At 40.5% G+C, this 72089-nt stretch overlaps 3 protein-coding genes and 1 long non-coding RNA gene across 4 annotated transcripts; 1 reads left to right on the forward strand and 3 right to left on the reverse strand.

Moving 5' to 3' along the window:
* Positions 1-8196: 8196 nt before the first annotated feature.
* On the reverse strand, positions 8197-10025 carry LOC121188732. Its single transcript, XR_005894733.1, has 2 exons — positions 9993-10025; positions 8197-8325 (listed from the first exon to the last, which is right to left on the reverse strand). It is a non-coding gene; the product is annotated as an uncharacterized LOC121188732 (long non-coding RNA).
* A 378-nt stretch (positions 10026-10403) lies between these two features.
* LOC121188913 lies at positions 10404-24950 on the reverse strand (the record flags this gene model as incomplete). The annotated part of the gene is made up of 4 exons (XM_041048855.1): positions 24339-24950; positions 12404-12477; positions 11964-12123; positions 10404-10940 (listed from the first exon to the last, which is right to left on the reverse strand). Coding segments are annotated over exons 1-4 (1383 nt in total), but the record flags the coding sequence as incomplete, so codon positions are not given.
* Positions 24951-66728: 41778 nt separating this feature from the next.
* LOC121188717 (protein rapunzel-like) lies at positions 66729-67424 on the forward strand. The gene has a single exon (XM_041048579.1). The coding sequence runs from the start codon at positions 66729-66731 to the stop codon at positions 67422-67424; it is 696 nt and encodes a 231-aa protein (XP_040904513.1).
* Positions 67425-69700: 2276 nt separating this feature from the next.
* On the reverse strand, positions 69701-71110 carry LOC121188918. Its single transcript, XM_041048861.1, has 3 exons — positions 71091-71110; positions 70327-70726; positions 69701-70078 (listed from the first exon to the last, which is right to left on the reverse strand). Exons 1-3 carry the CDS (start codon positions 71108-71110, stop codon positions 69701-69703), a joined length of 798 nt encoding a protein of 265 aa, XP_040904795.1.
* Between the last annotated feature and the right edge of the window lie 979 nt (positions 71111-72089).

Consider the following 72089-nt stretch of genomic DNA (forward strand, 5'->3'; position numbering starts at 1 on the left):
ATATAACAGTTATGAGGACACATCATAACTGAAAGCCTAACATTAACCAAAACATAACCCATACTAATGATATTCAATCTTCTCAAAAATACCAAATGAATTACAACAATAATCACTCAGGATCATTCAGCTGGGTTGGTGAATTCAGCACCAAGGACAGCAGCAGCTGAACTGTACACAACTACATGTACTAACACACAGCAAATTCACAAAGTACTAAAATCTGGAGTCAGGCAAAAAAGTGTGAAAGAGTTACATTTCTGGAGTTTATTTTATAACTCTGACTACAGTTTGTGTTAAGGTGTACACCCAGGCCGAGTTGAATTTTGGAGTTTATTCCCTGGTGTTCAGGATCTGGTTTTAACTCTGTCCCTGGAGTTCACGACGCATTTTATCGCGGCATGAGCAGCACAAGGAACGTCGTCACAAGGCTGGTAAGAGCATGATTTTTATCAGAAAGTACTTTAAATGTGTGATATTTTGTCATTGTTCTCACTTTATCTACTTACATAGTACCGCTAATGACTGCGAACTTGATGTTGAACGTAACCCCATTGCTTTTACTCCATTATTTAGAGCAAGTAGCTCCCGCAGCATTAGTTAGCTAACTGTCCTTAGCTGCCATTGTGGAGCTGTTAGCTTTCACTCAAACGTTAATGTCGGCCATACTGTCTGTGGCGTGTGATGTGTCTGTATGACGGTAATGACAAACTGTTTGATAAGCTTCACAAATTAATGACGACGCGCATCTTGAAGGTAATTAATACAGTTTTGGAAATAACCATCCAACAATGCAACCGCATGTCGGTGTTTTAAGAGAATAATTTCCGGCTCAACGGCGCAGACGCAGCTGAAAAGTCAGTTTTGGCTAGCATGCTAACAGTTGAGCTTATAAACTGTAGCCTTGCTGTTTTGAACAGCGGTGAGAAACGTGTATTTTAACAGTGTGTAGTTGGGATAAACTTTAACTTGAACATGTTATTCTCAGACATATGACATTTTCTTCCTTTATGTCAAACCAACATGTTGATCAAAGTACAACATGGAGGGAAGAAGGACATTAAACTGGAAGAGGCTTGCTTCTCAGATTTTCTCAGTGCAGGTCAGTCAGATGTTTAGTATTAAATGAATAAAGATGTAAACATGTTGTAACATGGAGTTGTTATGGTATAGTCCAGCAGAAGTTTCTTATCCCACAGACTACAACACTGAAAGTCACAGATCAACAGGGAGCAGAGGTGGATGAGGATGTTTCAAAGATCTGTGTTTTTCATCTACAGTGATGATGGTAGGACATTTAAACATTCATATTTAGCTGCACTTATATTTTGAGAGATTTGTATCTTGACACAGACAAAAATATGTGATTGTGAGAAGTGGATGATAAGAATTCCAAAGTACAGTATTTAATCAGTTCATATTAAGCTGTATGTGTTGTCTGCATTTCAGACCTCCCATCTACTGAAGAATCTATGAACCTGGCTGATCGTTCAGACCTGACAGAATATGTGACCCTCACTACTTGTGGTAAGCAGAGTTATAGGTAATGGTAATGCTTTGTCTTGAGACAGGTAATATCCAGCCAGGTATGTGATATAGTTTTAATGTGCTGGACTTTAGATTTCATTTGCCTTATACTTGTGTGTGTGTGATCTTCAGATCTAAGTGTCCTGCAGCAAAGGTGTGAAGGCTCCTCCTCTCCAAGTCTGACAGATACACTGTCAGTCTCAAGCACTTTAAGCAGCGACACAAGTGATTCTGGATGCCAGCCTTTGATGGACAGTGTGCTTGCAGCTTGTATACAACTAGATTTTAATCATTATTTATTAGACATAATTCCTAAAAAAATGCAAGTAATATGTACAGGTATTAGATAAATGTATTTGCTTACAACATAAGATAAGATAAATCTTTATTGTCATTGCACAATCATACTTTGTACAAAAGTACAACGAAATTGAGGTACTGTCCCACATCAGTGCAAAAGAAGACAATCACAGTGCAGAATAAAAAAAGTAAAAATAGAAAAAGTAGAATAAAATAATAAAATAAAATAAATATATTCAGGATAGAAATATACAGTATGTAAAATATATACAAAGACAAAGACATTATTTATTGCATGACCTGTTGTCGGAAAGGTGGCAAACCAGATTAAATGAGGCTATTTGTTGGCATTGATTAGGGCTATTGCCCTGTTGTAAAAGCTGTCCCTGAGTCTGAGTCTACACATAGATCTAAGTGTAGTTGTAAATGTTTATAATGTTTGCTTTTTTAGAATGTGGAGCAAATTCTTACTTCAAAACCAGCAGAGATGACTGTGATTAAAGAGTATGAAGAGACTGGAAGTTTGAAAGATTCCACCACACAGTTACTCTTTCAGGAACACTGAAACATGATATTCAAAGCAACAAAGACTTTCTTGAGTGGCGCATGAAGACAAATCCAAAAGCACCGCTTCATCCCAGAGTAGAGTGGAGCTAAAAGGAGGTCCCACATCATCCAGAACATATGATGATCAGCCAATCAGAGATGAATGCATGGAAGCCATATCTCTCCTTCACCACACAGCTGATCCTGACTTAGTTTTCCAGAGGATGAGAGAAACCTTCTACTACTGTCAGCAGATTTTTCATGACCCCCAGCGGTCAGCTGATGTACTATTTTTTAGTAGAAATATTGGTTTATTTTAAACATTTGAAAATGTTGTTTTTCTCTTTTTATTTAGATTTTGTAAGACTTCTCACTGATGTTTGGAGCAGAGGTTGCTTCAAGGTTCCTTGAAAAATGGAACAGCAGTTTTAAAGATAAAGTTATCAAGGAGGCAGGAACCTGAAAGAGACGTCTCTCTTAAAACAACAACTGAAAGCTGCTCTGAATGAAGGATCTGACACTGCTGATGAAGCAGGTACAGTTATCATCAGAATAGTAATGCAGTTATGTGAGTCATCCAACAGTCGTCAGTTTATTGTGTTTTTATTGATTTATTTTACAAAAGCATCTCTGAGTCTAAATAGGCCACTTAAGTCTGCAGTTAAGATTCAGTGTGAGGGCTGAACATTGCTTTGCTCTGCAGCACAGATTTATAATGACTGGGCCATTAATAGTTGTTATATGTGTATATGTTTAAGATCATAGTAAAACCATTAGAACAATGCACAGAGTAATATCATAAACACACTACTTAATATATATAATGAGTGTAAAAGTACTTTTCACTCTGTCCTCAGAGTGGGACAGCAACATGGCTTCTCTTCTGCTGCTGCTTCATCTTCTCACTCCACAACCAGCTGGAAGAAAGCGTCCCACAAAGATCAGCGTCGGAGAGACAACGGATCATCTGGTAAAATTTCAGAAGGTTTGTCAAAACTTCCAAATACTGTAGATGTTGCTGAGTTTTAGAAACACATTTTTGTAAACATATTTCTCTTGTTTCAGTCATCCCAAAGCCTTGAGGATCATCTCCTGACCACTGAAGGAACCCATCAGCCATATCTTCTTGCCACAGAAACTTCAAAGACCCAGGTTTTCACCTTTTATATTGTCTTGGACAAAAAGCTTCTGTCATGTCAGTCATGTACATCCTTTGGTGCTTTTGATGAGCTGTTCAAGTCACATTTTGTTTTCAGTGTGAAGTATGATGACGGTCTCTCCAGCCTGTACACATTTTTGCAAACCATAAGTAGCTTATTTAGCCAAAATGTTGAGATGTTTCCTCTGTAATTCATCCTTTGGTTCAGTGTTGCTTTTGTTCAGGAACCTCAAATGAATTCATGCCATGTATGCAGGTAAAAGTCTCTCTAGTTATTGTGGATTCAGGAGACATCTCATTAAGATACGCAGCTCCATTGATAACACAAGTGTGTCTAACCAGATCCCTTTCAACAACGACACAGAGACAGTAAACAATTCTCAGTCTGTAACTGATGAAATACTTCATCTCATTTCCAACATACTGAAGCAGCTCCTTCAGGTTCTACTCACAACAAAGACATGTGCTTCAGTTATAGCCAAGCTTTTGGGGAGTGGTGAACCAAATACTGTAGTTCTTTATACAACTGAAAATTTAGAGGAATTTATCAAGCAGGTTATCAAGCAGCTATCACTGGGAATGCCTGTCCTTAAAAACAGTTGAGTCTGGTCCAGTTAAAATGTGTTCAGTTGAAACACTGGATTTTTCTGAAGATATAACAGCATCTCTTCACCTTGATTCTGAAGCCATCGTCTGTCACACAGTGGGTGAAATGCTGTGGAGCTGAGTATCGTGTTGGACTCTGTGTGTGCACTGGTACTGATGAAAACATGAACCATTGTTCAGCAAAATAACATCAATCATTTTGCACAAAGTGTTTTTTGTTTTGATTGAGCATGAAACTTGTTTCCATGATCACTTCCATGCTTTCCAAGTGAGTGACACTACACAGAGTGAACTGATTCTAGAAAGGGAGAGATGAAGATATTTCAAATGGTTTGATGCTCAGATGTCATATGGTTGTGATTCATAATGTTATGTTGTATCAGAGAGTTGTATAATCTGATTTCTAATCTGAATTGAATGAGTTCTCTTACTGTTTTATACTTGAACTGTAAAGTGAGTAGTCGTCTACCTCAAGTTACACAATGCACCACAGAGAAATGTGTCAGTTTTTTATACATTTGCAGACATTTTATTATGCAGTAATGTGTTGTTTACAGTGTTTTGTACAACTTCACAAATGTTTTTCATTGGCATTATTTGCTGCCTGTGTGCTGTAAAATTTTACAGTTTTAAGGCAGCAATTAATTCAAAGTGTCATGTGTTGAATTTTTAAATGTATTTGCACAAATAAAAGCAAAAAATCAACAGGATGGTGTTTGGTGGCCATTTTCCCATAAAACTAAAATAATAATGAATACATTTTAATTCTAAAAAGGGTAAATAAAACACACTGGAGAACACTCTTCTCAAGTGTCAACACTGGAGAAGAGTTTATATGGAAATTATCTAAATTTTAGAGTCACACTCAGTGAGGGATGAGTATTTTAACACCAGGAGGAGTTCAAGTTAACTCTGTTTCAGAGTTAAAAATTCAGCTCCAGTAACAGAGTTATTTTAACTCTGCCACAGAGTCTATTCGGTGGTCACACATGTTCACTCAGACTGAGCTGATTTTAATTCACACAGAGTTTATTCCAGAGGCTAAAATTAGCTGTGTGTGCAGTATTTCCAGCTTTACACATGAACTTGTACAAAAATAAACACTTCTGTAGTGATGAAGAAAAGAGTCCATGTAACATTTAGGGCTTGACCATGGTTCCTGGCCCCTAAACAGAGGAGGAGCAGAGAAAATGTGGGCCAATAGGAGCTGTTTTAGGGTACTGAGTAAAGTTGATCATTTTGAATGTGATTTCCAGAAATGTCATCTCTATATTGTTTCCAAACCTCTTTGCACTCACCCCACCAGGGATGGCAGCTGAGATGTTCAGATAAACAGAAGTGAACCATGAAGCACGTGCTGGGTTAAACATCATCACTGGCTGACAGATGAAGTCCAGGGTAAGAAAGCTGAGAGCAGAGGAGGAACTAATTCAGAAAGTGTGATATTAAAGAGAGTCAACAATGAAATCTGCTCTTCACCTGAGCTTCTTTCCACTAACTGTCTCTAGAAGGTGCCAAAGCTCCTGAAGTGCTGATTTGGAAATGTTTCATATTATCTCAGGAATAATATGATGGAAACTTGAAATGATTGTGATGATTGTTTACTGTATAAGTCCATGTAAGAGCTCCTTATTTGTTATTATTTACTAGAGGAAGTCAGGCTGCTTCCTGAACAGAGACAACTATTCACAAATGTACTCAGTGGTTTCACTGTGTTAGGTAATAACTAAGATTTCATGTTTCATTCTAAACTCCAGTGCCAGCCAATGGAGACAGGCCAATACTGAGTGAATACAATACTGAATACATATGAAAAACTGCAGGATCTGTGCATGAGGACAGGATATTTTCAACTCTTTTTGGAGTTTTGTTAAACTCTATATAGAACCTTTTGGACTCTTGAGGACTCTTGGGTTTTGTTAGTAGTTTCCTGTTTTTGTTAAAACATGTTACTCTTGTTTTGGTCTCTTGAGTTTTGCTTTTGTTTTTCCCCGTTTTATTTTGCCCTTGTGTATCTGTCCTCTGTCTACTTCTTGTCTTTTTCCTGTTTCCCTCCTTTACTGATTGTCTTCCCCACCCTAATGTTTGTCTCCTGTTGTCCTAGTGTATTTAAGTCTCATTCTTCCATTGTCTCCTTGTCAGTGTGTCTGAGTCCTAGCCTGTGTTCACCAGTGTTTTGTCCAAGACTGTTCCTGCTGTGTTCTTGCTGTGGTTGTACCTGCTTTTCTCATCCTGGAATCACCTGCTGTCCTGCCCTTAATGTTTGTTGTGCTCAGTCTTAGAATCGGGGCAGGACTCAAAAGCAGACCGGATTGCGGTGTTAACAGTCTTTATTCCAAAAGAAACAACGAACAAATGAGGTGACAAAATGGCAGCAGGTGGATTCCAGGGCCGAGGAAAAACGTCAGCAAGAATGGTGGTGAGTGAGCTCGGGGAATAGACCGGAGGATTTTGCAGCAGAGGAGAGGACACGGAGGTTAGTTTGGTCTGGAGCAAGAAAACACAATAGGTAAGTAATCAGCAAAAGAAGGTCTAATGGCGTAAGCACAGAGGTAAGTCACCACTGGAGATGACGGAACGATCTGGCGATGGTCAACAGGAAAGCCGAGCTTCTTATAGTCTGGAGTGTAGAGTAATCACACCCAGATTGCACACAGGTGTGTGCACTCAGGTTGAAAGTGAGGAGCTGCCCTGGAATCCACACCTGTGAACACACCCACACTGAAGAACACACCCCCACACAAACACAGAAAGAAAAGAGAACAATCCCAGGGGCAGCCGGGCTGCCTCATGACAGTGTTACCTGTTTCTCTGTCTTTGTCACCTCCAGGATTTGTCGTCAGTTCCCTTTGGATTCACTTTCATTTGTTCACCCAAAGTAAGGACTTGAAAGTTTTAAGTTTTGAACTTCAGCTTCTTAAGTTTTTCTCCTTCTTGGATGATTTAGTTGTTTAAGTTTTGTTTCCTGGTCTTGGACTTTGATCCAGTGATTTTGAGTTTAATAAAGAGGACTTTAACTGACTCGTTCGTCTGTCTTGGGGTTTCTACACCTGTCCCCTGCCCTTAGTGTTCTTGGCCACAGCAGTGACTGTAACAGGTCCCTCTGACCTCTCATTTCATATTTTTACAGTGTTTAAATATACGACACCATGTGGACACAATATCATCTGAAAGGATTTTAAACCTCAGGATGAGGCCACTTGAAAGTTTACTGATCCCTGGAACAACATCTGATGCTGTAGCTGATTTTCTCACCTGATCATCTGCATCTCCAGAGCACATGTCCATCTGACCACTGCTCTCAGCATCTCTCTCCCTCTTCCTGTCTCTCAGTTCTTCCTACATTGTGACCAGACCCTTTGAAACCCTGGCCCTTGTGTATCTGTCCTCTGTCTACTTCTTGTCTTTTCCTTTTTCTATCTCTGATGAAGGCCGTGTCACTGCTCACTGGTAGCACATGGTAGGACAGACACTCAGCCCTGTACCCATTCATGGTTCATAACAAAAAATTCCCCACTGTTTTCCACATTGGACACATGTTCATCCACCATATACCCAACCCTCACAGTAAAACATAAGAAACACACTACACACCAGCTCTGTTATTTCAAGATGGTTTATTCACTCATATGCTTTTACCAGTGCTGCTGCCATCTTGGTCCTCTCCTTCTCTGTGCCTGGGGGCTGAACCAGAGCCGCTGAAGAAGGCTGCCTTATATAGTGATAGGAGGTACCTGTACAGCTGCTTCATTGCCATACCAGGTCCCACTGAGTGGGAGGGGGGATTTTGGTTTGGCATTAATATAATGGATGACATGATGAAGCAGGTTCATGTATGAGTGAATTATTGAAATGATGATTTGTGTTTTGTAGGTTTAATGTGGGACCTGATTATGAAGATGTGGTGACCAGAGATCTCATTTAATACACTGATTGTAAATTGGTTGGTCTTGGGAGGAGCTTAGGGTTTATAATGCTCCGGCCAACAAAGCGCTCGAGGACATAGTGAGGGATGCAACACCTAGTTAAATTGCGGAATTTTTGTTAATTTTGCTTTACTTTCTGGTAGCATTTGTTCTTTGCCTGTAAATAAATGCACCGCTCAAATGCTATTTGCGACTCCAGCCATAATTTTTTTTATTTCCTAAACTAAAAAGAAAACCCACGTTTGTGTCACAGTAATACACCTCAGCTACCTGGAGGGGGGGTAGCTGCAGCCTCACCACCTCTACTTTTGGCCTCTGCTCAGGCTGAGGAGCAGCTGTGTCTGATGTTCATCAACAAACAGTGAAAACTTTCCTCAGTGCTCCTGAAGGTTTTTCACATTCTGCAGTGAACACACAGACTGTTCATGTATCTCATTTTCTTCTTTTACTTGAAAAGTCATTTTGGGAGGTGTAGGGGTGTAATGGGGGCACACAATGCTCCAATGCCCCCACTTGGTGACAGGCTCTCTCAAAGTGACTTTATAACCTCTTCAACCACAATGTTTGGATTCACAGATGAAATTCAGATGCTCCTCTGTGGTCCAACACAGACTCTACATGCAACACACCCCACTGATCTCTTTACATTATTCATCCAATTCACCTAAACACAAATGAAATAGAGTGAGAATCCTCCAGAGTCACATCAGTTCCCCTGAGGCTCCTTCTCCTCCTGCAGTTCTTCAACCCTCCACATTTTTCCATCAACACATGTAAACATGTTTATTGACTGATCGTCTGATCTGATTTGTTTTATTTATTGTTGCTTCTCAGTCTTTAGTGTTGACTGAACAGGAGTCTTCTGCCCTCCAGTGGTCACTGTCAGTAACTACAACTCTGCACACAGCACTGACAATGATACTGATGTTCACACTGACATTATTCCACATTTACTGACTTATTTTAGCTCTAATGTTCATCAGTCTGATAATGACTCTCTGTATGTGAACACACATATTATTACACTGCTATAAATACTGATGTCTGACTGATGGACAAATAATCAGAGAGTTTACTGCCCTCCAGTGGTCACACTGACAAGTGTCCAACGGGACTCGCACTGATTATTAGGATAAATATGTACCAATCAGTATTGATGACATCAGCAGGAAGATGAGGACTGGTCATAGTTTGAATAATGTTCCAAGTATTATTCCATCCATGTTTTCAGTACAAGCAGGTGCAGTGTAAAAAATGTGATAACTAAAAGGATCACTGTAAAATGGTAAATAGGAGATGCATTGTAAAAAAAAAAAATGTAACATTGATTATCAGGAAATACACTATAAAAGAATTTAATGGAGGCTGTGCACTGTGTAAAATGGAAACAAAGTTGACACAGAATATATCCAATAAAAAATGATGGTCATAGATGAGCTCTGGACGAACTTACAAGCAGGGGATGCACTGTAAAATATTACAACAGTGTAATGAACTCGTAAAAAAAAAAGCAGCAGATGTAAAGTGGAAGTTAGGCTGCACTGTTAAAACACAACAACCAGGATGACAACGTGGAAAACATCACAAGGGAAAGAACTGTCAGAAATATGTGATGCAGTGTGAAAATGAAAACGACCAATGACAACATCAGCAGTAAAAGTACACAAGTATTATCAGCAGCCAGAGGATTCACTGTAAAACATGAAAAACAGGGTGAAAACCAGGTATACACTGTAAAAATGACAGATGAAGCTGAAAAACTCTTTTCAAATAAACTTCACAGCTTGTTTTAGTCAAATTTTAGTTGCTGGTTTTCACTCTCATCTTTTCTGAGTCTTTTTTGAGTTGAATTTTAAAATTCATAGAATTGAGGCTCAAACTCTTCAGAGTAGTCAGGAGCTTTCTAACTCTGTGAACCTCTGAAAGACAGTTTGACAAGTTTCTATCTTTGTTTTTTATCAGATCTTTCAGATAAACTGTGACAGCATTTTAGTTTGAACTGAATCAGCTCAGTTGTCCCAAGATTCAGAAAAAGACAAAACGCTGATGTTCACAATGAGGCTTTTAATTTGAAAGGACAAGATCATGATTAGAATCTTAAAAAAGTAAAAGTCAGCAACATTTTTCTCCTGTAATAATCGTAGCTTCCATCTTTAAAGGACTGGAAGAGGAAGAAGTTTACAAGGAATCATTTAGAAGAGTTTAACAAATAAACTGCTTTAATACATGAATCTGAAAAGGTGTGTGTGAGTGAAAGAGACAGACATGTACAGACTGAACTATGTGTTCAACAGTGAGAGAGTTTCTCTAACAGGAGGAGACTCTCTCTGCTTCACTCTACACAGAGACACTGAGGAACCAGACCACCAGAACCCAAACCCAAACCCAGGATACAGAGGTTCAGTGAATGTGGTGTTGAAGGTGTAGAGGTGGATCAGTGAGTCAGAGGAGACTCTGTAGAAGGACAGAGAGCCAGCAGGACAGTCCACATACATTGCTACTCTGTGAGAGACAGAGGAAGATGATGAAGAGGAGGAGGAGGAGGAGAAATGTGTCGCTCTGTTATTGTGACAAACAGAGTAACCACGATCAGAGCAGAACAGACTCCAGGACTGATCGTTCTCTCCAAACACACAGTTTCCTCTGTTTCCTTTCCTTCTGATTCCTCTGTAACTCACTGATATATCAACCATTCTTCTCCACTCGACCTCCCAGTAACAGCGACCAGTCAGACCATTACTACACAGCAGCTGAGGCCAGTGGTCAAATCTGTCTGGATGATCAGGATATGACTGATCCTCCTTCACATGTGTCACCTTCCTGTTGTTGTCAGACAGTTTGATCTTTCTGTTTACTGTGTTTGTGTCGATGGTGAGTTCACAGAAATCTGATGGAGAGAAGAAGACACAACACAGCTGCAGTTATGGATCTATCACCTGATCATTGATTGACACTTTGAAGATGGTTGAATGTGAGCTGCTTTGTTTTCAGGGATCAAATGAAAACCACACTTACACTTCCTCAGACCTGGTCTCAACCATCGGACTCCACCAGGCTCCACCCTGAAAGGAGGAGGGGGGTCAGACCAGCACGTTCTCTTTCAGCATGCAAACATGGACATTACATGGCTCTCATACACAGATGGTTTGATTATTCTGTTCATTCAGCAAAGAGACAAAGGACCTGGAGTCCTTATCTTGGAATGATACGGAGCAGGGAGGTGACATGGAGGAAAGATTTCATCATTTGTCTTCTCCATTTGATATCACTTTTGGTGTCAGACACAACAAAAGATCTCAGAATGACAAGATCAGGATCTCAGAGAGGTTCAGCTGGTTATTGATCATGGATATTTTAGAAGACATGGTCAGAGGCCTGATTTCATTTCCTCCTTGGTCTGAGACACTGGCAAATGAATGTCTCTGAGCAGTGTAGATGCTCTTATTATTGTTGGGATGTTATTATTAGTGTGTCAGCACTGAACAGGTATCTAAAGTCTTTGGGGTTGTTGTGGTGAAAGCACTCTGAGTGCTCAAAGTGGCTCTGTGGGTTCAGGAGCAGTTCAACCAGCTGCAGCTCAAATGTTTCCACGCTGGCTTTGTGCTGATGCAGCATGAAATCCAGTCTGAGAAAGTCCTGCTCAGGTCACAGAAAACAGCTGACCACACCTGATTGATTATATGATTGTCATATATTTTCTCTTAAATATGACACAGTGAGTCATGATGAGATACTGAAGTCAGAATTAGAGAAAACCCTCTTTGTGTTGTTGTTGAATTCAAAGCACTTGTGTAGAGATCTGTCATCAGCTGTGACACTCTAAATGTTTCCAGCTCTTCCTCCTCTATCACACACTGTCTGTGGCTGCAGCATGCCTCTCCATACCTGAGGGTGTCCAGTCTCCAGTGTGGATCCTTCAGTCTAGCAGACAGCAGCTTCACTCCTGAGTCTCCTGGATGATTGTAGCTCAAGTCCAGCTCTCTCAGATGGGATGGGTTGGAGCTCAGAGCTGAGGCCAGAGAAGCACAGCCTTCCTCTGTGATCAGACATCCTGACAGCCTGCAGACACACACAACATCTCACAGGAACCCTCTGTCAACACCTGCTGGTCTGTTTTTTTGTTCTTTTTTGTTCATATTTTTGTTTTTGGTTCCTTAAACATCATCTGTAGGATTAAAAAAAAAATCAACAACTGAAGCACTGAATAATGAGTCTAGAAAGTTCTGCTGAACTTTAGTAAAAATTTACTTTGAACAATCCTACACAAGTTAGCTGTTTATCCACTGATTTAAATCAGATATGAGCAAATCATCAGCTAAACATATTGATGGATCCTGACCTGAGAGTTTCCAGGGTACAGTGTGGACTCTTCAGTCCAGCAGACAGAAGCTTCACTCCTGAATCCTGCAGGTCATTGTTATTCAGGTCCAGGTGTCTCAGACTAGAGGACTGGGAGCTGAGAACTGAGGACAGAGCTTCACAGCTTCTCTCTGAGAGGTTACAGCTGCTCAGTCTGAAGAGGAAACAATGAAGAAAAAGTCAAATAACATTTGTGTTGAAAGGACAATCAAAGGAACAAAACTCTCAGTTTGCTCTGCAGCTCACAGCAAACTAACAGACCTGCATTTGAAAACTGGGTCAAACATCAAACACAGATTTGTTCAGTGAAGCACAGCGTTGACACAAAGCATCATATGAGTCGTTAGGGTCACATGAGCCCAGTTGGTTGAATGGGTTAGTTTTTTTTGGGAGGGATCTCAAAACTATGTTATAGGTGGGTGACAGCTGGTGTCTTAGACCAGCCCCTCTGTTCAGTGATGGACGTTCTATTTTGACATAGATGGCCTCCTTAACTCCTCTATGTTCTCGGTCCAAAATGTGGACATCACTGTCTTCAAAGAAGTGTCCCTTCTCCTTGAGGTGCAGGTGTGTGTTTTTTCTCTTTTCCCTTTGTTGTGGAGGGGATGTTTTCTGACCAGTAGTGTAGGGTTCTGATAACCCCCAATTTGTGTTCTAGTTGATGATGGGAGTGGAATCCTTGAAGGAGTTCAGAGCTCTGCTCTCTACTTCCTTCATGTATAGGTCGCAGTAGGTGAAACAGGGAAACCCATGGCGCAGCTGTGTTTCTTTCTGTAGAAACCTTCATTGTATTTTAAGTAGGTTATGGAGAAGCAGAGGTCTAAAAGGGTGCAGATCTGGTCCAGTGTGAGATTGGTATGGTCACTGATGGAGTGGTCTTCCGCAATGACCTCAATGATCTTTTTTCTGACTATTTCCACTGCCTCACCTGTGGGTATACTAGTATATTTACTGGTTCCACTCCAACACATTGGTTCAGATATGTGAATGACACCTGGGTCAAAATCAAAACCCAAGGACTGGAAGCTTCTTCAAGGAAAATCCTCTTCAGTGTCTGGCTTTATCTTGAGAGGAGAAGCTAAAACGTGGGAAAACGTAGTGATATTTCATTAGTGAACATCTAGAGGAGATCTAGATGTTTGACTGTCCACATTAATCCTCAACTTACTCCTTAATTGAGACCTTATATTAAATTATTAGTATTAACTTTAATACTAATTAATTAGTATTAAAGCACTTAAGGTGATAGTGGCAAGGAAAAACTCCCTTTTAACAGGAAGAAACCTTGAGCAGAACCTGGCTCAGATGGGGGACCCTCCTGCTGATGGCCGGGCTGGGTGAAAGGAGGAAAAGGAGGAAGATAGGACAGCTAGGAATGAAGGAGAGGAGGAGAAGGACATGCAGAATAATACAAACAGGGTTGGCAATGGACAATGTTAGAGGGTCAGCATTTAGATTACAGTTAGTGAACAGTTAGTGGATACTGTGTGCTCAGCAGATTACAGTTATGATAGGAAACAGAGCACCGAGGCAAAAAGCTGTCATGACTGGTAATTATTTACATTACAGTTTGCATAGAATATTAATCCAATATTTATCTGTAGCAGAATGGAACATTAAACGTGTTAGAAATGGATCATTGTAAACAATAAACAGCAGCAGGTAGGTGAAGCCAGGACCATAAAACATGCAGCTCCAGAGCCAGAGATACCTGCAGAAAGTTACAGAGAAAGAGAGACCAGAGAGAAACAAGCACAGGACTACGGGACAAAGAGGACACAGAGTTAATGACATGGAATAAAGGCTAATAAATGTGAGAGTGGGTCTGAGGAGAGAAAGAGAGAGAGAAGAAGTGCGCAGATCATGGGATGTCCCCCAGCAGCCTAGTCCTATAGCTGTCTTTCACATTTTCATTTAGTTTTGATTAGTTGATAGAAATGTAATTTTGTTACAGTTCTCATTACTTAGTATTAAGTTGAAGTAAGTTGAAATTTTAAAGTGAAATAAAAGGTTGTCAGTGAATCTTTTTGACATGGTTTTCATTGACATCTTTAACACTGACATGTGATCATCTAAGCTGCATTATAACAAAGCATAAATGAGTTTGTCTATCTCAGTCAGAGTTCATACACGTGAGCTCTACAGAATATGAATCAGGATAAAAAAAAAAGGTCTGAAAAACTCAAAGATTGCATAAACTGTGAAAATCATTAGATATGGGCCTCTCTAAACTCAGCATTGATGGACTCAAGAAATATCTGCAGTCATTTCAAACAAACTGGAACTTGATCTGACCTGAGAGTCTCCAGGGTACAATGTGGACTCTTCAGTCCAGCAGACAGGAGCTTCACCCCTGAATCCTGAAGGTCATTGTTACTCAGGTCCAGGTGTCTTAGACTAGAGGACTGGGAGCTGAGAACTGAGGACAGAGCTTCACAGCTTCTCTCTGAGAGGTTACAGCTGCTCAGTCTGAAGAGGAAACAATGAAGAAAAAGTCAAATAACATTTGTGTTGAAAGGACAATCAAAGGAACAAAACTCTCAGTTTGCTCTGCAGCTCACAGCAAACTAACAGACCTGCATTTGAAAACTGGGTCAAACATCAAACACAGATTTGTTCAGTGAGGCACAGCGTTGACACAAAGCATCATATGAGTCGTTAGGGTCACATGAGCCCAGTTGGTTGAATGGGTTAGTTTTTTTTTGGGAGGGATCTCAAAACTATGTTATAGGTGGGTGACAGCTGGTGTCTTAGACCAGCCCCTCTGTTCAGTGATGGACGTTCTATTTTGACATAGATGGCCTCCTTAACTCCTCTATGTTCTCGGTCCAAAATGTGGACATCACTGTCTTCAAAGGAGTGTCCCTTCTCCTTGAGGTGCAGGTGTGTGTTTTTTCTCTTTTCCCTTTGTTGTGGAGGGGATGTTTTCTGACCGGTAGTGTAGGGTTCTGATAACCCCCAATTTGTGTTCTAGTTGATGATGGGAGTGGAATCCTTGAAGGAGTTCAGAGCTCTGCTCTCTACTTCCTTCATGTATAGGTCACAGTAGGTGAAACAGGGAAACCCATGGCGCAGCTGTGTTTCTTTCTGTAGAAACCTTCATTGTATTTTAAGTAGGTTATGGAGAAGCAGAGGTCTAAAAGGGTGCAGATCTGGTCCAGTGTGAGATTGGTATGGTCACTGATGGAGTGGTCTTCCGCAATGACCTCAATGATCTTTTTTCTGACTATTTCCACTGCCTCACCTGTGGGTATACTAGTATATTTACTGGTTCCACTCCAACACATTGGTTCAGATATGTGAATGACACCTGGGTCAAAATCAAAACCCAAGAACTGGAAGCTTCTTCAAGGAAAATCCTCTTCAGTGTCTGGCTTTATCTTGAGAGGAGAAGCTAAAACGTGGGAAAACGTAGTGATATTTCATTAGTGAACATCTAGAGGAAGATCTAGATGTTTGACTGTCCACATTAATCCTCAACTTACTCCTTAATTGAGACCTTATATTAAATTATTAGTATTAACTTTAATACTAATTAATTAGTATTAAAGCACTTAAGGTGATAGTGGCAAGGAAAAACTCCCTTTTAACAGGAAGAAACCTTGAGCAGAACCTGGCTCAGATGGGGGACCCTCCTGCTGATGGCCGGGCTGGGTGAAAGGAGGAAAAGGAGGAAGATAGGACAGCTAGGGATGAAGGAGAGGAGGAGAAGGACATGCAGAATAATACAAACAGGGTTGGCAATGGACAATTCAATTCAATTCAATTCAATTTTATTTATATAGCGCCTTCCACAATCAAAATTGTCTCAAAGCGCTTTACAGAGACCCAGAGCCTGACCCCAGAGCAAGCACTTAAGGCGACAGTGGCAAGGAAAACTCCCTTTTAACAGGAAGAAACCTTGAGCAGAACCTGGCTCAGATGGGGGACCCTCCTGCCGATGGCCGGGCTGGGTGAAAGGAGGAAAAGGAGGAAGATAGGACAGCTAGGAATGGAGGAGAGGGGGAGAAAGACATGCAGCATAATACAGACAATGTGGGTCAGTATTTACATTACAGTTAGTGAACAGTTATTGGATAATGTGTGCTCAGCAGATTAGAATTATGAAACAGAGCACGGAGGCAAAAAGCTGTCATGACTGGTAATTATTTACATTACAGTTTGTAAAGAATATTAATCAAATATTTATCTGTAGCAGAATGGAACATTAAAACATGTTAGAAATAGATCATTGTAAACAATAAACAGCAGCAGGTGGGTGGAGCCAGGACCATAGGACATGCAGCTCCGGAGCCAGAGGTACCTGCAGTAAGGTACAGAGAAAGAGAGACCAGAGAGAAACAAACACAGGACTACGGGACAGAGAGGACACAGAGTTAATGACATGTAATAAAGGCTAATAAATTTGAGAGTGGGTCTGAGGAGAGAAAGAGAAAGAAGAAGAAGTGTGCAGTACATCATGGGATGTCCCCCAGCAGCCTAGTCCTATAGCTGTCTTTCACATTTTCATTTAGTTTTTATTAGTTGATAGAAATGTAATTTTGTTACAGTTCTCATTACTTAGTATTAAGTTGAAATAAGTTGAAATTTTAAAGTGAAATACAGTAAAAGGTTGTCAGTGAATCTTTTTGACATGGTTTTCATTGACATCTTTAACACTGACATGTGATCATCTAAGCTGCATTATAACAAAGCATAAATGAGTTTGTCTATCTCCGTCAGAGTTCATACACGTGAGCTCTACAGAATATGAAGCAGGATAAAAAAAAGGTCTGAAAAACTCAAAGATTGCATAAACTGTGAAAATCATTAGATATGGGCCTCTCTAAACTTAGCATTGATGGACTCAAGAAATATCTGCAGTCATTTCAAACAAACTGGAACTTGATCTGACCTGAGAGTCTCCAGGGTACAATGTGGACTCTTCAGTCCAGCAGACAGGAGCTTCACCCCTGAATCCTGAAGGTCATTGTTACTCAGGTCCAGGTGTCTCAGACTAGAGGACTGGGAGCTGAGAACTGAGGACAAAGCTTCACAGCTTCTCTTTGAGAGGTTACAGCTGCTCAGTCTGAAGAGGAAACAATGAAGAAAAAATCAAATAACATTTGTGTTGAAAGGACAATCAAAGGAACAAAACTCTCAGTTTGCTCTGCAGCTCACAGCAAACTAACAGACCTGCATTTGAAAACTGGGCCAAACATCAAACACTGAATTGTTCAGTGAAGCAGAAATATCAGCTCTTTATCCACCTGCTAACTAATGAGGAGTTTCTACATTGATGATCATCTTTCATTGGCTCTGATTCAAATCCTTTCTGTTTTATACTCAACAAGTTGGAGACATGACAGTTAAATATGACACAATCAGTAATAAACAGACGTGTACTGTCAAGGCCGTAAGTATTTGGACAGTTAGACATGTTTTGTTCTTCGGGCTCTCAGCACATTGACTTATATAATATAGTAATAATATAATAATGGATACTATAGTCAATGACTGCAAAGGATTTTACACCAAATATTGAGTTTGTTTCACTTCCTTTGTATTTGTCCAGTTACTTTTGAACCACTAAAAGGGCTGAATCTCCCACACAGTTCTTTCTATACTGATGTCAACCTGCTCAAATTAAAGCTGAGACTTGGCTCTTTAATGTAGGATCCATTATTTTAATTCAGATTCAATGTGGTGAAGCTCAGAGCTCAGAGATGATGATAAGGAATTAAAGAAGAGAGGAATTTATTTTCCCTCCTGCTGAATAAAATAGCAGAGTCTTTATATAATGATGAAGAAATCCAACTATCTATACACTTACAGAGCTTTGTTAGAGGCTTTGACAACTGGCAGCAGCTTCAGAAGAGCCTCCTCTGAAGCAAAGTATTTCTTCAGATCAAACACGTCCAGATCTTTTTCTGATGACAGTAAAATGAAGACCAGAGCTGACCATTGAGCAGGAGACAGTTGACCTGTGGAGAGACATCCTGAACTCAGGGACTGTTGGATCTGCTTCACTAGAGAACGACCATTCAGTTCATTCAGACAGTGGAACAGGTTGATGCTTTGCTCTGCAGAGGGAGTCTCTTCAATCTTCTTCTTGATGTACTGGACTGTTTGCTGATTGGTCTGTGAGCCACTTCCTGTCTGTGTCAGCAGACCTCGTAGGAGAGTCTGATTGATCTGCAGTGAAAGACCCAGGAGGAAGCGGAGGAACAAGTCCAGGTGTCCATTTGGACTCTGTAAGGCCTTGTCCACAGCTCTCTGGTAGAAGGCTGAAAATTTACCTGTTATTTTTTTGAGTCGTTGGGAAGATGATTTCTTTTCTGACAGCAGATTGACTCCAGTCTTGATGAAGGTCAGATGGACATGAAGAGCAGCCAGAAACTCCTGAAGACTCAGATGGACAAAGCAGAACACCTTGTCCTGGTACAGTCCTCTCTCCTCTTTAAAGACCTGTGTGAAGACTCCTGAGTACACTGAGGCTGCTCTTATATCGATGCCACACTCTGTCAGGTCTGATTCATAGAAGATCAGGTTTCCTTTCTGCAGCTGCTCAAAAGCCAGTTTTCCCAGAGACTCAATCATCTTCCTGGTCTCTGGACTCCAGAGTGGATCTGTCTCAGCTCCTCCATTATACTTAATGTTCTTCAGTTTGGACTGAACCACCAGGAAGTGGATGTACATCTCAGTCAGGGTCTTGGGCAGCCCTCCTCCCTCTCTGGTTTCCAACACATCCTCCAGAACTGTAGCAGTGATCCAGCAGAAGACCGGGATGTGACACATGATGTGGAGGCTTCGTGAAGTCTTGATGTGGGAGATGATCCTTCTGGCCTGCTCCTCCTCTCTGAACCTCTTCCTGAAGTACTCCTCCTTCTGTGGGTCAGTGAACCCTCTGACCTCTGTCACCATGTCAACACACTCAGGAGGGATCTGATTGGCTGCTGCAGGTCGTGTGGTTATCCAGAGGCGAGCAGAGGGAAGCAGTTTCCTCCTGATGAGGTTTGTCAGCAGCACATCCACTGAGGTGGACTCTGTAACATCAGTCAGGATCTCAGTGTTGTGGAAGTCCAGAGGAAGTCGACACTCATCCAGACCGTCAAAGATGAACAGAACCTGGACCTCCTCAAACCTGCAGAGTCCTGCTTCTTTGGTTTCAGTAAAGAAGTGATGAACAAGTTCCACCAAGCTGAACTTTTTCTCTTTCAGCACATTCAGCTCTCTGAACGTGAATGGAAATGTGAAGTGTATGTCCTGGTTGGCTTTGTCTTCAGCCCAGTCCAGAGTCAACTTCTGTGTTAAGACTGTTTTCCCAATGCCAGCCACTCCCTTTGTCATCACTGTTCTGATTGGTCCATCTCTTCCAGGTGAGGCTTTAAAGATGTCTTCTTGTCTGATGCTTGTTTCTGGTCTGGCTGGTTTCCTGGATGCTGTTTCAATCTGTCTGACCTCATGTTCATCATTGACCTCTCCAGTCCCTCCCTCTGTGATGTAGAGCTCTGTGTAGATCTGATTCAGAAGGGTTGGGTTTCCTGCTTTAGAGATCCCCTCAAACACACACTGGAACTTCTTCTTCAGAGAAGATTTAAGTTTACGTTGACAAACTGGAACAACATGTCCTGAATGAACAAACAAACAAGAAACAACATCAGTGACTGATTCATAAAGAAAACATGACATGTTCATCCCCTAAAGAAGACACATGAACATTTCCCTCCATGTCTTGAGACATGAGAAATGTCCCATTTGTCCATCATGTTGAATCTCTAGAGAAATCCTCTTACTGCTGTGCAGACAGTCAGCCAGCTCCTCCTGCTTCATTCTCCTCAGGAAGTTCACTGTGATCTTCACAAAAGCCTGTCTGCTGCTCCACCTCTGCTCTTCATCATCACCGTCTAACACCTCCTCATCCTCCCTTTGACTCTCTGAGCATTGTGGGTAATCTGGACTCACAACCTCCTGGATCTTCTTCAGCTCCTTCTTCACAAAAGTGACAATGTTCTCCTCCAGCAGCTGGAACAGAAAACTATATGAATGACACAATCAAAGTAAAACCATGGAGCCAAACATCAGATCCATGTTGGAGACACTGACAATCCACTGCTCTAAAAAGTGCAGCATGGAGATTATTGTCAACACAACAGATGTCAAAGTAGTTGTTGTCCATGTACAGACCATAAATATGGAGTCCAGGTGTGTTTGATGCTGCTGGGCAGACTGAGCACTGGGAACCTCTGAGCTCTTCTGGTCCACTCTGTGGAGGAATCATGAAGAATTAGCTCACATTATGTTTGCAGCATCTGTGAGTGTTTTATGCTTTGTACACAAACAACAGCTGCTTTGTTCTGTGGTGACTGTCCTGATTAAAGCAAACACTACTGTGCTGTGACATTCTCAATGAGAGGAAACAAGCAATCAGTTCTGTACCTCATGACCTAGAGTCATCACAACAAGTCCACCTTTTAAATGATGAGTTTTAAGGACTCACACTGGGTTTGACAGAAGTCTCACCTCTGCTACAGGACACTAACACAAACACTGGAACTGGATAGGTGCTGAGTTACAGGGAGTTTTAGTTCTGATCTGAATGACACATATAAGAACATAAGAAGTGCTTTTCTTGAAAAGAGAAACATCAACTTTGCCACTAAAGCCTGTGTTTCAGCCTGATCATGTTCATATACTGTGTCATTCATGAAGCCTGGAGACAAAACACAATCACTTCATCTTTCATAGAAGACCAGTTATACAGGACAGCTGTCTGATACATTTTAAACTCAGCTGCAGCTCACTTCTTTGCAGCAGAGGGAGGCTGTCCTTTGAAATCAATGACGATATCCTTTGACCTGTCACTCTTCATGGACACACAGCTGGGCTCATGTCCAGGGAAGTCTGGTCTCTGACAGATCCTGGTGGACACAGAGATTAAGACCATTAGGGACATGGGGAGAGGGGCAACGTGTCTATTATTCATACAGTGTTCTCATAGTTAAGAAGAAAACATGTAGTCAGCTGCAGCTCACTTCTTTGCAGCAGAGGGAGGCTGTCCTTTGAAATCAGTGGGGTCATCCTTTGACCTGTCACGCTTCAGGGACACACAGCTGGGCTCAGGTCCATGTTCAGGTCCAGGTCCAGCAGAGTCTGGTGTGTGCTGCTGCTCTGGCCTTCAACACAACACACACAGAGCTTTGAGTGTGAATAATGATGGTGCAGTGATGTGAGTGCTGAGCTCTGACATGGAGAAGAGTCATGGACAGTTAGAGATCCTCATCTCACCTCTGAGCTTTGGTCTGGATCTCATGGTCCCCACACAGACTGGTTTTAGGGGGAGGGGCTCCCTCCTCTCTGTCCTCACACTGATTCATGATGCTGAACTCACATCCACATCAGCTCACACACACTTTCTACCTTCATGTGGAGAGAAAACACAAATCATTCATCTGCACATCAACTGAAATCATCCTCAGGTTCAGGTTCAGGTTCATGTTACTTTATTTGTACCTGTAGGTAGATTTGTTTTGCAGTCAGATGATCAGATGATGACGTCCTTTTGACACACATACACAGAACACAAAGAAATGTAACACAAAACCAACACAGCTGATTATAAACATGATGATAAAAGTAAAAGTGCTCATGGCTCCACCAATCAGGATCAAAGAGAGAAAAGGGTCAATACAGAATAACTCTGATGTACATCCACTTCCTGGTGGTTCAGTCCAATGTAAAATAATAAAAACAGTTCATTTACATAATAAATAAATAGGAAATAAATCTATAAATAAGTAAGTATGTGCAATGTATCACTTTAGCTTGTTCAACTCTGAAGCTCAGCTCTGACAGAAGCAGGAAAAGAGCTGTTATATCTTGGGACGATAAACCTGGAAGAACACCTTTGGTCAGACAATGTACTGTTGACCCTCACTCTCTGTGTCCTGTTGGTTAAAACATCCAGAATCCAACCCACCAGATTATTATTTAAATCAAACTGTTGTAGGAGCCTTTCAATTCAAATGTGAGGTTGAATTGTATTAAAAGCAGAAGAGAAGTCCACAAATAAAAGCCTGGTGTGTGTCCCATTAAAATCCAGATGTTTAAAAAGCATGTTGAGCAGAGTCACAGTAGCATCCTCCACTCCTCTGTGAGGCCTGTATGCAAACTGCAGAGGATCCAGTGCATGTTCAGTTTGCTTCAGGACCTCAGATCTGACCAGTTTCTCTAAAGTTTCCATTCAAATTGAAGTCAGGGCGACTGGTCAAACATCATTCAGTGTTTTGGGACAGCAACCACAGCATTTTTCCAGAGCTTAGGGACATGTGTCTGTAAGGACTTATTAAAAATATATTGAAACATAGGACTCAGCTCATGTGCACAGGACTTCACTAAACACCCACATATATTATAGGAGCCGTAACCTTTGTTCAATTTTACTGCACAGAACGTCTTTTTGACATCACACAGCTCAATGTTAAAGTGCACAGTGTCTTTAAGTTTATGTTTCAGTTGATGAGTTTCTTTGCTAAAATCGAAACGACAATAAAATGCTTCAGAGCATTATCCAGCTCTATGTCCAAGTTCCAACCATCTAAAAAGACACGAGTACTGAGCTCTGTGCTCTGAAGACCTGCTGTAGTTTTCATGCTTGCCCAGGCTGAACCAAGTTTGTTTGCTGCCATCTTGTTTTCCAGCTCTGATTTGAGTCCAAATCATCCCCACAAGACTGTGTGAAAACATCCCAGTCTGTGCAGTTAAAACATCCCTGGATGCAGAGCACTGACTCATCTGTCCAGACCTTTATGTCCATGATCTTTCCTCGATCATTTGTCCTGTAGAACTATCAGCTGCTCCTCCACTGATTGGCTCTTCTTTCCTCTTTCATATTGTGGTGACGGGGTCTTGAGTGGTTTGTTACAAACTTGTCTATGCTTTACCTATCTATACTTTGTTTCACTGTGTGCACTGAAATATGGGAATTTACGGGGATTTCCGCAGGGTGTTAACCTGATAGACACCAGCTGTTTTGTGTATCACTCTCTGCCTAGACAGATGCCTGCAGTTTATGTATCACTCTTTGTCTAGCACTGCTGAACCTTGAAGGAGCTATTATTAAAGCTTGTAGATGTAAAACTGAGATAAGATTGGCTTGGACAGTTTTTAAAAAATAAATAATGAAACTTCCTGACACCATTAGATAACAAGGTACACCCGACGGGAGGAGCCTATAACTCATCCAAGGAGAAAAAGACACCATTGTAACTCAGACCTGTCAAACTACCTGAAAAATAAGATTTAGTGAGGAAGTGGTTGACACTGATAAAAACTGGCTAATATTAAATACGGAAATAAGATAAGATAAGATAAGATAAACCTTTAATAGTCCCACAATGGGGAAATTGCACTGTTACAGCAGCAGAAAAAACACTCAGGATTTACACAATAATACACAATAATAATAAATACTATAAACAGTAAACAGTATGAAAAAAAGAAGAAGAAGAAGGCTGCACATAAAGCACCAGTTATTAAGTCCAGAACAGAGTGTGTGTGCAAGTGGTTTTGTGCATGTGGTTTGCTCAGCACAGCTGGCTGTACAGTCTAACAGCCGCAGGAAGGAAGGACCTGCGATAACGCTCCTTCACTGTCTTGGGGTGAAGAAGCCTCTCACTGAAGGAGCTGCTCAGTGCAGTCAGTGTGTCCTGCATGGGGTGGGACTCATTCACCATCATTGATGATAGCTTTGCTACCATCCTCCTCTCTCCCACCACCTGCACTGGGTCAAGGGAGCAACCCAGGACTGAGCTGGCCTTCCTGATCAGTTTGTCCAGTCTCTTCCTGTCCGCCGCAGAGATGCTGCTGCTCCAGCAGACCACACCATAGAAAACGGCTGATGCCACAACAGAGTCAAAGAAGGACCTGAGGAGAACCCCCTGCACTCCAAAGGACCTGAGTCTCCTAAGAAGGTAGAGCCTGCTCTGACCCTTCTTGTATAGGGCATTAGTGTTATCAGTCCAGTCCAGTTTATTGTTCAGGTGAACACCCAGGTACCTGTAAGAGACCACACTCTCAATGTCCGTTCCCTGGATGTTCACTGGTGTTGGGGGGGGGTGGCTGCGTCTGCGGAAGTCCACCACCAGCTCCTTGGTTTTCCCTGAGTTGATCTGGAGGTGATTCCGCCGACACCAGTCCACGAAGTCCTGGATCAGTTCTCTGTACTCCCTGTCATCGTCGTCTGTGATGAGGCCGACGATGGCAGAGTCATCGGAGAACTTCTGCAGGTGGCAGTTGGTTGTCCTGTACATGAAGTCTGCCGTGTACAGGGTGAACAGGAAAGGAGCCAAGACTGTTCCCTGTGGAGCCCCTGTACTGCTGACCACCATGTCAGACTCACAGTCCTTTGTCCTCACATACTGTGGGCGGTTGGTGAGGTAGTCCAGTATCCAGGTCGAGATGTGGTGATCCACTCCCGAGTGCTCCAGCTTGTCCCTCAGGAGCAGCGGCTGTATGGTATTGAAGGCACTGGAGAAATCGAAAAACATGATCCTCACAGTGCTGCCGGGCTTCTCCAGGTGAGAGAGAGCTCTGTGCAGGAGGAAGATGACAGCGTCCTCCACTCCAATACCAGGCTGGTAGGCAAACTGCAATGGGTCCATCGACGGCCTCACCAGGGGGCGGAGATGGGAGAGTACTAGTCGCTCCAGTGTCTTCATCAAGTGTTATGTAAGTGCCACAGGCCTATAGTTATTGAAGAGGTGGTTCGGGTGCGCTGTCTTAGGCACCGGTACCACACAGGATGTTTTCCACAGCTGTGGAACTCTTCCCAACTTCAGGCTGAGGTTGAAGACATGCCCCGCAATCCCACAGAGCTGGTCTGCACAGGATTTGAGGAGCCTGGAGCTGATTCCGTCCGGACCCGTAGCCTTCCTAGCGCTGATCCTTCTGAGCTCCCTTCTCACCTGGTCTGTAGAGAGGGACAGATTGGAACATGGGGACTGGGTGATTGAAGTCATGAGGGAAGGGGGTGTGTGGCTGAGCGGGTTGGAATAGGAGTAGGGGCAGTGGGGGGTAGTTGTGAGCTGGGTTCTGCAGGAGGGGGGGTGGGGCAGTGTCCTGGAGGAGCAAGGGCAGTGGGGGGTGATTGTGAGCTGAGACCTGCAGGAGGGGGGATGAAGCAGTAACCTGGAGGTGCCGACAAGGGGGGCTGCAGCAGAGGCAACTGGGGGGAGGGAGGGTTGGGGGACTGGTCAAACCTGTTGAAAAACAAGTTCAGGTCGTTCACCCACTTCTGATCCCCCACAGTCTGAGAGTCTGGTTCCCTGTGCCCTGAGATGGTTTTAAGGCCCCTCCAGACTCCACAGATGTTGTTCCTCTGCAGCTGGTCCTCCATTTTCTTTCTGTAGCTACTCTTCCCTTCTCTGATCTTCCTCCTCAGCTCTCTCTGCACCTCCTTCAGTCGCTCCCTGTCGCCTGACCTAAAGGCTCTCTTCTTCTCCTTCAGGAGAGCCTTTATGTCAGCGTTAATCCATGGTTTGTTGTTTGGAAAACACCGTACAGTCCTGGTGGGTACAGTGTTGTCCACACAAAAATTAATGTAGTCCGTTATGCAGTGAGTCAGGCTGTCAATGTCCTCCCCGTGAGGATTGCAGAGTTCATCCCACACAGTGGTTTCAAAGCAGTCCCTCAGAGCCTCCTCAGACTCAGGGGACCATCTTCTTATAGTGCGGGTCACAGCTGGTTGTCTGTGCACAAGTGGTTTGTACACAGGCAGGAGGTGCACCAGGTTGTGATCTGATCTGCCCAGAGGAGGAAGTGGTGATGATGAGTATGCCTCCTTGGTGTTGGCATAGAATAAGTCCAGTGTCCTATCTTCTCTGGTGTGACAAGTAACATATTGTGAGAAAGTGGTCAGAGTGGACGATGGAGACACATGGTTGAAGTCCCCCGAGATAAGGAAAAGGGCATGAGGGTGCTGTGTCTGCAGTCTGCTGACTGCTGAGTGAAGGACATCAAGGGCCGTGTCGCTATTTGCAGAGGGGGGGCATACACCGCAATAATAACAACATGCGAGAATTCCCTCGGTAAATAATATGGCCTCATGCTAATAGCTAGCAGCTCAATGTCCTTATAGCAGAGTTGTTCTTTAACAGTGATGTGCCCAGGGTTACACCACCTGTTGTTTACAAACACAGCTAGCCCTCCACCCTTCCTCTTACCGCTCTCCACTGTCCTGTCCGACCGCACCAAGAGAAATCCATCCAGGGCTATGTTGGTGTCCGGAGTTAGCGCGTTCAGCCATGTCTCCGTAAACATCATGATGCTGCTCTCTCGGTATTCCCTCTGGTGCCGGGTCAGCGCCGCCAGCTCGTCCATCTTGTTGGGAAGAGATCTCACGTTCCCCATGACTACAGACGGAAGAACCGGTCTGTATCTTCTCCTCCTAGCCTGACGCCGAACTCCGGCACGACATCCCCGTCTCCTCCTTCTCAGTTCACGGGGGACGTCGGGTCTCTCCTGGGGCAGCACCGCTGTGTTACGAAGCGCCATCAGCTGATCCCTAGTGTAAACAATGGGTCCATGGCCGCGATCTCCGGACGCAAACACGGACGACAAAAGTAATAAAAGAACAAAGACCAGGGCAAAAACTGCGACTTTGGTCCTCATAGTGCAGTTAAGGTAAAGAGAAAGGTTTAACTAATAGATAAAAACTATTAAAAAAACTAATAAGAGCTAAGAAAGGGAAAAAAGCTCAACGGTGAGCAGGAGCTGCTGTAACTTGCGGCCACTCGGGGGCAGCGCAAGCGAACACTTGAAATGGAAAGGGACATGCCCAAACATGTCAATACATGTCCGGACATGCCCCTGAGAATAGGTGCAACCCACCATATAAAATATGATGTACATTTGACTAAGTTTCAGTTGTTCCTGCTCATGCTTTTGAACTCTGTATTGGGATAGGATAGGATAGGATAGGTACTTTATTGTCACTTGCACAGAAGTACAGGCGAAATTTCGTTAAGGAGTATAGCCTCCGGGCCGCAGCAAAATGTTTGCGCCGCCACACACTTTCCTGAAAGTTAATATGCAAGTTGCAATACATACATTTGACACACAATCACATCATACATTATGACTTTTGTACACAGTACACGTGGTAACTGGCCATTGACGGGGTTCAGCCACCCAGCCTGCAGAAAAATCCACATCAATATCTTTCACACATGATTCAGAGACGACCATTTCCATTCACTGACACACAGATGGACTGAGATCCACTGATTTTATCTGACAATCTGTTTGTCTGCAGTGTTTCTGTAGAAAATGACTTGATGAAACAAGCTGCAGGTGATTATTCCACACAAAACAACTGAGACTCACTTCATTTGTCCTCAATATTATTCCAGGGGCGCTTTCCTGCCTTTTCTAATAGTAAAGTCTGAACTAAATGAAGCAGCAACAACAAACCAAACCAAAACCAAACAGCAGAGACACAGATAGACATCAATAAAAACAGCAAATATGTCCTGACAGACAGTTTTTCTGTTTGTACCGTGACCAGCCACAGAGATATAATCACCTATCAGAGCTGCTGAGATGCTTTATTGTGAGAGTATTTATGGATTTGGGTCTTTATCATCTAATTCATCAGGTAGAGTTTGTCCTGATAGGACCAGGAGGCCTCTGACTCTGTGGATGGAGTGTTAACTGTCTCTCTGAAAATAACATAGAGCCTGAAAAACCCTGTCAGCCCCTCTGAGCTCAGTCCTGTAGAGTTCATCTAATTGTGGCGAGGGACACTAAGAGGAGGACTGAGATTACCGACAATGTCATCTGGGGACTTGCACTTCAAGAAATTCCTAGCATAAATACTTAGTGAAAGTACAACACACACAGGTACATCACTGAGGCAGAGACGTGAGTTGAAAGATTTATAAATGTATTTAATAATCAAAAAAACAAGCAGGGACCTGAACTGCTGAAAAAGAAAGTAAAATGTTACAAGCAGATGAAAAGAATACTTGCAACTCAATTAAATAGTTAAAATGTACTTTATTATAATTTACATAATATAAAGAGGAAGGCATCAACATTAAATAAAAAAAGGACAACATATTTAAGGTTTTAAAATTCAAGTTAAAACACTAGGCAGAGGCCACATGCAGAGAGGCAGACTGCACAAAGGAGTGCCAGGTGTGCTACCACTACTCACCCTTGGTGCAGCAAAACCAAACTCAACCTTGGCAACCTCACAGCAAACGGTGCAGTCTATAGTGTCTCTGTGTATTAACTCACATGCAGTTAAGTGAAGGGCCCTCACCACAGGTGCCTATAGCCTCTCCACAGTAGCACCCCGCCTAGAAAGAAAAGGATCTCAAAACAAAATTAAATCACAATCAAATAAACAATGATAATAGCAAAAAATGAGATAACCCAATAACAATAACAATAATCAACAAAGAAAAAATGTAACGTAAACCAGTTGGTTAAAAAAAAATCAAACAAAAGAGATTAAAGAAGGATGCAGCTCCACCTGGACTAGGGGAGTATTCCCCACCACATAATGACAGAGGAAGGCAGAGCTGTTCTCCAGCCGCTGTCCGGCCGAGCTCAGACCGCATTTAGCGGCTCAGACTGCGGGAGAACAGCGGCTCAGGTCCGCCTCCTCCACAGGCTGATTCAGGCAGGAAAAGCTGCCTTCAGTCAGCAGTAAGTGGAGCCACAGACTAACAAAGGCTCCGTGTTCAGCTACTGACCATCAGGTCACTCTGCTTCTACTCTGACTCCACCGCTTCTACTGCACATATCCACACAACATGGCGGATAATGAATGAATGAAGAGACACAAACCGCTGCGTCTCTGCGCGCCGCCATGTATGAATGACGGCTCTCCTCCTGCCTCATCCCGACTTTACCGTGACACAGCTAAACACCACAACGAAGTATAAAAAAAAACACACACAATAAAACACTAAAAACTCGAACATCAGATAATTCAGGTAACTACAGGAAGTGTTGACGAGTAAAACATTAAAAGTGACATTTACCTTCAGACAGAGAAAATCATCTGCGCCACAAACGTCAGTGAAAGTGAAAGTATTTTCAGCAACCGTGGGATATAGTGATGGAATTCCGCAGGGGCGTAACAAGCTTTTCAAAAGTGTGGGGGATGTGTCCAGCTGTGGCACTACTGGGACCCTTTTAAGAGAACTGGAGCTGCAGCTGAGCTGACTCTTTCCCCTCCAAGTGGCTCCTCAGATTTTTTTTTGCTGCTTAAATGAATTTATTACTATAATAATGTAAAATTATGTGTAAAATGAATCACTAATGTACTAAACATTCATTATATCAAAAGTTCATTATTTATATGGCTTATTATACTCAATATGGAACAGAGCGCTACAAAAAATATATTTTAAGTACAAAAACAAATCCCCCTCTCAATTTGACAAAAAGATCCAATCTCTGATTGTATAAATAATACATTTTTAACTATAAAAATCAGCATCCAGGTAACAGTTTTAGCTCGTCTTTAGTGAAGACTGGATTTAAGAAAAACCAAATGCCTCAGATTTGAGGGGTTGATCCTGTGTGTGCTGTGTCTGTAACTCCCCCCTCCCCCTCCTGCTCTGTGCAGACACACAGACGCCACCACACATCATGTAGCTGACCAATCACTTGCAGCTTCACTTGATGACTTCACTTGCAAGATCCTGCTCTAAGAGCTGTCACTGCTTCCTAACACTCACCTTCTTAAAAGCGCTGTGTCATGTCTCTTGTCTGCTGATGCCAAAGCACACTGTAAAACTGAACAGTAAAAGTTTGATAAAGAAGATGAGTTGTAATCACTCAAAACTATTTAAAAAGTCTCTAATTTTCTGTCATAAGTACAAATTTCTCATTTCAAGTTTACAGAGCTCAACAACTTTGATTTATTTTTGTCATTGCACTCAAATAGTTTTACAGTGATCCTCTGATGTCACACACACACATGCGTGCTCCGTCTTCACTGAACCTGTGGAATATGTCGCCATGTTTGATCTGCTCACTTCATACGATATATATGTGGAAAAACTTTTGCAGCCTGTGAACATGTTGGTTACATTTCAGAGTTTTAGCAAAAAGGAGGTATTTTCCTCTCTGAAAGTCGCTGTGGGATCACTTTTGAAGATATCAGAAGTGAAACGCGGTGTGGCACACAGCAAGTGTCAGTGTTGTTGATTTTCTCTTTGAGCGTGCTTATCTAGTGAGTTATCCATTTATTTTGCACTATATTTGCTACTTTATTTTCTGCATTGAATGTGTACAGTTAATGTATTTTATATATTTGAAAAGTGAGAGAGTGAGAGATTTGAGCTAGTTTTCTCACTCACTAAATTTGGAAATTGAATTGTTGAAGCCAGTGTAATTAGATTTTTTAAAAAATATCTTAACATTGGTCTAGTTGCCTCAGTTGTGCATGCAGTAAAAGGCTTTCTGGTAACTTGGCCTCAAAATGGCGGGCTTAAGCGCATTTTAACACCTATTGAATCGGCATGTTTGGGCATAAGGACTGTTTGTTTAATTGCATTAAGTTTGCAGTAAGGTTGTTCCACATGTATGTTTTTGTAAGGGGAGTTATTAATACAAGCAGTTATTTTTACCTGAGAGTGTAGTAGTAGCTTTGTGCTTATGATTTTAATGGACTTTGTTACTATTGTTGTTACTATTACTTTTATTCTGCCACAGAGCTTAATCAGAATCAGAATCAGGTTTATTGGCCAAGTTTGTACATACAAACAAGGAATTTGACTCCGGTTTTTCTTCCTCTCCTGCGGTACAACAACAAAGACAACAACAACAACACACAACCGACGGAACACTAATGGTGCAAAAAAGTGGGTGGTGCAATTTGTTCCAGAAACTAAAGATAACTATATAACTATTTACATATGTATAAATATATATCTAGGCTATTGACAGAGATAGTGCAGGTTATAGTGCAAAAAAACAAACAAAAAAAAAAAAAACAAAGACACGGTGAAATGAGGTAGTGGAAAAATGTGCAAATATGCTGAAGGAGGTAGTGGGGAAAGAAACAGTCACATGTTCATCAGAGCCACAGCCTGGGGAAAGAAACTTAAGCTTAAGTTTAAATAATAATGAAAAAGTAATTAAAAAGTGTTTTAAATAGTTTGCACAGTCCAACCTGTAAAGCAGGGGTTGGGAACCTATGGCTCCCAAGCCAGATGTGGCTCTTTTGATGGCTGCATCTGGCTCGCAGACAAATCTTTAATAAAAAAAAAATGATAACATTAAAAATATAAAACATTCTCATGTATGTCAATCCATTCATTTCCTACCACTCATGTTCATGGTTGCGGATGGCTGGAGCCAATCACAGCTGTCCTCTGGGACAACACCAAATTTTTATTGTATAATGTAAGGTACACCGGTCATTGTGAGGTCAGGAAGTAAACTTCCCTCCTTTTAATCAAGTAGTCAGCTAGCTAATTGCAGAAACCTTTTAATCGAAGAAGATGGCAAAAAGAAAAAAAGATGAGGAGTATCGTACTTTTCAGCAGGAATGGACAGAGGAATTGACCTTTGTGGAGAGAGCAGGTTCTGCAGTGTGTCTAATGTACAATGATAAAATTGCATCAATGAAACGGTCAAATATAAAGCAGCACTTCGACACACGCCGTACTACATTTGCATTAGGGGTGTGCCATCTCAGTCACCTCACGATTCGATTAGATTACGATTCACAGTGCTACGATTTGATTATTCCCCGATTATCGATGCATCTCGATTAATCTTTTTTTCCCCACATAGAATGTTTCTTTTATCAGTTACTTGTAAAATAATGTATATTTTTAAATATCCAATCATTGAAGTAAAACACGTTTATCTCTCTAAAAACAATAATAATAATACTAAAAATATATATTGTGTGGCTGTACTGACATGATTCTGATTTGATTGTTTTATTATGAACCTGTACATGAAAAAAATATCTGTTAAAAAAGAAAAGAAAAAACAGGGAAAGGAAATTGACAATATTTCCACTTCTATTACAATCTGATATCTTGATTTACATGTCCAGAAAGTAATCCTTTTAAATCTTACTGTATGTGCATGTCAGCCAGATTGTTTCTCATATGGATTTTGGACACTATGTGGTCACTGCGCGTATTCTTACGTTTCCAGTGAACGGAGTGTTGACAGAATATGCAACACTCGGCTTTAACTCATCAGTACAGAGCCGAACCGAGTCGTAACGACCGCTGCATTTTCCGTCTGTTATTAAAAGAATCAATTTTTGAACATTTATGAATCGATTCTGAATCGTCAAGTGTCGCGTCACGATTAATCTATGAATCAATGAATCGGGCACACCCCTAATTTGCATCGAAATATCCTGCGGGGGACAGCAGGAAGAAAGCATGTCAAGAGCTACTGTGCAGAATGCAAGCTAGTCAGCAGCAACTCCGTGTTTGGACCCAACAAGGTGACTGGAGTTCGACTTGCTTTAGCAATTGTGAGAAACAGAAAGCCATTCACAGATGGGGAGTATGCCAAAACATTCATGCTTGATGTTGCCAATGAACTTTTTGATGACTTTTCGGATAAAGACAAGATAATCAAACGAATAAAAGACATGCCTCCTTCGGCAAGAACTGTTCACGATCGTGCCATCATGATGGCAAATCAAATTGAAGCAACACAAGTGAAGGACATAAATGCAGCACCATTCTTTTCTCTTGCTTTGGATGAGTCAACAGATGTAAGCCATTTATCCATTTATCCATTTATTGTTCAGCATGATTGCAAGGTATGCTGTCGGTGACACAATACGTCTTGCTGTTTTACCTATGAAAGGGACAACAAGAGAGGAGGATTTATTCAAGTCTTTCAATGAGCTTGCTAAAGAAAAAAATCTACCGATGGATAAACTTATTTCGGTGTGTACTGGTGGTGCTACGTGTGTGGTGGGGAAAAACAGAGGTGTTGTAGCGCTTCTTCATGAACATGAAAAGAGACCTATCCGAAGTTTTCACTGCATCCTACATCAGGAGATGCTTTGTGCTCAGATGTGTGGTGAGCAGCTTGGTGAGGTGATGTCGCTTGTAATTCAGGTGGTGAACTTTATTGTTGCCCGAGCTTTAAATGATCGCCAGTTTAAAACACTGCTGGATGAAGTTGGGAATAATTATCCTGGTCTGCTTCTGCAAAGCAATGTGCGTTGGCTTGTTTCACGGCTTGTCTGAGCGAAATCTGGACTTTTCTTGAAATGAAAAACGTCGAGTATCCTGAATTAGCTAACACTGAGTGGCTCCTGAAGTTCTTCTATCTCGTGGGCATGACTGATCATCTGAACCAGCTCAATGTTAAAATGCAAGGCGTTGGAAATAGTCTTATCCCTTCAACAAGCAGTGTTTGCATTTGAAAACAAGCTAGAACTCTTCATCGCCGACATTGAAACAGGTGGTTTACTACACTTTGAAAAACTGGGAGAGTTTAAAGATGCATGCACAGCAAGTGACCCTACTCAACATCTTGATCTTCAGCAGCTAGCGGCCTTCACATCTAATCTCCTGCAGTCATTCATAGCACGCTTTGGAGAATTTCGTGAGCGCACTCGTCTTTTTTTGATATGAGTTCATCACCCATCCACACGAGTGTGCAGTGGACAGCGTCGACCTGAATTACATCCCCGATGTCTCCATCAGAGATTTTGAGCTACAAGCTGAACCTCTGTATCCTGGGTTTGGGTTTTGGCCTTGGTGGTGTGGTTCCTCAGTGTCTCTGTGTAGAGTGTAGCAGAGAGAGTCTCCTCCTGTTAGAGAAACTCTCTCACTGTTGAACAGATAGTTCAGTCTGTACATGTCTGTCTCTTTCACTCACACACACCTTTTCAGATTCATGTATTAAAGCAGTTTATTTGTTAAACTCTTCTAAATGATTCCTTGTAAACTTCTTCCTCTTCCAGTCCTTTAAAGATGGAAGCTACGATTATTACAGGAGAAAAATGTTGCTGACTTTTACTTTGTTAAGATTCTAATCATGATCTTGTCCTTTCACATTAAAAGCATCATTGTGAACATCAGTGTTTTGTCTTTCTCTGAATCTTGGGACAACTGACCTGATTCAGTTCAAACTAAAATGCTGCCACAGTTTATCTGAAAGATCTGAGAGAAAACAAAGATAGAAACTTGTCAAACTGTCTTTCAGAGGTTCACAGAGTTAGAAAGCTGCTGACTACTCTGAAGAGTTTGAGCCTTGATTCTGTGAATTTTAAAAGTTAACTTTAAAAAAAAAAAGACTTAGAAAAGATGAAAGTGAAAACCAGGAACTGAAGTTTGACTAAAACAAGAAGCTGTGAAGTTTATTTGAAAAATGGTGAAAGAGTTTTTCAGCTTCATCTGTCATTTTTACAGAACTGATGTGACTCTGGAGGATTCTCACTCTATTTCATTTGTGTTTATTTGAATTGGATGAATAATGTAAAGAGAGCAATGGGGTGTGTTGCATTGTAGAGTCTGTGTTGGACCACAGAGGAGCATCTGAATTTCATCTGTGAATCCAAACATTGTGGTTGAAGAGGTTATAAAGTCACTTTGAGAGAGCCTGTCACCAAGTGAGGGCATTGGAGCATTGTTTGCCCCCATTACACCCCTACACCTCCGAAAATGACTTTTCAAGTAAAAGAAAAAAATGAGATACATGAACAGTCTGTGTGTTCACTGCAGAATGTGAAAAACCTTCAGGAGCACTGAGGAAAGTTTTCACTGTTTGTTGCAGGTCAGACACAGCTGCTCCTCAGCCTGAGCAGAGGCCAAAAGTAGAGGTGGTGAGGCTGCAGCTACCCCCCCTCCAGGTGGCTGAGGTGTATTACTGTGACACAAACGTGGGTTTTCTTTTTAGTTTAGGAAATAAAAAAAATTATGGCTGGAGTCACAAATAGCATTTGAGCAAATCTGAGCAGTGACAAAGACAGGGATATAGGTAACAGGACAGCAGGTGAACACAGATTCCAGGATGAGAAAAGCAGATACAACCACAGCAAGAACACAGCAGGAACAGACTTGGACAAAATACTGGTGAACACAGGCTAGGACTGAGACACACTGACAAGGAGACATAGGAAGAATGAGACTTAAATACACTAGGACAGCAGGTGACACACATTAGGGCGGGACAGACAATCAGCAAAGGAGGGAAACAGGAAAAGAAGTCCAAAAATATTTTTTCATATGTATTCAGTATTGTATTCACTCAGTATTGGCCTGTCTCCATTGGTTGGCGCTGGAGTTTAGAATGAAACATGAAATCTTAGTTATTACCTGACACAGTGAAACCACTGAGTACATTTGTGAATAGTTGTCTCCATTCAGGAAGCAGCCTGACTTCCTCTAGTAAATAATAACAAATAAGGAGCTCTTACATGGACTTATACAGTACACAATCATTTCAAGTTTCCATCATATTATTCCTGAGATATTCAGGAGCTTTGGCACCTTCTAGAGGCAGTTAGTGGAAAGAAGCTCAGGTGAAGAGCAGATTTCATTGTTGACTCTCTTTAATATCACACTTTGTGAATGTGTTCCTCTTCTGCTCTCAGCTTTCTTACCCTGGACTTCATCTGTCAGCCAGTGATGATGTTTAACCCAGCACGTGCTTCATGGTTCACTTCTGTTTATCTGAACATCTCAGCTGCCATCCCTGGTGGGGTGAGTGTAAAGAGGTTTGGAAACAATATAGAGATGACATTTCTGGAAATCACATTCAAAATGATCAACTTTACTCAGTACCCTAAAACAGCTCCTATTGGCCCACATTTTCTCTGCTCCTCCTCTGTTTAGGGGCCAGGAACCATGGTCAAGCCCTAAATGTTACATGGACACTTTTCTTCATCACTACAGAAGTGTTTATTTTTGTACAAGTTCATGTGTAAAGCTGGAAATACTGCACACACAGCTAATTTTAGCCTCTGGAATAAACTCTATGTGAGTTAAAATAACTCTGTTCCTGGAGCTGAATGTTTAACTCTGAAACAGAGTTAACTTGAACTCCTCCTGGTGTCAAAATGCTCATCCCTCACTGAGTGTAACTCTAAAATTTAGTTAATTTTGATATAAACTCTTCTCCAGTGTTGACACCTAACACTCAAAATGTGTTTCATTTACAGTTTTCAGAATTAAAATTTATTCATTATTACATTATTCAGTTTTATGGGAAAATGAGCACCAAACACCATCCTGTTGATTTTTTTTTTTTTGCTTTTATTTGTGAAAAATACATTGAAAAATTCAATACATGACACTTTGAAATAACTGCTGCCTTAAAACTGTAAAATTTAACAGCACACAGGCAGCAAATAATGCCAATGAAAAACATTTGTGAAATTGCACAAAACACTGTAAACAACACATTACTACATAATAAAATGTCTGTACCCACGGATTACAACGAGTAACCAGGAGGGAGAAGAAAAAGGGCGGAATTAGAGCTAGACTGATGACGGAGAAATGCAGATATTGTGCGCTCACATCTGTCATCCTGGTGAATGTGAGCTCTTTGAGCAACAAGGTGGACGAGCTGCAGGCCAATGTTAACTACATGCACGGATATAGAACTGCATCAGTGCTCGCTTTCACAGAAACTTGGCTTGGCAATAATGACAGTGATGACACGCTGCACATCGACGGCTTTGCCCCCCGATCCGACTCGACCGGGACACAGAACGCACTGGGAAGCTACATGGCGGAGGTGTGTGTTTCTATGTAAACACACACTGATGCTCAACGGTCGTCGTCAGAGAGGAGCTGTGCAATGCAGACATTGAGCTTCTGTCCATCTCTCTTCGCTCCTTCTGTCTTCCAAGGGAGTTCCCCCAGCTCTTCTTCATCCTGGTTTACATTCATCCCAGAGCAAATGCAACTGCAGCTGCTGAACACATAAAGGACACTGTAAACAGACTAGAACTCATGTCACCAGACTCTTCTAAATTCATACTGGGTGACTTCAATCACTGCACAGTTGACAAATCCCTGAAAGGATTTCAGCTGTACATCACCTGCACGATCCAACTAAAGAAAACACTGGATAAATGTTATGGATCTATCCCCAATGCTTATAAGTCTATTGCTCTTCCTCCTCTGGGCTCTGCAGACCACCACACCATCCTGTAGGCACCAGCCTACATCCTGGTCATAAGGAGAATAGAGAGGACAGTCAAAAACATCAAGCAATGGACTAATGACAGCATTACCACTCTGCAGGGATGCTTTGAAACCACAGCCTGGGACAACATCCTGGCATCCACCAGTGACATCAGCAAGCAAGTAGATGCTGTGTCATCATACATTTCTTTCTGTGTGGACAATATCATTCCCTCCAAACAGGTCACCATCTTCCCCAACAACAAACCCTGGATAACCAAGAAATCCTCAACAAAAAGAAAAGAATCTTCTTCACTGGTACTGAATCTGAAAAAAAGGAGGTGAACAGAGAGGTGAAAGCTGCCATCAGAAAAGCCAAGACAGAGTACAAGACTAAGGTGGAGAAAAAATTCACTGAAGGAAATCTACGCTCAGCTTGGCAGGGGATTAAGAACATGGCTACTGTAAATAATACACACACCACTCACAGGACCATCCAGGTGGAAGGCAGCAGCCCAGCATCCCTCCCCAACGACCTCAACTCCTCCTTTTCCAGATTTGAAACAGACAACACCTCCAAAACAGAAACCTTTATCTCCTCCCTCACTAATGCTGAAGTGGAATTATCCTTCAGCACAGAGGAGGTGGTAAGAGCTCTGAAGAGGACCAAAACAACCACAACACCTGGTCCTGACAATATCAGTGGACATGTCTTACGGCACTGTGCAGAGCAGCTGGGAGGTTTGCTGCAGCTGCTGTTCCAGATTTCTCCTCTGCATTCAACATCCTGCAGCCACACATCCTTGCAGAGAAACTACACCACTGTTTCCACCTGCCGGAGCAACTAATCCACTGGGTCATAAACTTCCTGACCAACAGGTCACAGAGAGTGCTGGTCAATAACATCCTCTCAGACTTCATCTTCACCTCCACTGGTTCCCCCTGTGTCCTCTCTCCTCTGCTTTTCATTCTATACACTGATGACTGCAGGTCCACCCACCCAGAGTGTCATCTGGTTAAATATGCTGATGACACAGTTCTCCTGTCCCTGCTCTCTGGCTGCTCTCACCACCTGGGCCCAGCACTCCAGCAGTTTGTGGACTGGTGAGACAACTCTACACTGGAGCTGAACGTGGAGAAGACAAAGGAGATGGTGGTGACCTTCTCTAGGAAGCAGAGGGAGCTGGCTACAACATCTGTCAGCACAAACCACAGGAAGCCAGTAGAGATAGAGGAGGAGTACAGATATCTGGGAACAATATTTGACAACTCCTTCACTTTCAGTGCTAACACCGAGGAGATCCTCAGAAGATTGTCATTCCATTGTCATTCCATACGTGTCTGGGGTCTCAGAGAAACTCAGGAGGATTTTCAACAAACATCAAATTCCTGTATGTTTCAAACCCAGCAACACTTTCAGGCAGAACCTGGTACACCCCAAAGACAAGATACCACACAATCAAAAAAGCAACCTAATATATGCGGTCAAATGCAGTGAGGAATGCAAAGACCTATATATTGTGGAAACAAAACAGCCTTTAAACTAATGCATGGCCCAACACAGAAGGGCTAACTCCTCTGGTCCAGTCTCATCTGTCTACTCACATCTAAAGGAAAAAGCACACTCCTTTGAAGACAGCAATGTCAAAATCCTGGACAGGGAGGACAGATGGTTTGAAAGAGGAGTCAAAGAAGCCATCTATGTGAAAGTGGAAAAACCATCACTAAACAGAGGAGGGGGTCTGCGACACCACCTTTCCCCCATCTACAATGTAGCCCTTTCATGTGTACCCAGGAGAGTAAACAACTTAACCTCAGATAACTCTCAACGAGCGTCATCCACCAGGGACTCACCTGACCCTAACGATGGTCGTTCACATGAGACACAAACAGGGGCACAGGGGCCTGACGACTGTCATTCACTGGGGACCATAACAATGGTCAGGTGAAACCAGTACTTTCACAGGTACTTTGGTGGTCCCACCTACAACAGGTTAAATACCTGGATCTCACTCCACTTTCTTGGTCAGACTAGTGCGGACTAGAAAGGCCGATGCATACGAACTGATGAAGCACATTGGATAAGAGGCGAAACGTCTTCCCAGACAAACATAAGTCCAGTTGCTTTTGATTCAATTTCAGAGAGAGAACAATGACCTGGATGAATGAGAACATTCACAGACATCCTCAGAAGATGCCAGCAGTGGCAGTACCTACTGAGGAAACTTAACTCCTTTGGGGTCAACAGCACCATTCTGAGGACATTCTGTCACTCCTTCATAGAGAGTGTCATGACATTCTCTATAACCTGCTGGTTGCACTCCATCTCTCTTCAGATCAGGAACCATCTGCAGAGCACAGTCAAGGTCTGCTCTAAAATCATTGGACTTTCACTTAGATCACTGAACACTGTGTGAGCAGCAGACACTGAGGACAGCACAGGCAGGACTCAGAGGAGAAGAACAACCTTCATTCGCAGAGCTGTTCTGCTCCTCAACTCCCTCAATTTTTGTCTGTTTTTATAAAAGGATACAGGATTAAGTTGAAGCCTCTTACCCTTTTTTTTCCATGCATGTGAGCGACAATAATATTAACCAGTAACTGTGTGGTGGAATATTTCAAACTTCCAGTCTCTTCATACTCTTTAATCACAGTCATCACTGCTGGTTTTGAAGTAAGAATTTGCTCCACATTCTAAAAAAGAAAACATTATAAACATATTTACAACTACACTTAGATCTATGTTGTAAGCAATTACATTTATCTAATGCCTGTACATATTACTTACATTTTTTAGGAATTATGCCTAATAAATAATGATTAAAATCTAGTTGTATACAAGTTGGAAAACAATGACATTTTCTGCAAGCACACTGTCCATCAAAGGCTGGCATCCAGAATCACTTGTGTCTCTGCTGAAAGTGCTTGAGACTGACATTGTATCTGTCAGACTTGGAGAGGAGGAGCCTTCACACCTTTGCTGCAGGACACTTAGATCTGAAGATCACACACACACAAGTATAAGGCAAATAAAATCTAAAGTCCAGCACATTAAAACTATATCACATACCTGGCTGGATATTACCTGTCTCAAGACAAAACATTACCATTACCTATAACTCTGCTTACCACAAGTAGTGAGGGTCACATATTCTGTCAGGTCTGAACGATCAGCCAGGTTCATAGATGCTTCAGTAGATGGGAGGTCTGAAATGCAGACAACACATACAGCTTAATATGAACTGATTAAATACTGTACTTTGGAATTCTTATCATCCACTTCTCACAATCACATATTTTTGTCTGTGTCAAGATACAAATCTCTCAAAATATAAGTGCAGCAAAATATGAATTTTTAAATGTCCTACCATCATCACTGTAGATGAAAAACACAGATCTTTGAAACATCCTCATCCACCTCTGCTCCCTGTTGATCTGTGACTTTCAGTGTTGTAGTCTCTGGGATAAGAAACTTCTGCTGGACTAAACCATAACAACTCCACGTTACAACATGTTTCCATCTTTATTCATTTAATACTAAACATCTGACTGACCTGCACTGAGAAAATCTGAGAAGCAAGCCTCTTCCAGTTTAATGTACTTCTTCTTCCCTCCATGTTGTACTTTGATCAACATGTTGGTTTGACATAAAGGAAGAAAATGTCATATGTCTGAGAATAACATGTTCAAGTTAAAGTTTATCCCAACTACACACTGTTAAAATACACGTTTCTCACCGCTGTTCAAAACAGCAAGGCTACAGTTTATAAGCTCAACTGTTAGCATGCTAGCCAAAACTGACTTTACAGCTGCGTCTGCGCCGTTGAGCCGGAAATTATTCTCTTAAAACACCGACATGCGGTTGCATTGTTGGATGGTTATTTCCAAAACAGTATTAATTACCTTCAAGATGCGCGTCGTCATTAATTTGTGAAGCTTATCAAACAGTTTGTCATTACCGTCATACAGACACATCACACGCCACAGACAGTATGGCCGACATTAACGTTTGAGTGAAAGCTAACAGCTCCACAATGGCAGCTAAGGACAGTTAGCTAACTAATGCTGCGGGAGCTACTTGCTCTAAATAATGGAGTAACAGCAATGAGGTTACGTTCAACATCAAGTTCGCAGTCATTAGCGGTACTATGTAAGTAGATAAAGTGAGAACAATGACAAAATATCACACATTTAAACTACTTTCTGATAAAAATCATGCTCTTACCAGCCTTGTGACGACGTTCCTTGTGCTGCTCATGCCGCGATGAAATGTGTCGTGAACTCCAGGGACAGAGTGAAAACCAGATCCTGAACACCAGGGAATAAACTCCAAAATTCAACTCGGCCTGGGTGTACACCTTAACACAAACTGTAGTCAGAGTTATAAAATAAACTCCAGAAATGTAACTCTTTCACACTTTTTTTGCCTGACTCCAGATTTTAGTACTTTGTGAATTTGCTGTGTGTTAGTACATGTAGTTGTGTACAGTTCAGCTGCTGCTGTCCTTGGTGCTGAATTCACCAACCCAGCTGAATGGTCCTGAGTGCTTATTGTTGTAATTCATTTGGTATTTTTGAGAAGATTGAATATCATTAGTATGGGTTATGTTTTGGTTAGTGTTAGGCTTTCAGTTATGATGGTTAAGGTTAGGTTAGGTTAAGGAGCAAGGGAATGACTTATGGCAACGTGTCCTAACAACTATATTAAGACAAGAATGTGTGTGAGTGTGTGTGTGTGTTTGTCCTTTGATGCCTTTGATGTATCAACATTCTACAGCCTGATGTCACAGGCTGCAGTAAGTGGACACACAGCCAGAGACAAGTTCAGAAGTCAAACAGGAGCAGAAACAGTTGGACTGGACAGGACTTGCTCATGATTTAGGAAGAAAGAAGCACTCAGATATTTCTGCACAATTATTGACAAGGAAGGGAGGAGCTACTGCTGTTACAAGGACAAGAGGAAACTACAGGAAAGTCCAGATCACCTCCAAGGTTTTCAGTAAGTCAAAACCTTTTTTAGTTGATGTCAGTGTTTCAGTTCAGTGGGATGTTTGTTAAATTGGCATGATGTCTAATCACACAAGAACTTCAGCCCAAAGGTTTCAGTACATGTTCAGTTTATTTATGCTGATTGTATCTGTGAGATTTTCGTATTGTCAACTTAGGTTTCCATTTTTTGCTCCAAAGCATTATGGTTTGTGTTAAAGGAAAGATGCCTATTTTTTCAAGTTTGTCTTTTAAACTTCAAATGTTCAAAAACATTCACATGCTTTTATGTAAATTGAAATCATTTGTGGTTGTTGCTTTGGATCCTCCTAAATGATGGAGCATAAAATCCACAGTCCATGTCCTGTGTAAAAGGCACTTCCAAAGTTCAAAAGAAGCAAACATGAGGCTTCAGCAGTCTGACTTATATAGTTGAAACAGGCGTCCTCCAAGTCTTTTTATCATTTAAGTTGAAGATCAACCACCAGGGATTTGCATGTGGAACAGCAGTTTGCCTGCAGCCACAGATCCAGACTCTGCAGCTCTGGAGGTGGAAGTAACTGCAGAGACGAGAAAGCACAACACCAGGGGAGAGAGAAGAAGCCAAGTTAGTAACATACATTAATGGGACATGAATGTGTACAGATGGAGAGGGAGAGGAGGAGAGAGGAAATCAGTGCATCATGGGAAGTCTTCCAGCAGTGTAGACCTATAGCAGCATAACTAGTGGCTCATTCAGGAAAGCCTTACTCAGCTCTGACTATAAGGTTCATCAAAAGGGAAAGTTTGAAGCCTCCTCTTAAACATGGAGAGGGCGTCTGCCTCCAAGACCCAAACTAGTAGATGGTTCCACAGTAGAGGAGCCTGATATCTGAGGGCTCTGTCTCCCATTCTCTCTATTGGAGACTTTAGGAACCACAAGTAAACCTGCATTCTGGGAACACAATGTTCCAGGGTAGTAGGGGATGGCTGCACTGCTGCTGTGACCCGGCTTGGTAACACAGCCGGCCATTGCCAACTCTTAACATTCTCCTCTCCTTAGCTGTGTCTTCAGCAGCTAAACTTGTGTATCTATGCTGAAGATTAGAGAGAAAGCTCTGTTCTAAAACGTCTCTCTGTTTTCAGCTCTCAGGACTTTTGCAGCTTCTACCTCAGTCTCTACAGTTTGGAGTTTAGTCTTACTCCTGTGCTCTTGTTTGTACTTTGGGATATCAGCCTTATGTCACTGTTTACTGATTAATTACAGCCATATCAGAGCTGTGTTATGTTACTGATAATGCAAACCAAACTTTTCCTGCTTAGTTGGGAAAAAGTTGTAGGAATATTGATTGTAGTTATCAGTGAGTTGGCAGTGCTTTAATAGAAGCTCAGATCAACAACTTCATTTGCTGTGCAGTAAAGTGGAAAAACAGTTTTTTCACTGTTCCAGCACAGTTTGAGTGTTAGTGACCATTCATATCATGACTTGATGTGACTACAACCAACACAATGGAAAATCCTATTTGAATGGGTTTGTATTACACTTTTGTGTTTTACTTTTCCAGGTCCTTCAACTTCACATTTTAATATGAGGACTTCAAAAATCACAATTTTTAATTCAAAGAACAGTGAAATATCACATTCAGTGTGCAGCTCACACTGTTGGTGGTTGGCGTCTTCAGACTCCCTGAAAGCTGACATACAGTATCAGTTGAAGAAGGTAGTATTTTTATTTTGGATGAAACACATCCAGGTGTATCACTGTCCCTGTATAATGTGCTGACTTCAAGTTCATTGTGCAGAAGTGACTGTTACATGTCCAGGCTCCACAGTATACCATGGACCTTCTGCAGCCCCACACCATGAGCTGATCTCTTAGGTCAGGACTTTCTAAATGTACCTCAGACATGTTTTAAGACTCAGGAAGATTGTGCTTTCCAGTTTGCAGCCTCTAAACTTTGGAATAATCTCCCAGTAAGTCTGAGGTGTGTGGACTCTGTGGACTCTTTCACAAAGCAGATACAAATCCATCTGTTCAGACAGGTTTTTAGGTAACGTGGTATTTTATGTTTACACTTGTGTTCTATATCTGCTCCTCTCTTGAATTTTATCTGCTGTTCTTATTGTTTTATTGGTTTTGTTTGTTTGTTTGTTTGTTTCTCCGCACTGCAGTCATTTAAAGGATTACAGTAACCTGAGACTCTTGGCTGTAACTTCTTTTCAAACACGTTCCTGCTGAATGTCAACCCATTCAGCCTTAGAGACAGATATCAGTCTCAGCACGGAGCGTCATCACTTCCCTTTGTTGACTTTCTGTGGACAAGAAGCATCAGATTTGAGAGATGGGATGTCTGTTGGAAGAAGAAATTCAGAGAGATGACTCCTATAACTGCATGAAGTGCAGTTATAGGAGCCTGTGGTTTGGCTGCAGCTCATGTGATTGTGTTTTAACTGAAGATATTATCAGAAAATGAGTTAACATCCACATTAGTTTAACAGCAGAAGCTGTGAAAGAAGCCTCTTATCAAGCTCACACTGTAAAGTGGGTTAAAACACTCACACAACATTAATCCTGATGAATTTTCTACATTTAAAAGTCACTTTTTGCCTTCAGTTGTTTGATGGCAAATCTGTGTTTGACAAAATCCTTTCAGCAATGTTTTTCCTCAGCTGAGAGATTGGAGGTGTGGACAGTAACTTGTTTGTGTCTCTTGATGAAAACATACATTTGATGTGTGGAATGAAGGTTTTCCTCCAACAGAATGGATTTATTGTAGTGGACAAAGAGGAGGGTCAGTTCAGTTCTCTGTCACAGTTCAGCAGGTTTAACAGCTCCCTCCTTTCTGTCACCTCTCAGCTGGAAGAGTCTCTGTTTGTCTGCTGGAGAAAGCAGTGCAGTGGATTAGACTGTGCTGTGCAGCAGAATGTGTTTCTGTGACACACTGTTGTAGTAAAGACTGAGTTCTTTGGAAAAAGGCAGATATCGATGTTCATGGCTCTTGTTTTCATTGTCACACTGAAATATTTCTTCAGGATGTTGTAATCTCTGGTTATTAGTCAGTCACTTAGTTTTATAGCCAGTTTATCACTCTTCAGTTTAATCAACACTGAGCTTTATCCACCTGCTCACATCAAACATTATCATTAACAGGAGTATTAACACTACTGTGAACTGACAACATGGTGTGGAGAGAAGAAGTGGTGTTAATACACTGCAGGCTGAGGGTGTGGCTGATGAGGTGATTGCAGACAGGTGAGCAGGAGCTCTGGAGGGAAACCCAAAGTAAGTCAACCACACCCAGGCCTACACACACACACAGACAAGAACACAGACAAACTGGGGACAAACAAGAAACACTAGGGAGGTTCTCCCAGAAACACGAGGAAGGAGGGAGAGACTGTCGGCTCCTAACATGACTTTGTACCACGCTCTCCACTAAAAGATGGTGAAGAGAGAAGTTTCTGTGCTGTATGTTTTCATCCTATTGCTAAATTACAAAAGCAAATAAATTTCAAATAGATAATAAACCAAATGTGAATCAGGCCCATTTTCACTCTATACTGACTGATTAACAAAATGGTGATTTTATCTATTTAAAATTAAATCTACAACAGTGAAGTCTGCAAAAACTGAAGGGGTCTGAATACTTCCTGTAGCCACTGTATGTCACTCACCTTAAGAGCAGTGTTTCATCTGCTGCTTCCTCTTCACATCCCACTGGCTGAAGCTCACAGCTGTTTAATGTCAGTGTAACTGAATCACTTCATTGAACAAGTGTAGAGTTTGTCAGGCAGCTACATTGAACCAGACATAAAGTCTAGTTTACTGAGCCCTGTTCATGGCCATAAATTTCCAGCTTCATGACCTAAGTATGTGTGATGTGTGTGTTTCTTTGGTGAAATACCATAGAAATAACTGCCACTGCTTATCAAGCTTTATTTAAGAGACCAGAACAGAAAGAGGAGGAGTGTGTGAGAGAGAACAACTCACTTACTTTGGAAAGTGTCACTAAAATCTATCATTTCTTATCAAAATGGATTAATACTTTTCTTCTTTTATTCTGTTAAATGTTTATGTCATTGTGTAGCTGTTGATTTAAAGTGCAGGTGTTTCACCTGCTTGGAAATTAAATTCCCTTTGATTCAGTGTTGTACAACAACATAACATTGAATCAAAGGGAATTTAAATTTTAATTTCTTTTGACACTCGCAAACAGAAAAAGTCCCTTTAATGACAAAGTTAAACAGATCTCAATAATGTGATCTGAATTCATTATAAATGTAAAACACAAAATACTCAGGACACATCTAAATCATCAGTGGTGAAGCCAGTTGGTTTGAAAAGTCCCATAATTAGATAAATGGAGATCACCTGTGTGCAGCCAAGGGCTTTCAGGTGATTGTAGTATAAATACACCTGCATCTGGAGGATCCAGCTTTAGGTGAGTGAGCAGAGAAACTCTCCACCATGAAGACAGAACAACACTGAGTGTCTCTGAGAAAATGGGATTGAAAAGCAGAAATCAGTGGCTGGATACAAGAGAATTTCCAAGTCACTGAACTTCCCTTGAAGAACAGTTAAACCAAACACTATGAAATGGAAGGAGTTTGACATGGTGAATGATGTCAGTCTGTCCTGTCTGTCTGTCTGTCTGGAGCAGGCTGTTCTAAAAAATTGACATGTCAGAGAAGAAAACACAAGCAGCTGCAAACAGTTTCACATCATGTTTGTACTTTCACACTCTGATATTAGCTTTGGTTTTTCTCTCTCTGTCTTGTCCTTTTAACAACCTCCTGCAGCAAGTAGTGATGGCTGATCGAGGCATTGTTGAGGCTTCGACACATGATTCAAAAAAACGGTTCATTACCCGAGGCTTCAATGACACAGTGCTCACGTAGGATATCTAGTGGTCAATAAAATGAAGTGTAATGAAGATGTGTCATTTATTGGTTCATGGATTTTTTGGGATTTGATTGTCCATGCACATGCTTGTTTGACTACACTACATGTTTGTATGGTTTCAAGCTGACACAATAAAATATAAATATTAAATATATAAAATACATAGGCTGCTATATTATTTGACACGTCCAATTGTTGTAGGAAACAGAAATATACTTGGCCTGATATTTTGTGTTATGAATCGTAAGCTATCCTGATACAAGTCTAAATAGTCCATAGCTTAAAAGATGTTGAATACTGGGTGTTCAGTCCCCAGATGGCAAATGTGATCTCATTCCAAATGTCTAATTCATGAGCTAAATAACATGCAGCTCTGACGGGAATCGAACCCACGCTGCATTGTTGCAAGACAACTAAATCAATGACAGGGTTCGATACTGAATGAAGCAGTAAAGTAGTTCGTATGTCATAAATCATTTGATTTTTTCAAACCAAAACACACACATCTGACTCAGAGTCTGATTATCATGGAGCTGGATTAATAGCACTTTTCTGTTTGACTGCACCAGATGATAATGTGGTTTCAAGTGGATTAAACCATGTTTGTTATTTGGCATGGCTGATTGTAACCCTACATAATCTTCACTTATATTTTGAACACTGAAATGGTGCTGGCACATTCATGATATTAGATATGTTCTACAAATACAGACTGATGAAATTTTCACATGGTACTGTTACCTTCGTTGGTAAAGAGGTTTATGTATATGTGGGTAAAGAGTTTGTGCTTGAAAAACAGGGCAGTGGGTGTGCTTGTGTAACTTTTTATTTTTCTACAGTTTTTGGACGCAATCGGTTTCTTCTTTTACAAACTATTTCTCCAGCCTTGGAAAAAACCCGTTCTCACAGCACAGATGAGGCTGAGGTGCACAGAAAATGCTTGGCTACGTGATACAGTTTAGTGGGTGACCCAGTATGTGAGGGGATCCTCAGTTCTTTCCAGGGGAGGATCAGATAGGTACCGGTTCACTTCCACCATTGCATTAGCTGTGGCACCTGGCATTTGCCTGGCTCTGTTAGTGTCCTGATCCAACAGTCTCCACAGGTCAACTCCTAAAAAATATTGAAGATCATCATCACCAGAAATGTCATTAGTCATTCCTGATTCATAAACGTATAAAGAAGAAATACCTGTGGAGGCTGCTGCTGCTGGGCGTTGTGTATGTTGATAACTTTTGTTCATTCTGATATCAGACGCTCTTTGACACCAGCTGCCACTCTTGGACTGGTGAATCCAAATGTTTTGAAGCGTGGATCCAACAGTGTAGCGACTGCCAGTGAACTCTCTTTTTCCTTATCATGCAATCTCTCTCCCAAGCATCTGATAAGGTTATGTGCCAGGTGTTGTGCCATGGGGGTGGTGAGTTGTGGATGGAGTTGTTCGGTTGTATGTCGCAGCACACGGTAGAGGGGGGATGTCCTTTGATGTGGACACTCTCTTCTCTTCAGTTGCCACCTGGAATGCAGCCAGCAGCTGAAACGACAGGAATATAGATATTGTCTAAATGCACAAACTGTGTGGGAACCTTGATCTTAATGTTCAGTTTCAGTTGCAACGGATGCAATAAATTACATAGACAGTCTGCATTCAGTGATCAGTTTTTTCTCAGGTTTTCGAATACATACCTTGATGCATTCTCCTGTGTTTTCAAATTGCTGGTTGCTCAGAGGTGTCAGGTCTGTGTTGAGTGATGCTAAAGCTGCTGCCACTGCATCTCTTTCCTCATAGAGGCGTTGTAACATGTCCAGGGTGCTATTCCAGCGTGTGTCCACCTCCAATTTAAGTTCCTTTGCATTGCGGCCGCAGTTGCTGCTGCATTTGGCTCAGTCTCTCTTTTGCAGTTGTGCTTGTCCTAAAATAAGTCATGATCCTCCTGCTCAGGGCTCTAATTTCATCAAGGCCAGGAGCTGCTTCAATGGAGTTCTTGACCACTAGATTTAGGCAGTGCACGATGCATTTACATTGCCTCAAGTTCAAAGTGTTGGCTGCAGCATTCATATTGCTTGCAGAATCAGTCACAATGCATCGAACCCTGTTTGCTAGGCCCCGCTCTGCCATCAGTGATGTAATTTCGGCAGCAATGTGGGCTGCTGTGTGAGTTTTCAGAAATAGCTTGGCCCCCAGAAGAAGAGTGGACAGCTAGTCATTTTTATTGACAAAATGGCAGGTGACAGCTAGATATGTGTCCATGTTGATGGAGGTCCACATATCTGATGTGAGGCTCACAGTCTCAACACCCTGGATCTCAGCTTTGGCCTCCTCCTTTTCCTCCTCATACTTAGCAATCACCATGTCCTTCAGAGCCTTCCTTGTTGGTAGAGTGTTTGTGGGGTCCAGCTTTGCCACAAACCCTTAAAAAACCAACATCCTCCACAACAGTGAATTGTAACACCTTAAAATAACGATCATTCATAAGAAATGTATAAGCTATTAGTAGATAGTTAACTAATCATGAACAAAACACAAACACAACAAACACATATTTGTAAATGATTATTAAATGGTTTATTACTCAAGTTACAAGACATTTATAAACTATTAGATATTGAACTAGTCATGAATAAACAATTTATATATATTTGTAAATGATTAGAAAACAATTTATAACTAAAGTTGTGCAACGTATAGATGATTTAGACATTAAAAATGCTGTCAACATTGTACATGATTTATTCATCATCGTCTAATTTTCAATATGATCAGCCTTATTTGTTAATTATTAGTGAAATAGTGTAGATGTGTTAAAAAATCCACTGTACCATTTGTTTATTCATGTTTAACTGATGATTTGTTACATATTCATAAAAAAAATCTTTCTGAAATTGGTCCACACAGTCTCTCCATACCTTCAGCTTCATTTTATGCCGACATGAATTGCATTTAACCTTCCTTTGTAGTATATTTTTCTTTTAGGGACATCTGAATCGAAGATGGAGATAAAAGGCTTACAGCACCTGGTATTCCCAGGCGGTCTCTCATCCAAGTACAAACCAGGCTCTACCCTGTTCTCCTTTTTCCAGGTAAGATAGAAATATTTAAAACAGCTACTTTGTGTGTGTGTGCCCAAACACTTTTGGGCTGAACATCAAGTTAACAAACAAATTATCTGAACAAAACTTTTCACAAAATGAACTAAACTAAACACTGACATGAACTACTAACATGTACTGACTTACTGAAAACCTTGGAGATGATCTGGACTTTCCTGTGGTTTCCTCTTGTCCTTGTAACAGCAGTAGCTCCTCCCTTCCTTGTCAATAATTGTGCAGAAATATCTGAGTGCTTCTTTCTTCCTAAATCATGAGCAAGTCCTGTCCAGTCCAACTGTTTATGACTTTTGTTTTTGACTTCTGAACTTGTCTCTGGCTGTGTCCACTTACTGCAGCCTGTGACATCAGGCTGTAGAATGTTGATACATCAAAGGCATCAAAGGACAAACACAGACACACACAGACAGACAGACAGACAGACAGACACACACACACACACACACACACATGTGAACCTGGTGAACAGGGATCTGTCATTGAACACTTACTAAATGGTGATTGGTGTTTCTGGTCATTTTAAAAATACAAAACTAAAATGCTACACTTAGTTTTAAGGTCTTTTACCATAATATTACTTCAAATGTGAATTTTTATTTTTTTTAAAGAAAAAGCTAAGAGGGGACTTGGCGATGTCTACCTATCAAAGAGTGGACCTCCATAGACTACAGTGTATCTATTCATTCACTTAATGAGTGTTGGCTTACTGCAAAGACTTTCTTTGTTTCTTTCAAAATGAACATTTTAAAATAGACACTGACTTTCTAAAGATCAAGTTTGATTTGCAAATATACCAGCAATTGTATTTTTACGGAACAAAGTTCAAAACAACATAAATTAATTTTCTAGTCCCTTCATGTAATGACACACAAGTTCCTTCTTGAATAGGATGGAGTGACATTCAAACTCCACTATGTATAAAAACAAGAAATAAGCTAAATTTATTCCAATATATCCAATATATTTCATAATATTCCATTGAAATAAATCATCTCTACAAATTACAGTAACAAAATATAAAGGCTTTAACCATTTTCAAGCTTGACACTGTATGTATAATAAGGGCTACCCAGAGTTCAGTGAGTTATTTGTGAATATAGTAGAGTCTAACTTGATCACAGGAATGATGTCGGCAGTGAGGGTTAGATGTGAACTGCTACCTGCCATTTCAACAGCCATGTCATTGCGGATATGAAGGCCTATTCAGTGTCAGTATATAAAGTAAGCACGGATTCACACAGGATCAGGCGTTCTGGGAAAAAAAACCCACGTCATGCAAATCAGACACTAAGATCAGTCAAACCTCCACAGACAGCCTGAAATGTCTCTGAAACTGAGACTATCCAGGTGGATTCACAGGCTAAACTCTGATAATCTACCTGTGTGTGTGTGCTCACTTTATTTCATGTAACAGCTTCTAAATCTGAGTCTGACTCGCAATTTATGCTTCAAAATAGTGACACAAAGAAGTTTAATGATTATAGAGAGAGAGAGAGAACGCTTTGGTTCGAGAGACATACAGTAACAATAACAGTGAGCGAGAGCTCACTGTACGTGGTGTCTAATGCAACAATTGTTAACGTTTGGTTGGTTTTGCTTTTGCAGTGATAGTGATTCCTGTTCTGTCTCTGCAGAGACTACAGTACCTTTAGAGAGTATTCCATTGTTTGTAACTAGAAATACAAGTACAACTGGCTTTGAATAGGATAAGCCCAAATTATCCAAATGAAAAATTAATGTTTATAGGAATTGTGTTATTCTTCATGCAAACACCCATATCTATCAAAATGGAATCTATCAAAATGGACATGTTCATTATCAGTCTTCAGGTTTGTCAAACATTTTTATGGAACTGAACAAAAAAGTTAGTCCCCACTTGTAAAGAGCAAAATGATACAGATCCCCAGTTAAATGGTGTGAAACGACACACACATTCCTGCATGTATATATACATTAGGACAGGAAAAGACGTGGTCACTGTCACAGAAATGTGTGAATTGTGAATTTTTTGGTTGGTTTTGCTTTTGCAGTGATAGTGATTCTTGTTATGTCTTTGCAGAGACTATAGTGGCTCTAGAGAGTATTCCACTGTTTGCAAGTAGAATTACAAGTACACTTGGCTTTGAATAGGATAAGCCCAAATTATCCAAATGAAAAGTGAATTCAATTCAATTTCAATTCAATTCAATTTTATTTATATAGCGCCTTCCACAATCAAAATTGTCTCAAAGCGCTTTACAAAGACCCAGAGCCTGACCCCAGAGCAAGCACTTAAGGCGACAGTGGCAAGGAAAACTCCCTTTTAACAGGAAGAAACCTTGAGCAGAACCTGGCTCAGATGGGGGACCGTCCTGCCGATGGCCGGGCTGGGTGAAAGGAGGAAAAGGAGGAAGATAGGACAGCTAGGAATGGAGGAGAGGGGGAGAAAGACATGCAGCATAATACAGACAATGTGGGTCAGTATTTACATTACAGTTAGTGAACAGTTATTTGATAATGTGTGCTCAGCAGATTAGAATTATGAAACAGAGCACGGAGGCAAAAAGCTGTCATGACTGGTAATTATTTACATTGCAGTTTGCAAAGAATATTAATCAAATATTTATCTGTAGCAGAATGGAACATTAAACATGTTAGAAATAGATCATTGTAAACAATAAACAGCAGCAGGTGGGTGGAGCCAGGACCATAGGACAAGCAGCTCCGGAGCCAGAGGTACCTGCAGTAAGGTACAGAGAAAGAGAGACCAGAGAGAAACAAACACAGGACTACGGGACAGAGAGGACACAGACTTAATGACATGTAATAAAGACTAATAAATTTGAGAGTGGGTCTGAGGAGAGAAAGAGAAAGAAGAAGAAGTGCGCAGTAAATCATGGGATGTCCCCCAGCAGCCTAGGCCTATAGCAGCATAACTAGGGGATGATTCAGTTGCCTGAGCCAGCCCTACTAAGGGCTATATCCTTAACTGTAACAGTGTCTATAGAGATAATTGTGACTAACTATAAGTTTAATAAATAACTAGGACTGTAACTACAACTAATTATAAGCTTTATCAAACAAGAAGGTTTTAAGCTTGGTTTTAAAATTAGAGAGGGTGTCTGCTTCCCGAACCCAAACTGGCAGTTGGTTTGTTTGTTTTTTATATAGGAATTATGTTATTCTTCATGCAAACACCCATACCACCGAATCTATCAAAATGGACATGTTCATTATCAGTCTTCAAGTGTGTTACAGTTTCCTTCACTTGAACATCTTTGCAACTTGTTTAGCAAGCTTGTAGCCCATTGTGGCCTAACGACCATCGTCAGTTTACTGGAAACCATACCCCTCTCTGCAAACAGACAGGGACAGACACAAGTTGTCATAGATTGCCTGGATCTGATTTACACCCCTCTTCCACTCCAAGTCTCTCACTTTCCAAAGACAACACTTTAAGTTACCTCAGAGTTAGGATCTGTGAAGCACATGGGGTCTGGTCATGTCACTACTTCAGTGTAGAGGACTTTTTCTTTTGTAACTTTTCTTTAAAATTCTTTCAGAAAATAATTTAATAGAACCAGCAATAAAGTAGTAGTAATATGTCAAGTATTCATAAAAAAGGCATTGAATAGGATAAGCCCAGATTTGTGCTCCTGAACCTTTTTGCAACTGCTTTAGCCAAAATTATCCAAATGAAAATAATTGGTCCTAAGACATGACACAGATGCCCCCTAAGCATGCATGGTCATGGAAAGTATCACTGTAGTATGACATCATAGTTGAGAAGACACAAATATGTACATTTCTGCTGAAACTCAGCAGAAATGGACATAGAGGTGGATTAAAACATGACTGTGACTAATTCTAATTCTAACTTTTAGACACTGCCAAAGTCATATTAGCTTGTAGTAACCTTTCCAGAGCCAGCAGCATCCTCTAGGACAGGTCAGATGTAAATTCTTTACTTTTGTCTGCATGGATTTTTATATAGGGATGGTGTTATGCTTCATGCAAACACCCATACCAATGACATCTGATCATTATTAATGTTGATACAAAAATTCTCTCTCTGTGTTGGTGCAGCATTATCAAAATGGATTGATATTTTTCAACAAATGGCAGGCATTCAGAGCCAATACCAATCACCTGTAAGGTTGGAAGGAGCAAGAATGTCACAGAGGCAGGCTGTGGCTGTAATCCAAAGGACTGCAATCAAAATGAAAGATTTAAACACAAGCCATTGTCCTGGTTTTTGAGACACAAATATACAACTCACTTCATGAGACTAAAGACAGGTAGTGTAAAGTGAGACATTGAAACTACAATGTGCAGCAATATCACCACATTTATGTCAACATGTCAGACATGGTCCTTAAAGCTGTTGCTGTGGAATAGGCACTTTCCTATGAACATTCAGCCAGGGTAAATTACAGTTTGCTTCACTTGAACATTTTTGCAACTTGTTTAGCCAGCTTGAAGCCCATTGTGACCTAATGACCATTGTCAGCTTCTTGGAAACCACCCCCCACTCTGCAGACAGACAGACAGACAGACGTTGTCATAGATTGCCTGGATCTTATTTACACTCCTCACCCACTCCAAGGCTCTCACTTCTCAGAGTTACACTTTGAGTTACCTCAGAGTTAGGATCTGTGAAGCACATGGGGTCTGGTCATGTCACTACTTCAGTGTAGAGGACTTTTTCTTTTGTAACTTTTCTTTTTTTAAAAATTCTTTCAGAAAATAATTTAATAGAACCAGCAATAAAGTAGTAGTAATATGTCAAGTATTCATAAAAAGGCATTGAATAGGATAAGGCCAGGTTTGTGCTCCTGAACCTTTTTGCAACTGTTGTAGCCAAAATTATCCAAATGAAAATGAATGATCCTAAGACATGACGCAGATGCCCCCTGCGAGACTTGTTCTGGCGGCAAGAACAAGGGAGCTTGCAATATGAAATATCAGTGATATGTGTCTGAATACTGGGAGCTTGCATTATGGAACCTCAGTGTTAGTTTCGTAACACTGGTAATTCATGTAAAAGGAGCATCAGTATAAAGGCTACAACACTCTGGTAACTGTTTATTATGTGGAAAGCCATTTCCGTCGTTGGAGTGCAGCAAAATGAAGAGAGAAACCCTCAGTTTAGGAGTGTATGTGTGGGCCTAAAAGCACTTTAAATAAACTTTTTTAAAAGTTAATTCAGCATTTTTGGACTGATTTCTATTCAGGGTTGTGAAGCCTTGATGCGTTTTTACAAAAGCATAGTAGCATATTTGTAAGTAATATATATTTATAATATATAATATATAATTAAAGCTAATATATGAATTTATTTCATTTAGTTTTTCAAAAAAAATATGAACATAAAAGAAATATTAATTTCTCTTTTTTCATGCATGAGTTTGAATGTTGCTCCATGATGCACGTGTGTCATTATGAGCCATAAAACAGGGGACCAATGTCATTCGGTACAGTGCAAGTGTGGACCTTTTTGAGAACCTTGGGGATACAATTACATAAATAAATTGATTGAAACTATTTTTTTAGGTCTAGTAAAAATCAGATGAACTTAAAATAACTAATCTTAACACTGTCTTTTTCATTTTATGTCTGTATCCTGGTTAATTTGACTATTTTAAAATGTCTTTCCTTGAATTCCATCTCAGTTTAGACTGAGTACACAAAGATTAAAAAAAAAAAATCCTGCTATTGTGAAATGTAGTTAGACCAGTATTTTGGGAACAAAAAATTAAGCATAGTCTGTTTTTTTTTTTCTTGGTGATTCATTTAAACTAAAACAGCGTCTTATTGCTGAAATTCTTATTTCAAATTTTTTCCCCTCCTTTTAAGATTCTAAAACATTAATTTATATTCTGTATTCTAGGTAACCCTTTAGTGTAACCCTTTAACACTTTACAGTGAAATCTAAGACCATTGAAGCTGAGCTTGAGGAGTGTGAAAAGCGACGTGTGTAATGGGTTGGTGAAATTCATTGTTCAAACCAGTAGGGGCACTCATGAGTAGGTACTTAAACACTCACACACCAACAGTGGACCTCTTGGAAAAAAATTAATAAACCTTACCAGAGCCTGTTAGTTTTCTGGTCCACTGTTGGTGAATGTGTGACGACACCGAAGTCCAGACTTAGCTAGGTTGGTAAGTGCACACACACACCATCATGGAGAATATAGGACTTACAGCAAATCAGGATCTGTATTGATCATTCTGCATTTTTTTACCTGATGCTGCTCTGACATAAACTATAACCACTTGCAGAACAAAGTGTGTGTGTGTGTGTGTGCATCTTAAAATAAGGGTTAGTAGACACATTAAGGTCTCATCTATCTGCACAAACAAGTCTCTCTTGTGTTCTATTCATCCAGTCAGCTAATAATATTCACAGTTTCATAGAAAACAAACAGAAACACAATGTATCACACAAGCTGCTCCACATAGACCTAGCATAGCATTTGGAGCAGGCACACAATTAAATTCCTCAAAGGCCAAATGTATTTTCTGATTGTGTCATTCTTCAGAATTGCTGTGGGCTCTGTTACATCTAAACAAGGTGTGTCTGTGTGTGTGCACGTGTGCACTTATCAACCTAGCTAAGTCTGGACTTGGTTGTTGTCACACATTCACCAACAGTGGACTTGAAAACTAACAGGGGACATTTTTTAGGTCCCCTCTTGGACACGCCTTAAATCAGCCTAAAAACATGCTCTGGTAAGGTTTATTAATTTTTTTCCAAGAGGTCCACTGTTGATTTGTGAGTGTTTAAGTACCTACTCATGAGTGCCCCTACTGGTTTGAACAATGAATTTCACCAACCCATTACACACACGTCGCTTTTCACAGAACTCAAGCTCAGCTTCAATCGTCTTAGATTTCACTGGGTTAAAGGGTTACTCTAAAGGGTTACCTAGAATGCAGAATATAAATTAATGTTTTAGAATCTAAAAAGGAGGGGGAAAAATTGAAATAAAAATTTCAGCAGTAAGAAACTGTTTTGGTTTAAATGAATCGCAAAAAAACAAACAAAAAGGGAAAAAAAACCCAACAAAAACAGACTATGCTTAATTTCTTGTTCCCAAAATACTGGTCTGACTACATTTCAAAATCGCAGGATTTTTTTTTTTTTTGTGTGTGTGCTCAGTCTATACTGAGATGAAATTCAAGGAGTTTAAAGACATTTTAAAATAGTCAAATTAACCAGGATACAAAGACATAAATGAAAAATAGTGTTAAGATTAGCTATTTTAAGTTCTTCCCATTTTACTAGACCTAAAAAAAATATTGTTTCAATCAGTTTATTTATGTAATTGTATCCCCAATATTCTCAAAAAATGTCCACACTTGCACTGTTCCGAATGACATTGGTCATTGGAACTTTGTCTGCTCAGTCTAGACTGAGATGGAATTCAAGGAGTTTAAAGACATTTTAAAATAGTCAAAGTAACCAGGATACAAAGATATAAAATGAAAAAGACAGTGTTAAGATTAGTTATTTTAAGTTCATCCGATTTTTACTAGACCTAAAAAAATAGTTTCAATTTATTTATGTCATTGTATCCCCAAGGTTCTCAAAAAGGTCCACACTTGCACTGTACCTGTTATATGGCTCATGATGACACAAGTGCATCATGGAGCAACATTCAAACTCATGCATGAAAAAGGGAAAATTCATATTCATATTCTTTTGAAAAACTAAATGAAACAATATTATATATTAGCTTTTTATTTTATTTTATTTTATAAAATAAATATATCATATTATTTATTTATTTACAAATATGCTACTATGCTTTTGTAAAAATGCAACAAGGCTTCACAACCCTGAAGAGAAATCAGTCCAAAAATGCTGAATTAACTTTAAAAAAAGTTTATTTGAAGTGCTTTTAGGCCCACACATACACTCCTAAACTGAGGGTTTCTCTCTTCATTTTGCTGCACTCCAACGACGGAAATGGCTTTCCACATAATAAACAGTTACCAGAGTGTTGTGACCCTTATACTGATGCTCCATAATGCATGCTCCCAGTATTCAGACACATATCACTGATATTTCATATTGCAAGCGCCCAGTATTCAGGCAGTTTATCATGTCCTTCAAAAAGACAATGTCTGTGTTAATTGTTCTTGCAGCCAGAACAAGTCTAGCAAGTTCTCTCATCTTATTCCTGATGTCTGCCCGATGTTGTTTCACTTCTCAATTTTTGAGGAACATTCTCTTTCCCTCTGCGATTATCAGTATGTCAGATTTCGCCAAATGAGTAACAGCGTCATATGCCATGTCCTCCAGAATTGTTTTGAGTCCAGTGGAGACCGTCATGTTCATTGGCAACAACACGGAAGAACTTGCCTGAATTCTTCTTTTCACTGGACGATCATCTTTTACTTGTAGTTTGCATCGCTTGTGATGTCTCCAAAGTTCTGTTTTGACATACATAGCAAAGCAAAACTTGCAAGGCATATAGTCTCTTGCTGATGATACATTCAATTCAATTCAATTCAATTTTATTTATATAGCGCCTTCCACAGTCAAAATTGTCTCAAAGCGCTTTACAGAGACCCAAAGCCTGACCCCAGAGCAAGCACTTAAGGCGACAGTGGCAAGGAAAACTCCCTTTTAACAGGAAGAAACCTTGAGCAGAACCTGGCTCAGATGGGGGACCGTCCTGCCGATGGCCGGGCTGGGTGAAAGGAGGAAAAGGAGGAAGATAGGACAGCTAGGAATGGAGGAGAGGGGGAGAAAGACATGCAGCATAATACAGACAGTGTGGGTCAGTATTTACATTACAGTTAGTGAACAGTTATTGGATAATGTGTGCTCAGCAGATTAGAATTATGAAACAGAGCACGGAGGCAAAAAGCTGTCATGACTGGTAATTATTTACATTACAGTTTGCAAAGAATATTAATCAAATATTTATCTGTAGCAGAATGGAACATTAAACATGTTAGAAATAGATCATTGTAAACAATAAACAGCAGCAGGTGGGTGGAGCCAGGACCATAGGACAAGCAGCTCCGGAGCCAGAGGTACCTGCAGAAAGGTACAGAGAAAGAGAGACCAGAGAGAAACAAGCACAGGACTACGGGACAGAGAGGACACAGAGTTAATGACATGTAATAAAGGCTAATAAATTTGAGAGTGGGTCTGAGGAGAGAAAGAGAAAGAAGAAGAAGTGCGCAGTAAATCATGGGATGTCCCCCAGCAGCCTAGGCCTATAGCAGCATAACTAGGGGATGATTCAGTTGCCTGAGCCAGCCCTACTAAGGGCTATATCCTTAACTGTAACAGTGTCTATAGAGATAATTGTGACTAACTATAAGTTTAATAAATAACTAGGACTGTAACTACAACTAATTATAAGCTTTATCAAACGAAGGTTTTAAGCTTTGTTTTAAAATTAGAGAGGGTGTCTGCTTCCCGAACCCAAACTGGCAGTTGGTTCCATAGGAGAGGGGCCTGATAGCTAAAGGCTCGGCCTCCCATTCTACTTTTAGAGATTTTGGGAACCATAAGCAAACCTGCATTCTGGGAACGAAGCAATCTGTTAGGATGATATGGTACTATCAGCTCTTTGAGATATGAAGGAGCCTGGCCATTGAGGGCCTTATATGTAAGGAGAAGGATTTTAAAATCAATTCTGGATTTTACAGGAAGCCAATGAAGAGAAGTTAGTACAGGAGTAATGTGATCTCTCTTGCTAATTCCAGTCAGTACTCTCGCTGCAGCATTTTGGATCAGCTGGATGCTCTTTAGAGAGTTAACTGGACATCCTGATAATAGGGAATTACAGTAGTCCAGCCTAGAAGTAACAAAAGCATGGACTAATTTTTCAGCATCACTCTGCGACAGAATGTTCCTAATCTTACTGATATTGCGCAGGTGAAAGAAGGCGGTCCTAGAGACTTGTTTTATATGTGAGTTAAAGGACAGATCCTGATCAAAAATAACTCCAAGGTTCCTCACAGTCGTACTGGAGGCTAAATTAATGCCATCCAGAGTAACTATATGATTAGATAAACTGTTTCTGAGGTGTTTGGGAGCAAACAAAATAACCTCAGTTTTGTCTGAATTCAGAAGAAGAAAGTTACAGGTCATCCAGGCCTTTATGTCTTTAAGACATGCCTGAAGTATGGTTAACTGATCTGTTTCGTCTGGTTTCATAGATAAATATAGCTGGGTATCATCCGCATAGCAATGGAAATTTATTCCATGCTTCCTGATAATATTGCCTAGGGGAAGCATGTATAAGGTGAACAGTATCGGTCCAAGCACAGAACCCTGTGGAACTCCATGACTTACTCTGGTATATATGGAGGGATCATCATTAACATGAACAAACTGGTATCTATCTGATAGATATGATTTAAACCAGCCTAGTGCTGTTCCTTTAATCCCAATAACATGTTCCAATCTATCCAATAGGATACTATGATCAATGGTGTCAAATGCAGCACTAAGATCTAGCAGGACAAGTATAGAGACGAGTCCATTATCTGATGCTATAAGAAGGTCGTTGGTAACTTTCACCAGTGCTGTCTCTGTGCTATGATGAACTCTAAATCCTGACTGAAAAACTTCAAACAAACCGTTCCTATGTAGATGGTCACACAACTGAGTTGCAACAGCCTTTTCAAGAATTTTAGAATTAAAGGGGAGATTGGATATAGGTCTATAGTTTGCCAAAATGTCAGAGTCCAGAGAAGGCTTTTTAAGTAAAGGTTTGATAACTGCAACCTTAAAAGCCTGTGGAACATATCCTGTAACCAACGAAGCAACATGGGTTGCTTGCCTTTTTGGTTTTGACATGATTTGTCCTTTTCCAGAGGACAGGACTGAACAGTTATGATGGTAATTTCCCATGTTTCTAAGTTTGCTCAAAAGGCTGTTGTGGATGTCCGATCCTCGCCTGTGTGCAAGTGCCTTAGCCATTTTAGGTTTATCAGAGTGCTTCTGCTTCAGATATCTCGAGATTTTTACAAAAGGTTTCTCACAGAAAAGGCAGTAATTCTTGTCATAGATTCACTGATGTCCATTGTTTGATGACATTTTGACTTGGATATCAGGTTCTTGAAGGTTTTCATCATTGACAATGTGAGCCATTGCCTTTGGGGTTTTTGAAGGTGGTTTTCTCCAGATTACTTTCTTTTCTACTACTTGTTCTTTTGCTTCTGCTACTTGTGGTTCTTGTTCATCTGGCAAGGGAAACCTGTTGCTCCATGGCCTGTAATGAAACGCATAGTATAGCTTGTTAGTTACTTTGCAAATAATAACAATATTGTGAAATTTGATACTAGCTTATCATAGGCATGTTTCACCAACTCTGTTTATTTAATTGAAATTCTTACCATCATATACATAGACCATTCCTCTTTGTTGGGAGTAGATGAATCCATCAGATCACTGCAAGTAATCTCTGGCCGATCAATCTTTTGTTTTTGGGGATTACTGCCATGGGATTTTTGAGTCTTTTGCCTTTTCGATGGTGTTTTTTCCTTGGATTATCTCAATTTCTGACACACGTATTAAGGTCACACTGTTACTCACCATGAATTAATGAAAATTATGATGATTCATTAGATTTTCAGACTTACAAGGCATAAATTAGCTATAGGATAAATCCCACAGTTAAACTTTAGGAACACAAATCTCTTCTTCTTACTCTACTATTCTTTACTAACTATCTCCATTTTTGTCATGGATGAAAACATTTTTATAAATACTTGAAATATTAATACTACTACTACTTTATTGCTGGTTCTAATAATTTACAGCCGACCTGTCCTAGAGGATGCTGCTGGTTTGCAGTAAGCTGACGATGGTCGTTAGGCCACAATGGGCTTCAAGCTTGCTAAACAAGTTGCAAAGATGTTCAAGTGAAGGAAACTGTAATTTACCCTGGCTGAATGTTCATAGGAAAGTACCTATTCAACACCAATAGCTTTAAGGACCATGTCTGACATGTTGACATAAATGTGGGGATATTGCTGCACATTGTAGCTTCAATGTCTCACTTTACACTACCTGTCTTTAGTCTCATGAAGTTGGATATTTGTGTCTCAAAAACCAGGACAATGGCTTGTGTTTAAATCTTTCATTTTGATTGCAGTCCTTTGGATTACAGCCACAGCCTGTCTCTGTCACATTCTTGCTGCTTCCAACCTTACAGGTGATTGGTATTGGCTCTGAATGCCTGCCATTTGTTGAAAAATATCAATCCATTTTGATAATGCTGCACCAACACAGAGAGAGAATTTTTGTATCAACATTAATAATGATCAGATGTCATTGGTATGCGTGTTTGCATGAAGAATAACACCATCCCTATATAAAAATATATAAATATGAAAATCCATGCAGACAAAAGTAAAGAATTTACATCTGACCTTTCCTAGAGGATGCTGCTGGCTCTGGAAAGGTTACGACAAACTAATATGATTTTGGCAGTGTCTAAAAGTTAGAATTAGAATTAGTCACGGTCATGTTTTAATCCACCTCTATGTCCATTTCTGCTGAGTTTCAGCAGAAATGTACATATTTGTGTCTTCTCAAATATGATGTCATACTACAGTGATACTTTTCATGACCATGCATGCTTAGGGGGCATCTGTGTCATGTATTAGGACCATTCATTTTCATTTGGATAAGTTTGGCTACAGCAGTTGCAAAAAGGTTCAGGTGCACAAACCTGGGCTTATCCTATTCACTGCCTTTTTTATGAATACTTGACATATTACTATTACTTTATTGCTGGTTCTATTAAATTATTTTCTGAAAGATTTTTTTTAAAAGAAAAGTTACAAAAGAAAAAAGTCCTCTGAAGTAGTGACCTGATCAGGCCCCATGTGCTTCACAGATTCTAACCCTGAGGTAACTAAAGTGTTGTCTTTAGACAATAATGACTGATAAGACTGATAATGAACATGTCAATTTTGATAGATTCAGTGGTATGGGTGTTTGCATGAAGAATAAGACAATACCTATATTAAAAAAAAATGTTTTTCATTTGGATAATTTGGGCTTATCCTACTCAAAGCCACGTGTAGTTGTATTTCTATTTGCAAACAATGGAATACTCTCTAAAGACATTGTAGTGTTTGCAGAGACATAACAGGAAACACTACCATGGCAAAAGCAAAACCAACCATTCACAATTCACACATGGTAGTGACCACGTCTTTTTCTGTCCTAATGTATACATACATGCAGGAATGTGTCCTTTCATACCATTTAACTGGGGACCTGTATCATTTTGTTCTATACAAGTGGGGACTAACTTTTTTGTTCAGCTCCATAAAAATGTTTGACACATCTGAAGACTGATAATGAACATGTCCATTTTGATAGATTCGGTGGTATGGGTGTTTACATGAAGAATAACAGAATTCCTATATAAAAAAAAAACATTCATTTTACATTTGGATAATTTGGGCTTATCCTATTCAAAGCCAAGTGTACTTGTAATTCTACTTGCAAACAGTGGAATACTCTCTAAAGGCACTATTGTCTCTGCATAGCCATAACAGGAATCACTATCACTGCAAAAGCAAAACCAACCAAAAATTCACAATTCACATTTATCTGGGGACCTGTATCATTTTGCTCTTTACAATACAAGTGGGGACTAACTTTTTTGTTCAGTTCCATAAAAATGTTTGACACACCTGAAGACTGATAATGAACATGTCCATTTTGATAGATTCGGTGGTGTGCTGAAGGGTAGTTCTATTTTAATAAATAATCAGGCCAGGTAAGTCCAGGTGAAAACAAGGAAATGTTGGTGACATTCTTAATCTTTGTTCTCTGATGGCAGTCTCTGTGATACTGAAAGATAAAAAAAATACAGAAGGTGTTTCTAATTCCTGTGTAACATTCTCTTACGTGGGTTTCATGAGAATTCCTGATATACCAGAAGAGGTGGGCTGTCTGCTCACATGCATACATGTGTGAGCAGAGTGTGTTTGTGTGTGAGGATGGGGGGGTATGCGGCGGGTATGCGGGGGGGGGGGGGGGTGATTCACCTGATTGAGAAACACACTGTATCTGTGTTTTCATGCATCAAAGAAAGTCAAGGAAGAGGATTAAGTATATGGAATGTGCTTACCTTGAGAATTCGGCCTTTGAAATGATTTCTTACAGCAATGAAGGCTCCATGTGCACTGACTGCAGTTGGATGATTTCCCACAGTGTTTCTTACCAGTTTGTGAAAAGCCTTAAATAAACCCAATATTGATTAGATACGAAAAAAAGAAAGAATTCCAATTGAGAAAAAGAAAAAGAATATACAGTGGTCTACACACATATTGTGTGTAAAAAAGAGTTTTAATTAAATTATAGGAAGTGAAAAAAATAACAGAAACACCCAGTACTGAGAATATTAAGTACCTAAAAGGAGGAAGAGTACATTGTATCTTCAGAACAGCTTAGCTCTGCAATTATATTAGTAAGTCCTCACATAACAAGAAAAGATATCACGTCATCCAGCTAGAGCATCCTGAGTCTGTTGCTTATCAGAAAGGTGTGAAACAAGATCATACAGGTGAGCTTGCACTTCAGGTGCTGTACAGACATATGTTTTCTTGCGAACCAGGCACTGAAAAATGATCAATGTGATACAGTTTCTCTCTTTTCTCAGGCTGAAATCCATTACAGCAATGTTACTGAAGGCCAACCACTTCAAACAAAACATTTTATATATTATTATAAATATAAATATCTTATATATAAATATACAATACATTTCTGTGGTATCTGGTCAGTGACACTAATTTGGAAGGTGTGAAAACCACAATTAAAACAACACAATGAAAAGAATTCCCTGTCATTTAGTGTCTGTGTTGCAGCCTCTGGTTGGAGTTGTGATGCAGCTGGAAGAACTGCCCTCATCCAATCAGTACAGGGCATGCACAAGTCACTTCCTCGATTTTACTCCCTTATTTGGCAGGAGGGGGCTGTCCCTTTTTTCCTCTAGGGAATAAAATAGTGGAAAGAAGAGTCAGATGGCTTCAGTAGACTGAGAGATACCAACAATTTAATCTCTGGTGAGTAAACATCTGCTGCCACAGTGCTTTGTATTTGCTAATGTGAAGGATGTTTGAATTCTGGGTGATAGCTGAGTCAGCTGGGAATGATGAAAGTGAAGCAAGTGAATGATTATGGATTCATATGTGAGTGTGTGGACAGAAACAGGAAATTAGAGAAGCAAGCTCAAAAACAAAACAGAAGCACATCTTGAGTTAAAGTTAAAGGTGCCAAATAGCTGCTGGAGGTTAGCTGAACTGTTAAAGATGATAAATCAAAGGTCACAACCTGTAACCATTTGTTTATTCCTACTCTGTCTTGTGTTACTACGAACAAAGGCACATCCACTGGTGTCCCAGACTTATTTTTCCAGCAGAACAGGATTGAGACAGATGATTAATATAAAAAAAAATAATTGCAGTTGGATTTGGGTCTGTGGTCTCAGAAACTAACAGATTATGGATATGCTCATCTGTAATACTGCACTTGATTATAAAAGTGCAACAACATTATTTTATAATACATTGTCACAAAATACTTTCATTTGCTCTATATCTGCTGCTGTCCCCTTATCATTTATGATATTTAACTAAATATGTTGGGTTTCAAAGAACTGGTAAATCAAAACAAGTAATTTTAAATAAAGGTAAACTTGGGGTTCAGGAAATTGTGATGGAGATATTTTACTATTGTTTGGACTATTTTTTGATTTATCAAGAAAATAATGGTAAGTTTGATCAATAATGAAAATATTCTTCACTTCCAGCCCTTGTTTCCTCCTCTGCTCACATGTTGAATGTCTGTATATCACTTCAGACAACATAACAACATAAGCCCTCACAATGGTCAACTTGTTGGTAGTAACATTAGAGTGTAAGATGACACTGTTAGCTATATGGTGTATGTGCAGCAGCTGACATGTGGGTTGCAGGCCCAGCGACCTCAGAGTTAGCCAAGAACTTAATTTTTAGGATAATGCAGCATGAAGCAATATTTGACTCTGACCTGGTTTTGTGTTAATGCTCTTGTTTACTATATCCAGAAAGGTTGTGGTCAGATGCTGAGGTACCATGCATGAGTATGGATCCAGTTTTACATAACATATTGTACCGTTTTTTTAATGTCTCCAGCATCCAGACTCACTTTGTGTGGACCTTTAAGTGGCAGAAGAAAAGCACCAATGATGGCTGATCTTGAACAGATGAAGGAAAATGCAGATAAGTTGTTGTTTTGCTTGGAGAAGTTGGCCTCCTTTGCCTCCTCCATTCACCCCACCTTTGGCTTCGTCTCCCCCCTGATCAGGGTGGCTCGAACGGGCCTGACAGATGAGAAAGTCTACGCTCTAGACAAGAACTTCCAGAAAATCCACACCAAGCTAAAGAGCATCTCCCAAAAGAATCAACAATGTCTGAGGCAGATCCACATCAGTGAGGTGAATGAAATCTTTGGTATGTATGAGGAGTATGAGGAGCACATCAAGCACCAGTACGATGCTTTCAATGAAATGGTGAGGAAGATGAAAAAGGATCCAGACCAAACCGAGCACTACATGAAGACCTTTCAGACCGTATACGAGACAAACAAGAGTGACATAAGCCTGGATGTGTACTATCGCGGTGTGCTTGGTACGGGCTCGTTGTTTGGAAAACCCCTGCTGAAGGTCTACCTGGAAAACTGCGATGGAGACCGTGAAATCATGGAGCACCGCTGTTCTTACATCGCCCACCTGTTCTACATGGGCTTCATCGTACTCGGGGGCTACACAACTGTTACAAAGGACGATGAAGATGCAGTCCGAGAGAAGTGGGATAAGAGGGTGAAGGAGATCCAGGAAAAGATGCAGGAAGTGCTCAGTCAGTGCAGAGACAGAACAGCCTGAACATGGACCAACAGAGAGAGGACATCCTCTGAGTTTGAAGGCAACAAGACAGGGAACACTATCTGTACTCTCAGCTGTGGACCAATAAAAAGACAAATTACTGTATGTATGAAACCAAAGCCATGTTTGCATATGTGCACTAGAGCTGCACCTGTTATTTGCATTGCAGCATTTCGTTATTGTATCAACGTGTTATTTTTTGTTTCAAAGAGACCACTGTATGTTTAGGCTGCTTTGTGTTACATACAAATAAATGCTGATGTTTTATACAATCTCTTCAATTATATATATATATATATATAAATATATAAATTGTTAGTTGATTAGGCAGTGCATTTGTGAAATTATTTTATCTACGGTACATTAAAGCCAACAATTTATACATTAAAAGGTACACTTTACAAGTCAGGGGGCATAGCTCTGAATTCAAGATGTATGAATAAGATCCACACAGAACATACAAACCCACCTCTTCTAGAAAAACCAGCTCTTCATACATCTGTTGAATATGCCCAAATCCCAGTGAAAAAGAAACTGCTTTCATGACACCAGATAAACAATAAACTATTGTCAATGGGAACAAAAAACTATAATTGGACTTAGAGTTATAATGATTAGATAATTGCCTACCAATCACAGGTAGATTATGTTATATTAATCAGCTTTTTTAAAGTTTCATGCTTTTCCAAGAATAAAATCTTAGAATAATATACTCTCACCAAAAATCAGTAATTGATAAAATATCCCTGTAATGATCCTGGACCTGTTGCTACATAATTAGAGAAGGTACTTTAAAGACTGTTTCAGTTCCAAAAGGCTTGTTTTTCCAGAAGATTGCTCGCCCTGTTATACCCTTCTAAAATGCAGTAGCCTAAACATCCTAGCTCTTCACATCCAGATGAACACTAAAACGTGCACTGGGCCAGTTTCATACAGTGTGTTGCTGTGCAGCCCGCAGAGTCCCCCTCACCGCCATATACGATGAGGGACAAGAGTGAAGCCAACAAAGCCAACAATTTATACATTAAAAAGTTACACTTTACAAGTCGGGGGGCATAGCTCTGAATTCAAGATGTATGAATAGGATCTGCACAGAACACACAAACCCACCTCTTTTAGAAAAAACAGCTCTTCATACATCTGTTGAATATGCCCAAATCCCAGTGAAAAAGAAACTGCTTTCATGACACCAGATAAACAATAAACTTGAGCTTGTGAAAATTTGACATCAAAACATGAGATTCCATTCTTTTGATGGCACAGAGGAAGTCATCATAAGACAGTAACAAAGTCATTAATTCTTGACCTGCCAGTGGTTCCAGTCTGTACAACCTCATGCTGTGCAGCCAAAATTTGTTCAAATCTCCAGAGCATTATTTTAAATTCTGATGGAGATCCTAAAGTTTCCAAAGATACCATATATTGAGTTTGAATAGGATATGTCAAGATGAATTTTGGGAAAATACATCCAAAATAAGGTGTAAACAAATAACTCAGACATTATGAAATAACCTGATTAATGTAATTAAAATCTAAATATAAAATACAACAATACAATACAAAACAATAATATATTGGCTTTTTATATTAAGCAATTTATATTACCAGCTCTACCCTGTTTGTGAAAAGTGGCAATTTTAATGACATTTGAAGAAATATGAAGGATGAAATAAGGTTTCATGACAGGAAGCTGAGTTTTAAACATTCATCTGATTATTGCTCAGTTTAGGTTAGATGTTTTGTCTGCTTGTATTCATATCCCTGGGACTGCTTACCTCCGCCTTGGCTCAAGCACAACTCGTGATAGCTATTCAAAAAGACACAGAGCCACAAAACCTGGAGGTGACCCCTCCCTGCAAAGTCTACAAACCTCAGTATCAGATGTTTGACTGGCACACATTCTTCCAGCTAGAAAGGAAAATGATTTACCACCATTTACCAAACGACCTGATCAGTGACGTATATTCACAAGATGTGTGAACAAAGCAATTACAATACAATATAAATCAGTTACTACAGCAGTTTATAACTGCACTAATTCTTCCCAATGCCATTTCTGATTTATTTTCATGTGACTTTTATTTTGTTTCCAGTATCTTTGGTGACTGACACAATGACAAGTTTAATCTGAGGTATAATTTAAATCATATATTCATAACAGTAGAGCTGAAAGGTTATACCTCGCTATTGCATCCAAGCTACAACTGCTGTATTTGGCATCCTTGATTGTACAGTCATTGATCAGTCTACTGCTCCGTTAACATGCTTGCTTTGGCTCAGACATTAATATTAAAATGTTTGTTCATCTTCTTTCTCAGAGAAGAAATTTTATATTTCAAACTTGCCTTGCTAGAAAGTGGGTTAAAGGCTTGTCTTCTGTTTGTGACCTCTTTTAGCTGGAAATCAATGATCATTTGAATAATGGGAGCAGCAGGGAAGTCCATGCATATGATTCCAAGGCACTGGTTCAGGTCTGTCTTGGCCCTCAGGTAGTCGTACAGTTGTGCATTGATGCGCTGAGCGATGGCTCTGGGGTATGCAAACACGCCAGCTCCACTGCTGTAGGTGAGAAAGGTCTGGGCCATGTTTCCTGCAGGTGCAGCCTCCAGGTGTTCGCTCTGCCACTTTTCTTTCACGTGCAGAAGTGTGGGAACCTGCAGGGAACAGCAAATTTTAAATCACCCAAAAGCATTTTATAATCATCTCCAGCTACTTAGATCTTGCAAAAGATCTGGACCAACACAATATTTCTAAATGTATTGAGTCACTTCTCTCTTCTGAGATTAGATAATTCAGATCTATCATATGAAAATTCAATAAAGAGCACTATTCAAAAATAAATAAATAAATAGGCAATTTAAGTCAATTCTGAAAATATTTTAAGAATCATAACTTTTCATACCCTCCAGTTGTCAGCTATGTCCATGGATCCATAGCGCATCCCCGAGTCTGGCCCTGGAAAGTCTTGCAGGATGATGAGCTTCCCTCGGGCCTCTCCCATGGTTGGCACGAGCCGGCTGTGCCACAGCAGGTCCCAGTGAGCATAGCGATGTATGTGGTCCACCACGGCACCGTAGATGTCATAGGTCTCGCTGAACTTGGCTGAGGCCAAGCTCCAGGTCTGGCATTCAGCATACACACCGCTGTACAGGGCCATGGCGTTGTGTGTCCCAGGCATGGTGATCGCAGACAGCAGACGATCATCAGGGATACTGGCCATCCAGGACGGGTTGAGGAACTCCGGGTTGGGTGTATCATCATAGTCAGGTCTCTGAATGGCAGCGTAACTCAAACCAACGACACTAAAATGTAAGAGAGGTTCATCAGAAACATATAATAGTGTGAAATAAAACCTAAAAATTGGTCTTTTTGTTCATGGGCAATTATTACTTTTGCACAATTTTATTACCTTGTGTGTCTTAGACATTTCTGGATACATATATTTAGTTGTTAATGTATTTTGTATATTTTTATGCTCATAGCCTTTGATTGTTGATTTTTTTTTCCTTTTCATTGTGTGTGTATTTGTTGACCTGAGTGGAGAGCTAAACAATTGCAGGGATAAATAAAGCTGAATTCAATTCAAACGTAAAATAGGAACAGATAGAACTGAGTCTGTTTAGGATTATGTGTGATCCATCTGTGGCACGATTTCAACATACTGACCCCAGCAGGATCATCAGCATTTTCACTCTAAGGACAGGGTCTATGATCAGCACAGGTAAAGACAAGAATAATAGAACTAAGCTCAACATTTTATTGAATGGAATCAAAGTGAACAATAAATTCTCCAAACACCCTTAATGTAACCTGTGCAAACATGATTAGCTATATTGACGTCTATGTGGTGTTCGGGTCAAATGGACCCGAACAGGTAAAAGAAAAAAAGAAAAAATAATTGAGTAAACATGCCACAATGTCCCCACACATTTCATATGATGGTCGGGTCATTTTGACCCCCACTTCACCTCACTGAGACACACACACACACACACAAGAGGAAGAAGGAACTCAGTGGTCGCCATTTTGACAGTGATGATGACATCATTGCTGCTGTGGGACACTTTCTGGAGATCCAAGATGCCAGCCTCTAATAAGAAGGGACCTGTATTCTCCATTACTGTTAGACTTAGTGTCTGAGAGGGCACTATGTTGAAAAATAACTGTGCTGGGTTTTCTTTGTCCCCAATGTAAATCAACTGCATTTTCAAATTTTTAGAGGTGTATTTCATAAGCAGTGACTAAAACAGTCATTTATCGTGGTTCAGAAACACATTGCATCATCAGATTGACTCAGTGTTTTCCTGCATCAATTGAAATTTTGAAATGATTTCTAACAGCAATGAAGGCTCCATGATCATTGACTGCAGCTGGGTGATTTCCCACAGTGTTTCTTATCAGTTTGTGAAAAGCCTAAAATAAACCAAATATTGATAAGATAAGTAAGAATTCCATTGGAGAAAACAGAAAAAAAAGTGTAAAAAAAAATGATTGAGTGTGTGTGTTGTGACACAGTTATCTTTATATTTTTTTTTAGGTTTCTTCAAAGTCTGGAAACAGACTTTAACCTGAGAAACCTCCTCTGTCAGAACATGTCCTCCACATTGCATTTTCTCATTAGAGAGAAAAATTCAGATTCATTTTACAGAGTTCAGTCCACTCATG

This window comes from Toxotes jaculatrix, chromosome 10, assembly GCF_017976425.1.
Source record: "Toxotes jaculatrix isolate fToxJac2 chromosome 10, fToxJac2.pri, whole genome shotgun sequence".
In the NCBI taxonomy this organism is placed as follows: Eukaryota; Metazoa; Chordata; class Actinopteri; family Toxotidae; genus Toxotes; species Toxotes jaculatrix.

Bases quoted from the DNA above. Each gene is read 5' to 3' on its own strand.
- LOC121188717 (XM_041048579.1), top strand. From the start codon at position 66,729: ATGGCTGATCTTGAACAGATGAAGGAAAATGCAGATAAGTTGTTGTTT.
- LOC121188918 (XM_041048861.1), bottom strand. From the start codon at position 71,110: ATGCTGATGATCCTGCTGGG. The intron at 70,727-71,090 runs GTCAGTATGTTG...CTTACATTTTAG, and splicing joins ATGCTGATGATCCTGCTGGG to TGTCGTTGGTTTGAGTTACG. The intron at 70,079-70,326 runs GTATGAAAAGTT...TGTTCCCTGCAG, and splicing joins ACATAGCTGACAACTGGAGG to GTTCCCACACTTCTGCACGT.